The sequence below is a fragment of the Dendropsophus ebraccatus genome, chromosome 8, assembly GCF_027789765.1.
Source record: "Dendropsophus ebraccatus isolate aDenEbr1 chromosome 8, aDenEbr1.pat, whole genome shotgun sequence".
Lineage (NCBI taxonomy): Eukaryota > Metazoa > Chordata > Amphibia > Anura > Hylidae > Dendropsophus > Dendropsophus ebraccatus.
Genome location: NC_091461.1, coordinates 92,724,882 through 92,796,970, shown reverse-complemented (window position 1 = coordinate 92,796,970; position 72,089 = coordinate 92,724,882). Strand labels below are relative to the sequence as shown.

The following is a 72,089-nucleotide window of genomic DNA, read 5'->3' as shown; positions in this document are numbered from 1 at the left end:
GCCTCCACCACACAGGGGGACCTAGGCCTCCACCACACAGAGGAACCCAGGCTTCCACCACACAGAGGGACCCAGGCCTCCACCACACAGGGGGACCCAGGCCTCCACCACACAGGGGGACCCAGGCCTCCACCACACAGAGGAACCCAGGCTTCCACCACACAGAGGGACCCAGGACACCTCAACTAGAGAAAAAAAACACCAGCAGTGTTTTTATACACTTTAAGTTTTAGCAATTTTATGTAAATCACCTAAAAATGGTGCAGTTTCCAGCGATTTTGGTAGAACACACAGCAAAACCTCTGTATATTTGCAGTGGTTGTTACTACATTGTACCAGGAGGGTGTAGGCAGGACATTTTGTGACATCACAGTCACATGATCAAGGTCCTGCACCATTCAAGCACTGAGGAGCATGAGGGCTGAAACAAATAGTGGTGTGCATAATGTGTAGTGTATACTATATGTATAATGCACATGTAATGCAATGTATATAGTGTATATGTAGTATGTGCTGTACTGTATGCTGTATGTAGTGTATATAGTATTTGCAGTATGTAGTGTATATTGTATTTGCTGTAAGTAGTGTATATATAGTATATGCTGTGTGTAGTGTATTGAGTATATGCTGTATGTAGTGTATATAGTATATGCTGTATGTACATAGTTGCCAACAGCGACTGTCCCAGATTTGACAGGGCAATCCTGGCATATTAATGTCCCAGGTATGTCCCAGCAAACTCCACCCCTGTAACGGCCCCCAATGCAAAAATAAGCCTAAGCACCGGTTTAAAGTTAAAGGGGTATTCCCCCCAAAATTATTTTTGCATTAATACGTTGCCCACCCATAGCTTTCCGTCTTTTCAATATCAATGTATTATGGATTCTGCACAGTTTTGCAGTTATCTAGATGCATTCACCCCCACCTAAACGCATAAAATCATCAAATCCCAGTCCAACCGGTCTCCACTTTCTGCTCTTGGCCGCCACTCTCCGAGACGGCATCACGTGTCCTCCTTCTCTTCAATGGGCCGGGTTAGGCTTCTAACCCAGCCAAACTGAAGTGAAGGAGGACACTGACAGTGGTGGCCGCTGTTAGAGAGGGAGACAGTGATCAGTGCAGCTGTCACTGTCTCCCTCTCTAACAGCAGCCACCACCGTCACCCGTACCGTGTCCCCCCCCCCCCCTTGCCCCAGAGCTCACCCCCTGACTGTGACAGTCGCGGCACCCCCATCACCCCTGTCACACGCGCCCCCCCCCCCCCCCCCCCGGGGTCACTCCATCTACACCATCTCAGCATACCGACGGCACCCCCCGCTGGGCTCATCCACGGCACCTTCAGTCACCCGCAATGACGCAGCGGCTGCCGCGAGTCACTTCGTGTCCACCTACTTGCGCCATTACTGGCGCCACCTCCTCCGCTTGGCTCACTTGCGCCTCTTGGTAAGGTCACTCCATCTCCAGCATCTAAGCTTACCGACAGCACGCCAACCCCCCCCCCCCCCCCCCGCCTGGGTTCATCTGCGGCACCTCCCGTCACCCGTGACGGCGCTTACAGGTGGCCTCTGCATGCACCACATTTAAAGTTTTTCCGCTGGAAAAATATTAGTGAAACCTGTGAGCTCTGGTAGGCTTCACTATGTGCGCATTGAGGGGCTTCAATGTACACAGGATTTTTGTAGAGGCATTGCGCCTATACATAAATCTTCACAGCCTCAGCACTGCGGAGACATTTTTAAAACGCCGGACTCAATAAATGTCCCCTAAAATTCGCATGTAAATTTTGAAAGAGCATATCTGCGTATTTCACTGTGCAGCATGTCCATGGAAGATATATGTAATATGTGCAGAGGTGGCTGTGGCATAAAACTATCCTTAGAATCTGGGCTATATATCAATGAAGATTAATTTATCAGATGCAGGGATGTATGTATCTGTGAAAAAATTCACCTGCGCCACATTTGAGATATTTTCTTGATTACAGGGACAAACAGTATATCTGCAGGGAGTACACCTGGCTTAAAGTGGCATTTCTTGCTGCAGTGGGCATATCTAGCTATAAGGGGCATATCTGGCTGCAGAGGGCATTGTATTTGACTAGATAGGGCATTGTATACAGGAAGCATACTTGGCTGCATGGGGCATTTCTCTCTAAAGGGTGCATATCTGGCTACTAGAAGCATTGCCTTGAGCTATAGGAGGAATATCTGGTTACAGGGGGCATTATTATTGGCTACAGAGGGCACTATGTCTGACTACAGGTGGCATTATTACTGACTACAAGTGGTATTGTTACTGAGGAAGAGGGCATTATTATTTGAAGTTACTTGGCTTCTAAAATTAGAATACATAGACACATACAGATAAAGGTGTCATGTGTCCTAAACAGCCTCCTCCATGGCACACTGTCCACCAGGGTATTAAAGCAAATAGGCTCTAAGTCCTGATCCTTATCTCTGAATTTCCCCTTTGTATAGTGATCTCATATAGACATGTCGGCCGTTCTACAGCCAGCGATGACATGTTGGAGGGGTTTCTTCAGTCGGCATAGCAAAATAGGCGACACAAAATAAGCAAGATAAAGACACAACACATTGTAATTAGGTGTCAAATAATCATAATTTTATTTAACATTATATGACACCGAAAAAGACCCCCAATTCACAAAGAGTCACCCTCCAGCACTCAGGCGAGGAAAAAACCCCTGTGGGGGAAACCTCGAGGGAGCCATGGCTGGAGAGTTGCCCCTCCTCTGGGCTTAGAGGTTAACACTAATATAAAACACTTTCAGAATGTGTACATTTTATCTGGGAAGGGCAGGATAAACTAGAGAAGGGGGCCCACCACTTGTTCAGATTAATTGAGGGCTAATGTCAACCCTACCACTGACGGCATAAAAGGGTGAGTAGCTCTATCACTCTTGTCCCATCCGACACAAATGTATCTTGAAGAAAAATACAGCTAATTTGCTTCTAGATGTTGCTGGTGCCTCTTGCAGACTCTTGTCTATCACTCTAGGTGTTAAGGGAGTGTTTTCCTAGTTACTGATCTTAAAGGGGGTCTTGTCCTTCCCCCACATGAGGCAAATAAATCCTCCTGATGTTATGGGCCCCTAATTTGCCTCTAGACGTTAAAAGGGGTTATCTTGGGAGCTGAAAAGATATTTCCTAGCCACCATTACCAGCAACTCACTTACAGTTCGGACTCATCTCATCCCTACATCTTCTGACCCGGCAAAGGTCTGAGACAGTAGATTAGGTACTATGGTGTGATCAACACATGTGGGTGAAACTCGGCGCCAGCAGTGGTCAATGTATGCACAATGTTTTGGTGACATCTGCAACATATTTGTACATTGACCGCCATTAGTTTCACCCGCATGCGACAATCACAACAAAGTACCTGGCCCACTGTCTCAGGCTGCCTCCGTTTTGCCAGGTGAGAAGGTGTTGGTGTGAGAGAAGACCAAACCAGAAGTGAGACACCGGCGAGGAAGGAAATGCCTTTTTAGTTACTTAGATAACCCCTTTAAGGGCACCTCCTCCAGACTCTCTAGGTGTTGTGAGTGTCTAGTCCTCCTATCTCTGATGGTAAAAGGGGGCTCCTTCTCCCCCATATGAGGTAAATGTATCCTCCCGATGTTATGGGCGCCCCATTTACCCCTTGATGTTCCGGACACTTCCTCCTCTAGACAGCTCCAGATGGTTGGGTGACTTCTCCTCACTCTGGCAACGCGGTGTTACCTAGATAGGATATATAACAAGCAATGTGTTAAGAGAATAAAAAAATAATGAAAATTATTAATCATCACAGGTTACATATATTCTGTAAGCTCCATATGAATATACAGGCAGGATAAAAGTGATCTAAGGTGTGATGAGATTTTGGTTACTCACCTTTACTCCTCCTGGGTGGCGCAGCAGCAGCAGAACAGCGCCCGCAGTCTATAAGGGAAGGAGAAAAACCAGCATGACTTTCCTGAGATCAGACCCGTGCAGTGATGGGGAATAGACATTACACTGGAGAGAGGGTACTCAGTGCTACCCTAGTGGGTGAGATACAGGCGGCACCATGTCACTTGTATGTCTGTATTATGTACATGCCTTTTGTGGTTATTATATGTGACTGATAATATAATATATAGTGATGACATGAGGAAATACAGTGAAGCAATAGAGGTGTGTTATCATGTAAGTGTATCATTCCATATATTTACCTGGATAAGATGGATCTGCTTCTGCTGCTGCTTCTGCCGAGGAGATATGACCAAGAAATGGAGGGAAATCAATGGTTAGTGTAAGGAAAGCACAATTTCTGAGCACATTATATAGAAACAATGCTCTTTTACCAGCTCTATTCACTCCTGCAGTAATATACTATACACCATTACCCACAATAGAAATTAGATCCCAACTCCAAATAGAGTGCCCCCTACCTTTCTCTATACAGGACGGTAAATAACAATTCCTTGCATTCACATTGTTATAAGTTTTGTTTCATTACCTGGGGAGCTCCATGGCCGTCACTTTGTCCTCCTCTTCTCTGTGTATAGAATGTAAACCATCTCATATATAAATATATTCTTATATTATACATTAAATAGTTTATTGTAAAGAAGGTGATTGCAATAGTAATGGAGTGAGCCGTACATTGCTTTATGCATTGACCACATAGTACTATATATTGCGGGTACTAAAGCGTATGGGGACCTTAAAAACTATGTCACAGTCTCAGCAGTTTGGAATGTAAATAAATGCTTTTAAAATAAATATGAAAATATAATTCTATGTCTTACTACAGCGCCCCCTATCCTGCCCTCCCACTGCTCCTCCCTATACAGGATGGGAAAAAAAAAACATGTATTCACAATACTATAAGCTTTGAGCCCTCACCTGGGGATGTCTGCCACCACGTCCTCCTCCTAGTCTTCATCGATTTCACTGTATAGAAAACATAAACCAGCTTGTTTATACATATCTATATATACATGCATATACATCCTGTCTTTCTGCAGCTCCTCTCTCTATAAAGTATGGTAAAAAAAAAAAAAACTGTTATAAACACAGATATAAATGAACTCATATTGTCAATCTATATTAGTGATTTTCAACCAGTGTGCCGCGACACATGGTCGGGTGTGCAGCGGGGAAAGTTCCCCAAACTATGGTGCCCCTGTGAAACAGGAGAAAACAATGGGGGAGAGAAACCTGGGGATGGGGGAGAAACAGGGGAAAGAAGCAGGGGGAGAGAAACATGGGGATGGGGGAGAGAAACAGCGGAGAGAAGCAGGGGGGAGAGAAGTTTGGTGGAGAGAAGCAGGGAGGAGAGAAGTATGGTGGAGAGAAGCACAGGAGAGAAGCAGGGGGGAGAGAAGCACAGGAGAGAAGCAGAGGGGAGAAGTATGGTGGAGAGAAGCACAGGAGAGAAGCAGGGGGGAGAGAAGCACAGGAGAGAAGCACGGGGGAGAGAAGCACAGGAGAGAAGAAGGGGGGAGAAATATGGTGAAGAGAAACACAGGAGAGAAGCAGGGTGGAGAGAAGCACAGGAGAAAAGCAGGGGGGAGAAGTATGGTGGAGAGAAGCACAGGAGAGACACACAGGGGGGGGGAGAAAACAGGCCCAGGTTTCACACTGAGTATAAATACATTAAGAATCTATATTATTAACTATATGTATAATATGTACTGTTTTAGTGTTATTTTGTGCCATTTTGGTTGGTGGTGTGCCCCGGGATTTTTTAAGTATAAAAAGTGTGCCGCGGCTCAAAAAAGGTTGAAAATCACTGATCTATATGATGTAGATGGATGATTATATCTGTGCTGCTTCTTTATACTTACACGATGGTCTTCAGGCTAGGGATCCAACCGTGCAGGGGTACTTGTCATCTCTGTAACAGAAAACATAGTTTTGGTTAGGATGATTGTTACTTTGTCCCATTTGAAACTTTCAAAAAGTCATTCACTGTGACATCTCAATGAGAACATGAATTCCATCACGGATATTTCTTAACCCCTTCTTGTTACTGCCAGTGTCCCCTTAAAGGCATGTGCACACTGAGGAATAAGCGAGGAATTTGAAGCGGGATCCGCTCTTAGGCCATGTCCACACAACATAAGTTCCGTAGTAATCACGGCTGTTGTTGCAACGGCCGTGATTAGTACGGAACTTACGTTGTACTGCAGGCTGAGGGAATTCCAGCCAGAGTGTATACATATAGTATACACTCCGGCCTAGCAGCGATACGAGAAACTGACATATCAGTTTTCTGTGGCAACTATTGAATGAATAGCGGCCGCAGAAAACCCTGTCACTGCACACAATGGAGTGTACGGCTCCGGCCGCACGCTCCATCATGTGCAGTGGGAAGTTCTGATGCGGGCGCGTGTGGATGCATCCGCATCAGAACTCAGTGGCGCTAAAGATCATCCAGGATGATCTTTTCTGAGACCGGCCGTTCCGTGTCCCAGCCGGGCCACAGAACAGCTGGTCTCTTATAGCCTTAAGGTGCGTTCACACTACGGAATCCATGTGGATAACCCGCCGAATATTCCGTCGCTCGCCTTCCATCACCGGCCGTGCCATAGACTCCATTCTATGGTCAGACAGTTTCCGCCATCCGCCGAGAGAATTGACATGTCATTCTGGGCCACATATGATCGCTTTTTATTCTATGCTTTTATGGGGTGAAGCAAGTAAAAAAAAAAAAAGTAAAAATGATATATTTGATTTTATTGCTGTTTTCATGTAGTGTAATTACCTGAATATCCATGGTGCGTCCATAATGTCCATCTTCCGCCTATTACATGATAAATAAAAAAAAATGATCAAGGGAATATTAGTCTGTCCTCCAAGTGCTGCATATTGGGGGAGGTTTTATAGAAACATGTGAGCTTCCCTAGTGCTGATTCACAGGGAATCTGCTACTGTTCAAGACATGGACAGAGGTGGCAGCAGAGAGCTCTGTGTCAGACTGGAAAGAATACACCACTTCCTGCAGGACATGCAGCAGCTGATACTGGAAAAGTTGAGGCTTTTAAATAGAAGTAAATTACAAATCTCTGGCACTCTGTGGCACCAGTTAATTTGAAAGAATTTTTTTTTGCTGAATTAACCCTTTAAAAAAAGAAAGCTCTAAACACAGATTTTCATAGGCTTGTTGTTTAAAGTGACATTACCACCAGGCCCAGGCTGAAGCACTGGAGGCGGGCCGACCCATCCTTAGTGGGAAGAAACCCCAGCCCCTCCATGACGTGACTCCATTAGAATCAATGGAACCCTATCATAGAGGGGCGGGGGTTTCCTCCCACTAAGGGTGGGTCGGCCCGCCTCCAGTGCTTCAGCCTGGACCTGGTGGTACAGTCACTTTACGATGATATCCCCTGCAAACATGTCTTTGTGACTTTTATAATATAATATATTTTACAATGAGATACTTACTCTCAATCGTCCTCATCGTCATAGGTGTCTTCCTCGCTCCTGTTAGTGATAGAATAAAGATAGTGAAAACATTAGAGACATCAGTTTTCTGGCAGAACTTTACCAATAAGAAGACGCGATAATCGGTGTCTATAGGGGAGGAATTTAGGGTCACACAAGTTTTACATTTTTAGTTTTACATTCAAACAAAATGCTACAAATTTTGCTAACAAAATGCAACTAATGTAAAATTAAAGGGGTAGTTCAGCAAAAATGTTTTTCTTTCAAACTAGTTGGTGCCAGAGATTTGTAATTTACTTCCTATTTGTATTTACTTACTATAAAAATATCTCAAGTCCTCCATTAATTTTCAGCTGCTGTATGTCCTGCAGGAAGTGGTATTCTTTCCAGTCTGGAAAGCAGGAGAGGTTTTCTATGGGGATTCGCAGTTCCTGGCCCAGACTTAGATGGCAGCAGAGAGCATGGTGTCAGACTAGAAAGAATACACCATTTCCTGCAGAACCTACAGCTGCTGATAGGTGCTGGAGATTTTTTTTTTTAATAGAAGTGAATTACAAATCTTTGGCTTTTTCTGGCTCCATCTGATTTGAAAGAATTTCTTTTGCTGAATTGCCCCTTTAAAAAAAAACTCCTAACACTGTAATTTCCATAGGCTTGTTGTTTAAGACAAGACTATGAGATAATTACTCCAAATCCTCCGAATCCTCCTCTGTGTCTTCCTCGCTCCTGTTAGTGATAGAATAGAGAAGATAGTGAAAACCTAACACACATTAGAGACATCAGTTTTCTGGTAGAACTTCTCCACTAAGAAGACCCTGTACAGTATGGTAAAAAAAATAAATATGTATTCCCTATAAGCTTTGAGCCCTCACCTGGGGATCTCCGCAGCCTCGTCGTCTTCCTCCTCTGCGTCAATTTCACTGTATATGGAACAGAAACCAGCTTGTATATATATATATATATATGTACAATGGTACCTTGGTTTAAGAGTAACTTGGTTTAAGAGCGTTTTGGTTTAAGAGCTCATAGTTTTTCAAAATTGTGACTTGGTTTAAGAGCATTGCTTTGGTTTAAGAGCTCCACTTCAGGCTGGGGCTTGCCTGAGGGGACAGGAATGTGGAGGTAATCTGCCCTACTCATTCCTTCCTGCCCCCTGCAGTCTCTGTCAGCCCTTGTGTTTCCCATCTTCTCCATTACTGTACAGTAACTTATAATATCACATATTCCCTTACGTCCCAATGGCATCACAACATATGGGGTAAATTCGCCCCTGCGAGTCCCTGGGACGAAGAAATATTTAATGAAAAAATAACAATTAAATTTTAATCCCCTCCTCCATGAGGTATAAATAGGCTCCACCTCTTCCTAGACCTCAGTCTTTTTTTACTTTGTTGCTTTTAGCCCTCCTCCGTTTTTATGCTTTGTTTACCTGTTGCATTCAGGTTTTCTATCCAGGTAATGATTGCTGTGATGCCGCTGGAGCCGGTGTCCAGGTAGTATCCTGATATTTGCTTCTGCAGGTCTTAGCTTTTAAGTTTTTCTTACCTAGTGTATCTTGGAACGCACTCTGCGTGTCACCGAGCCGCTGGCGTCTCTTCCGGTCGCGTTCGACTGTGGAACGCATTGGCGCTGCGTGCGTTTCATCACTGCGGCGTCGGCGTGATGTCACTTCTGGGGGCCGGCGTCCGGCGGCGGCGCGCGCTGTCTGCTTGCCGGATTAGCTGTTGTTCATTTATAAGGCACAAGGTAAACTGTTGCTACCTCTAGGTCTGGCTGTCTTCCTATGGTAGGATTTTCTGTGGCTCATCTGGGTCTAATAGAAATCATCTGAGTGCAAAGTGCTGTGATCTCTCTTCTATATACTTAAAAGTAAGTGTTGCTGCCACCTAGTGTCTCTTTCCGGTATCACTCTAGCCAGGCTAGTGGTTTATATGTATTGTAATACATTGATTATTTGCAGATTGGTTCGGACTTGAGATAGATATGCATGCTTTTTCTAGGCGTCTGAGATTAAAGGGCTTCTTTTGTGAAATGAGTAAACATGTTGTAAGATGTGACACTGAGCACCGTAGTTTATTTAATTTGAGAGAATTGGACTTACATGTGAAAAGTAACTTTCAGCCACCGAACTCTAATAACATCATAGAGGGCTATATAGAAACAGTAACCAAAAAGATTGGGGAATTAAAATCACAGAAGTTAATGAGTCACAATAATCTAACCAAGAAAGAAAGGGACTGTCTTATGGAGCTAAAGGGGATGAAATCCTTAACGTTTAAACCCGCAGATAAGGGGGGAGCCCTAGTCGTAATGGATACGAGCGATTATAAAAAGGAGATTTTACGACAGTTGGGAGACACTGAAGTGTACCGTAGATTAGACAGGGACCAAAATCTGAGTTAGTGAAGGTGTTGGACAATATAGTGGCACAGGCCAAAGAGAATGGAGTAATTGATGAGAAACTGGTAGAGTATTTAGTGGTTGATTCCCTGAGAACCCCGGTTATATATGTTTTACCAAAAATCCATAAATCTCTTCAGTCCCCTCCAGGAAGACCCATAATTTCCAGTTGTGGTTCCCTATTTAATAACATATCCATCTTTATTGATAGGGTCCTCTGTGATGTGGTAAGTGATATGAGATCCTATGTTAAGGGCACTTCTGATTTTTTGCTGAAGTTACGGGACTTGTCCATGTCTACATTGAATAATGTAACCCTTGTGTCATTCGACGTGTGTTCATTATACACGTCGATTGAACACATTAAGGGTCGTGAAGCGTGCCCTTACCAGCACCGGATGTGACCCTGGTGCGGTTCATTTTGTGCTCCTCTTGCTGGAATTTATCCTCTACAACAATTATTTTTTGTTTGAGGATGACTTCTATGCACAATGCCGAGGGACGGCCATGGGATCCAACATGGCCCCAGCGTATGCCAATTTGTACATGGCCGCCCTCGAGGAGGAGTACATTTATGGATCGCAGTACATGGTACACATCCGGTGCTGGTGGCGGTATATTGATGACATTTTTGTGATATGGGAGGGTTCGGATGAATCCCTCATGGAGTTCTTTGAGTATATTAACAACCTACATGAAGGTCTGAAGTTCACAATGGTAAAGTCGGGGACAGAGTTACAGTTCCTGGATACGCTTGTGTATGTCTCTGGTGATAAATTACACACTGATCTTTTCACCAAAGAGACAGACAGAAACAATTTATTGCTGTATACCAGTAACCATCCACAACCTGCCGCTACCTTGGCGTGCAGCTCAGTGCTAGCCCCACCGCCATCCTCTCCCTGAATGTAGATCCCCTTGTCGCCCTATTCAGGGATAAATTCAGGGTCTGGGGATCTCTACCGTTGTCTGTGGCTGGCCGCATCAATTTAATCAAGATGGTGGTCCTCCCCAAGTGCCTATATGTACTCCAACACGTTTTTGTCCCAGTTCCTAAATCTTTTTTCCAACTCATAAATTCTTCCATTATCTCCTTCATATGGGGGTCCTCCCGCTCTAAGCTGCAATTAGCCAAATTACAACGTCCTAAAGACATGGCCGGATTTGCACTTCCGGACTTATATCTTTACTATTTGGCTGGACAGTTGAAATATATGGGTGACTGGACATTGGCTGTCCCTCCCTTGACGTCCGAACAACATCTTCTGGATGTGACTCCTCTTCCCTCCCTCTGGTCAATCCTGACAGCCCCCTCAGTACCCACACGATATCTAATGCCCATACACAAGGTGTCTAGACAAACTTGGCAGGCTGTATCCAAGATAACAAAATTTAATGAGGTCCCGGAAGAAACTCCCCTGTGGCACACTACGTACCATACCCACCTACTATCTTTGCCAGATGCACGATACTGGGCGAGTATGGGAGTCCTTTATCTCTCTAATGTATATAAAGACAACACAGTAGTTTCTTTTGATACACTAAAATCTAACCATGATATCCCTAATACCAACTTCTATAAATTCCTACAACTCCGTCACGCTCTCCAAGCTCAATTTCCTATCCCCGCAACTTCCATCTCTTCCTACCCTCTCATCGGTATACTACGTACTCAAGGGCCCAGAGGTCTAATTTCCACATTGTACTCCTACCTGATTAGGGCCAAGGCAACACACACTCCGGTACCAGGTTTAGAAAAATGGAAAACGCTGATACCTGCTATGTCTCAAGAGGCATATGAGGAAATATTGGAATCCCACCTCTATGTATCACCGTCCATTAACAATAAGCTTATACAACTGTATTTCCTACACCAATGCTACCTAACCCCGGTTAGGCTTTACCGAATGGGACGGATACCAGCCCCTACTTGCCCTAAATGTCTAGCGGAACCGGCTGATTTCTGGCATATGGTGTGGATATGCCCCAGGATAGTCCAGTTTTGGAATGATGTTATACATGTCTTATCTACTGTGTGTGATACTCAGATACCGTTTGACCCCACTGTGTGCCTCTTTGGCCTGTTAGATGAGGAGATATGGAGTCACCATCTCCGTATCTTTCTTAGGGAGACATTATTTCTGGCCAGGAAGGCTATTGCCCTACGCTGGATTGACAGACGACCACCTGACAAGTCGCAATGGATATCCTTGACAAATGTGGTAGTTTCATATGAACGCTGTATATTTATACACAGAAAATGTCCCGCTAAATTTCATAAAATTTGGGACAGATGGTGTAATTCCCCCCTAACCACAATTACCCCGGAGGACTTACCAGCCCCCTGATTTGCTACGAATAAATGGTGACTTCATGTACTCCTTTTTCTCCCTAATTGTGCTGTTTCCGACCTGTTCCACTTGTTTGAGCAGTTTAGGTTACGCTGCTCCTGGTTAAATTGTTTACTGTAAGTGATATTTCTGATTTTTTTTTTTGTAACAAGTGTAGGATCACTATATATGTGTTTCTTTATGCTATTGTAACCCTCTTGATCTTACTCTGTATTATACTCTACACTCTAATAAAACTGAGTTTAAAAAAAACCATCCACAACCTATGGTACAGTCCCTTCCATGGAGCCAACTATTGAGAGTACATAGAATTACAAGTGAGGAGTCACATTTGGAAAAAAATATTGAGTCAGTCTGCCAAAAGTTTAAGGATAGGGGGTACCCCAATCACATATTACAGACACATAGACGTAGATTGGAGGATGTAACTAGAGAGGATACACTGGTCCCTAAAAAGAGGAGAAGTGGGAGTGGCAGAATACCGTTTGTCTCCGTATACAATCCGTATAGTGGCCGTATATCACAAATCTTGCGTAAAAACTGGTCCATCCTTAAGGATGGGTTGGGCAATAAAATACCCGAATTTTCCCAGCCCCCAGTGATGGCTTATAAGAGAAGCAGAAGCATTAAGGACATATTAGTAAGATCTGATATTGGGTCAAATAAAAAGGGTACCCAATCGACATTTGCTCCAGTGAGGCCGGGGAATTTCCCTTGTCTTCACTGTAGCAATTGTGGAAATCTGATTAAGGGGAACACTTTCCAACATCCACACAACAATAGGAGTTTTTCCATTAAAGAACGTTACACGTGCAATTCCAAATATGTGATTTATATGATAACGTGTCCTTGTGGTTTGTGCTACATTGGGGAAACGACAACTGAAGTAAAACTAAGAATAAACAATCATAAGAGTACAATTAGATTGAGGAAAGTTGAGCACCCGGTAGCTAAACATTTTGTTGAAAGAGGACACACTGTCAGTCAATTTAAATTTAGAGTGATAGATGGTGTTCCCCCCTTGAGGAGGGGTGGGGACAGGGAGAAATTATTAAAACAGAAAGAGGCTAGATGGATCAACACCATGGATTGTATATGGCCTAAAGGTATGAATCTAGATATAAATTTAAATGTATTTGAGTAGATGAGATGGTCTTCTGCTTTTTTTTTCCCCAATGTCCTGATATATTTTCATGTTTGTTGTTTTTACTATGGTTTTATCTGCATGTAGTTTTAATTATATCTTCCACTTACCTTTTAGATGTGTCCAATTTGGTGGCTCTTGGTCCTCTGTCGGCCTCGACACATATCATAGATCGGCATGAGGGTTGTTTTCACGGTATACCCCAAGTTACAACCACGAAGCTGCAATGAATTTGCTTGAAGGTTACATACGAATTTGTGAAACAACTGCAAGAAGGACTTAATGTTGGCTAAGATCGTAAAACGCTAGGCTTTATATTTATTATGGACATTGGTGGACTATGATGATTTTTCCATCTAATTGCCCGTCGATACGCCAAGGAGATGGCGATCTACGTTGCCGTGGATACGGTCCGAGCATTTCGCTGGCGAGAATGTCTAATGTTGCCAAATTTATCTGCTGGTGCTGACAGCAAGAAACATGTTGCCGGGGATACGGCTTGAGTAATCGGCTGGCGAGAGCGTCTAGTGTTGCCAAGACTACCCGCTGGTGCTGACAGCAAGAAGCATGTGATCTAACACGTGACGATGACGTAGCACATACAAGCATAGATACGACTAATCGGCTGGCGAGAGCGTCTAGTGTTGCCAAGACTACCCGCTGGTGCTGACAGCAAGAAGCATGTGATCTAACACGTGACGATGACGTAGCACAAAACACCGGCACTCCAACTTATGTCAGATCGCACTTTGCGCAGGTGCAGGCAAGCAACATAGAGGTGCAGACGACCAGATCTGACATGTGACCTATGAATATGTGATGTCAGCAAGGAGCACCAATGGTAGAATGGATTGTGCGCAGCCTCCGTCGGTTTGTTTACAAACGGAATACCGTGATCAACATCATGTCCGTGAATGGATTTGGAGCTCATGGCCGGGGGGATCGAAGGATGGGATGGAGTACATTTAAAGGGTTTGGATGGACTCTAAATATGTTATAGGTTAATGGTGCTCTTTTCTAAGGAAAGCTTGGGATATGAGATTCATTATGCTAATATGTTATGCACCGCCCATCCTGCTGTTTCCTATTGGGTATTTTTTAATTGATTGTTGTGTGTTATTGGTGGAAGGAGGTATAAAGTGAGTCTTAGACAACATTGTTTTATGCTTGAAGAAGGCTCAGGATATGAGCTGAAACGTTGCACTTTTTTGTATATGCGAACTGGCACGATAAAGTTCTAATCTTAATCTGAGACTGATGCTGTCTTCAACCCATTTCTTCACATATATATATGTATATGTACAATGGTACCTTGGTTTAAGAGTAACTTGGTTTAAGAGCGTTTTGGTTTAAGAGCTCATAGTTTTTCAAAATTGTGACTTGGTTTAAGAGCATTGCTTTGGTTTAAGAGCTCCACTTCAGGCTGGGGCTTGCCTGAGGGGACAGGAATGTGGAGGTAATCTGCCCTACTCATTCCTTCCTGCCCCCTGCAGTCTCTGTCAGCCCTTGTGTTTCCCATCTTCTCCATTACTGTACAGTAACTTATAATATCACATATTCCCTTACGTCCCATTGGCATCACAACATATGGGGTAAATTCGCCCCTGCGAGCCCCTGGGACGAAGAAATATTTAATGAAAAAATAACAATTAAATTTTAATCCCCTCCTCCATGAGGTATAAATAGGCTCCACCTCTCCCTAGACCTCAGTCTTTTTTTACTTTGTTGCTTTTAGCTCTCCTCCGTTTTTATGCTTTGTTTACCTGTTGCATTCAGGTTTTCTCTCCAGGTAATGATTGCTGTGATGCCGCTGGAGCCGGTGTCCAGGTAGTATCCTGATATTTGCTTCTGCAGGTCTTAGCTTTTAAGTTTTTCTTACCTAGTGTGTCTTGGAACGCACTCTGCGTGTCACCGAGCCGCTGGCGTCTCTTCTGGTCGCGTTCGACTGTGGAACGCATTGGCGCTGCGTGCGTTTCATCACTGCGGCGTCGGCGTGATGTCACTTCTGGGGGCCGGCGTCCGGCGGCGGCGGCGCGCGCTGTCTGCTTGCCGGATTAGCTGTTGTTCATTTATAAGGCACAAGGTAAACTGTTGCTACCTCTAGGTCTGGCTGTCTTCCTATGGTAGGATTTTCTGTGGCTCATCTGGGTCTAATAGAAATCATCTGAGTGCAAAGTGCTGTGATCTCTCTTCTATATACTTAAAAGTAAGTGTTGCTGCCACCTAGTGTCTCTTTCCGGTATCACTCTAGCCAGGCTAGTGGTTTATATGTATTGTAATACATTGATTATTTGCAGATATCTGAAATGGAGACCGGTCCTGCTGCTGCCAAAAGATCTTCTAAGGAAGCACTTCATGTGCCGAGTGTGAGACTCCTCTACCTGACGGCTATGGATACCGTAGGAGGATCATTTTTCCCAGATAAGATTCATCCTTTCTTTCATAAAAATATTTATGAATGCCTATGTGTTTCAGTACGTTGTCCTTCATGCAGACCTAAACCTATGAGTAGCCTGATGTTCAAGATGTAGTTGTATGGGTCAAGGACTATGTGCAAAAGACTTTAGCGGCTAATGAGAATCGCCGCCCGTGTCTTAAGATAAACGACCAAACAGAGTATTTCTCCCTCTACTCCCAGCCTGGGTCTGAATTTACTGTGATTGATGAAGTTAAGTCATCCTCTTCTTCTGAATCCTCTTCTACTTCTGAAGATGAGAAAGTATTATTCAAGGGTTATTTTACAGCTGATAGAATTTACAAGCTCCGCAAAGCTGTGCAAGCTGAAATACACCCTGTGGAAATAAAAGAGGATAAGGGTTCATCCTCCTCAAAAAAGCCTACGGCTTTTTCTGTGGGAAAGACTTCATTGTCTATGTTACAGGCGGAATGGAAGGAACCGGAAAAGGCTCCGAGTTTGAGCAAGAGGTTTAAAGGGGTGCTCCAGCGTGGGGGCACTTTTTTGGGGGGACCGGGGAGAAGGTGGCAAAAATAAAAGACGTCCACTTACCTCCCCGGTTCCAGCGGCGGGTCCCGCATCACGGCGCTCCGGTCCCCGGTTCCCGGCCGCTTCCGGGTGTCTGACGCGGGACCGAGAGGTGACGTCTCAGGTCCACTCAGCCACTCAGTGAAAGAGGCGGGATCCATTTGAAGTCCGCTCGGATCCCGCCTCCTTCACTGAGTGACTTAGCGGCCCTGGCAACGTCAGACAACTGGAAGCGGCCGGTAACCGGGGATCGGAGCGCCGTGATGCGGGGCCCGCCACTGGAACCGGGAAGGTAAGTGGACGTCTTTTATTTTAGCCACCTCCTCCCCAGTCCCCAAAAAAAAGTGCCCCAACGCTGGAGCACCCCTTTAAGACCTTATATGTTCTCAAGGAAGAACAATGTAAGGACTGGATTGAGCCTCCAAAGGTGGACCCGGCCATAGCAAAACTGTCGAAACGTACTGTGCTGCTGCGGTGGATGGATCCAATCTGAAGGATCCGATGGATAGAAGGGTGGAGGTAACCCTCAAGAGAACATATACGGCAGTGGCAGCCCAAGGGGCAGTCTCCATATCTTCTTTTGAGGTTTCTAGAAGCCTAAGAAGATGGCTGGCCAAGGTCCAGGGAAATTTGGAAGGTGGAGCGAGCAGGGACAAGGTCCTTCGCTCCTTAAAAAAGGTCATTATGGCCATTGACTTCCTCTGCGATGCTGCATCTCAGGGAACCAGGTTAGCGTCATAGCTGCCGAAAAACGCTATGGGTTGGAGATGCTAACTCTAAAATTCAGCTCTGTAATATGGAGTTCCAGCCAGGTAGGCTGTTTGGCTCTGCGCTGGATAAATGAATGGAGGAATTGTCGGACAAGGAGGGGAAGTCACTACCATTGTCCTACAAAGGCCATGATTCCTTTCGCAGAGAAAAATCTCCTCAGCGAGGCAAAGGGAGATACCAGTACAGAGGTCGAGGAAGAAACTATTCCAGAAGAAGTTCCGGGAAGCAGCAGAATAAGGACACCAACAGGAAACCAGACTTCTGATGTCAGTCCAGTGGGGGGACGTCTGAGTTTGTTTCTCCCTGCCTGGGAAGAATTAAGAAAAGATCACTGGGTGTTAAATATTTTAAAATGGTTATGTCCTTCATTTATCATCTCTTCCTCCTCCAAGATTTCTTCTGTCAAGAAATCTTAAGCCAGAAAGACACTTAGTCCTAGAGACAGAAATTATTTACCTCCTTTACATTGAGGCTCTAGAGGATGTTCCTCTATCCGAGATCGGTCCGGGAGTTTACTCCCCAGTGTTTCTAGTGCCGAAGCCATCAGGAAAGTGGAGGCTTATTATAGATTTGCGATATCTCAACAGGTGCATCGTAAAGAAGACGCTCCACATGGAGAACATAAGATCGGTAAAATCTATCCTCCAGGAGGGAGATTTTATGGTCACCATAGATCTACAGGATATATATCTTCATGTACCGATTCTGAAGGCTCACAGGAGATTTTTAAGGATCGCCATACAAATCCAGGGGAAGGTAAGACACTTACAATTCAAAGTCCTTCCATTCGGAATACCTCCGCACCCTTTGTTTTCACAAAGGTAGTGTCACCATGATGGTTCGCTTCTGTTTACAGGGGATAAAGATTATCCCTTACCTGGACCATTGGTTGATTATGACTCAGACTCAGGATCTTCTGAGAGTTCAGTTGAACTATGTCCAGGACATACTTCAACAATTAGGTTGGCTCATCAACATAGAAAAATCTGACTTAATTCCTAATTCCTCCTCGTCAGAACATTAATGCGCTTTCTAGGGCTCCTTGCCTCAGCTGCGGACGCGGTGCCATGGGCGTTATAACACATGAGATTTCTTCAGAGAGAAGCACTAACAGTATGGAACCAAGGACTGAAGGACTGGATGCGATGCATGTTCTATCGACTCAAACAAGACATTCTCTAATGTGGTGGAGACAAGTCAAACATGGAGTTTTAATTTCAGAACCACACTGGGTAACCATCACGACAGATGCTTCAGGAACAGGTTGGGGAGCTCATCTGACAGTCATCACGACTGCAGGATCTTGGAGTCAACAGGAATCCGCTCTGCCCTCCAACGTGAGGGAGCTCAGGGCGATTTACGTTGCTCTTCTTCATTTTTCTCCTCTTATTTTACAGAGAGCAGTCAGAATCCGGATGAACGACATGGCCTGCGTGGTGTACCTAAACAGGGAGGTACCATATCCCCTTCTCTCCTCAGGGAAGTAGAGAAGATTATCTGTTGGGTAGAAACCAGAATAACCAGACTCTCAGCGATTCATATCAGGGGAGTCGAGGCCTAACATTCCCGGGGGAATGATCTCTCTCAAGTAGAGTGTTCATTCAGTTAATCCAGAGGTGGGGGCTTCCTCAGAAAGACCTCATGGCATCAGCAAGCAATGCCAAACTGAGGAATTTCTGTTCCCTTTACAGGGCAGACAATCCCACGGTAGTGGGCTCAATGACAATACCATGGACATACCAGCTGGCGTATATCTTTCCTCCCATAGCCATGATTCCAAGAGTTTGACTAAGATCAGTCTAGATCAGTCGTCAGTTATAATAATAACTCCCTTCTGGCCAAAGAGGTCATGGTTCACCCTGCCCATGAATATGAGCATATGGGAGTTTTGGAGGTTACCTCTGCATCCGGATCTAATACCCCAAGGTCAACATCTGTGCAGGAATCTTTCCAGCCTCAGCTTGACAGCTTGGAGACTGAGAGGACCGTATTAGACTGTAGTTTTTCTGAGAAGGTATAGTATACCCTTTCTCACGCTCGTAGTAGCACTACAAATAAATCTTTTGCACGTATTTGGAAAATTTTAAGATAGGGTAGACCCATGGGACTTATCCTTTGTATTGAGACGCCTGTGTCTTCCTCCCCTTGAGCCGTGGGAGGAAGTAGACTTCAAGTTAACATTGAAAGTTTCTCTTTTAATAGCCTTTACCTCTGCTAAGAGAGTTGGAGAACTTCAAGCCGTTGGCTCCGCACCTTCATACGTGATTTTTTTCCCAAGACAAGGTTATCCTTAGGTTCCTTCCAGGATTCCTGCCTAAGGTGGCTTGATTTGCCAACATCAACCAACCTATAGTATTGCCTGTATTTTCTCCTACTGGATCATCTGAAGAAGACTTGGATCTTTCTTTATTGGACGTATCCAGAGCTATCAAGATCTATCTACATAGAGTAGGTGATTTTCGTAAAGACAAGAATTTTTTTATCCCTTTCGCAGGAAAGAATAAGGGGAGGACGGCTTCAAAACCTTCAATATCCAGATGGATCTGTGACTCCATTGCCTTATGTTACTCCTCTGCAGATGTGAATCCACCAGAATTTACCAGGGCTCACTCTACTAGAGCTGTGGCCTCCACTTGGGCAGAGTGTGCCGCTGTGCCACTTGAGGACATATGCCAGGCAGCTACCTGGTCGTCTTTGACTACCTTTGTGAGATATTTCAGGCTGGATACTTCTTTCTTGTAAAGAACAACCTTTGCAAGATCTGTTCTTAATGCGGATGTAATAAATAACCCGCCCATTGGGGATAATGCTTGCTAATTCCCCATATGTTGTGATGCCAATGGGACGTAAGGGAAGCTAAAATTATTATGTTAATTTGTTTTCCCTGAGAACCATTGGCATCACAAGACTCCCACCCTGTGTTTTATGTTTCTTTATAATTAAACTGAGGTCTAGGGGGAGGTGGAGCCTATTTATACCTCATGGAGGAGGGGATTAAAATGTTATTGTTATTTTTCATTAAATATTCCTTCGTCCCAGGGGCTCGCAGGGGCGAATTTACCCCATATGTTGTGATGCCAATGGGTCTCAGGGAAAACAAATTTACATAATAATTTTAGCTTCAATGCATGAAAGCCCAACATCACAACTTACAGAACTTAATGGGTCTGATGTCAACATCTTGGCACCAAATATTACAAGTCACCTTCAGACTGTCTTCATGGTTCAGAGTTCATCTGCTGGCACAGGGGCTTTCTACACAATCTTAGGCAGGTGACTTTAATGTTAAGACTAATCAGTGTAAGTGAGCTTTGTGGCTTTAGACCACACAGAGATCAATGAGATAAACAACTCTATACCGTACACCTTATAATAGTACGATGAGTGGATCCCTTTCTCACACATCTGTGTACTATTTAAACACCAACCTTTGGCTTCTTGTTTTACTTCTGTATCCTGACCTCTGCTGGTTCAGTGTCTGCAAATTGTAGCATGGTAAAATAAAAAAACTATTATGTTAAACTGGGTTGTATAATCAACATTTGGTGACTGGTTACTGGCATTTACACTTTACATGTAGGCCTTAATCTGATTGGAGCAGATAAAATGATAGACTATAACTCAAGATTAGTACAAGGTAGAAGCGTCATATTGAATATTGAAAAGTTTACTGAATCTGTGTTACTGTGCATTTACACAGAGAGATTTATCTGACAGATTTTTAAAACCAAAGCCAGAATTGGATTTGAAAAGAGGAGAAATCTCAGTCTTTTCTTTATGATCCGTTCTGTTTATAGTCTGTTTCTGGCTTTGGCTTAAAGTGTACCTGTCGTTATAACTTTCAAAATCTAAATCAACAGTAGATATCATATAAAGCAAGTTTGCAATATACATTCATTAATTTTTTTTAGTTCCTGTTTTCTGACTCTTTTTTCAAACAACAGGAAACAGTCAGATAGCAGGAAGTCCTGTGTATCCCGGGCTATCTGAGCGCTCACAGAGAAGGTAGTCATGTGACTGATGGACAAATTGAGCCATGACTCTCTCTACTGGCCGGAATTCCTGTGTTTAGTCTGTTTTTCTCAACCAACACAAGTCAGAAAGTCTGCCTTCCGGAGACTGGACCTGGATTTCTGGTAAGTTCAGCTTTGTTTTACAGCATGATACCAACAAAAAGAATAATGAATGTAAATTGCAAATCTAAATCTCGTGCTTCGTCAATGTCACGACCCGGCTGATGAATACCCCACTCAGTCAGTCAGTGACTGTGGTGGGACAACGCTGCATTCACTGCCTGTCTGATTGGGCTATTTCCCACCCTTTCTTGCCCGGTTGTGACATACCCCAAATCTGAAAGAAAATTAAATCCAGCAGGGTGTGGGAACCCGGTAATGCAGCGCTGCGCGGGTGCAGGGACAAGTAAGTATACTTTCTTTATTATGTTTCCCTCGCCCCCTCCCGACACTTTAGTTTTCAATTTTGTCGGACTTCTCCTTTAGGCTATGTTCACACAACGTACTAATTTTGAAAGGAACGGCCGATGTTTTTCGCTAAAACTGACTTTTTTTTCATTAGAGCAGCACGGTGACTCAGTGGTAAGGGCAACATCTGCAAAGAGTTTGTATGTTCTCTCCGTGTTTGCGTGGGTTTCCTCCGGGTACTCCGGTTTCCTACCAGCCCCCCCCCCAAAAAAAAGAAACCATACAGATAGGTGAAGCGCTGCGGAATCTGTGTGCGCTATACAAATAAACACAGAAAAATGCAACAGCTCACCGCAACAGCAAGATACAGACCCACCATAGACATGAAAATAATTAAAAGCAGCCCCCCCAACTGCCCAAAAAATTCCCACAAAAATAATGAGTCTCTTGGTTACTATTTGCAAACAGCGTAAACTGCCTCACCACGATAAGGTGGACTCATATGGAGGCAGACCCTACACTGTATGTACACTATGGCCTCTCCGTGGCGTATAATACACCTATATGCTCTGGGCATGCAAGATACCTGCAAAAATAATTGCATCACCTGGGTGAGACAGGTGGAGTGCACGACCAAATAGAGGCAGCCACTCCCCCAACTGGAAAACAGAAAATAAAAAAGGAAAAAATTGGTCAGCTCTCCTAGAACACCATTCACACTAGGCAGGAGCACATTGCCATGGCTGAAATTGCAAACACACAAAAACACAGAAAAATGCAACAGCTCACCACAACAGCAAGATACAGACCCACCATAGACATGAAAATAATTAAAAGCAGCCCCCCCAACTGCCCAAAAAATTCCCACAAAAATAATGAGTCTCTTGGTTACTATTTGCAAACAGCGTAAACTGCCTCATTTTTTCCTTTTTTATTTTCTGTTTTCCAGTTGGAGGAGTGGCTGCCTCTATTTGGTCGTGCACTCCACCTGTCTCACCCAGGTGATGCAATTATTTTTGCAGGTATTAGACGGATCTTGCATGCCCAGAGCATATAGGCGTATTATACGCCATGGAGAGGCCATAGTGTACATACAGTGTAGGGTTTGCCTCGATGAGTCCACCTTATCGTGGTGAGGCAGTTTACTCTGTTTGCAAATAGTAACCAAGAGACTCATTATTTTTGTGGGAATTTTTTGGGCAGTTGGGGGGGCTGCTTTTAATTATTTTCATGTCTATGGTGGGTCTGTATCTTGCTGTTGCGGTGAGCTGTTGCATTTTTCTGTGTTTTTGTGTGTTTGCAATTTCAGCCATGGCAACGTGCTCCTGCCTAGTGTGAACAGTGTTCTAGGAGAGCTGACCAATTTTTTCCTTTTTTATTCGCTATACAAATAAAAACATTATACTGTAATGAAATACATTGAAGTCAATGGAACAAAGGCATTGTTCAATACATTGTGTGAAAACATTGGCCACTGTCGCATTGACTTCACTGCATTTCATTGCAGTACTGTTGTTTTAATGGAAAACAACGTCTGTTCTTTTAAAAAATACTATGTTGTGTCAACATAGCCTCAATGTTATTCTGAAGTAGACAACAAAAACGGAACTTATATACGTACGTATAAGGCTCCGTTCACACAGAGTAAAACTGGCGGAATTATCTGCCGCAGAATGCCACCAGCCTCTGTGTCATTATGAGGCTCGCGCGCCTCCTCTCTTTGCGCTGAAGTTTGGACATGTTCATTCTTCAGCGCGGGGAGAGGAGGCGCCCAAGCCTCCCATAAACTGTCATTATGACACAGAGGCTGGCAGGCCCGATGCAGAATTCCACCAGTTTTACTCTGTGTGAATGGTGCCTCAGAGAACAGATTTCCTTCCCAGAATATATTTCCATACTACTTACTGTATGTATAACAACTGTATTCCCTGTATGTATTCCCTAAACTACAGATGTTCTATAACAATCAATAATATCATAAATAAATAAATAAATGAAATAAATGCAGGGTTGACTAATGCTATATTGCTTAAAGTTCAGTTTATTTTAAGGAAATAAACACAAGATACTTTAACACTCAAGAGTAACAAGGCCTACAGTAAAAGTTCTCCTCTGCTATATTATTTCTCTGTTCTACTACAAAAGGTGACATATGCGGTAACTATTGCCAAAAAGAACAAGAAACATACATTGAGGTTATATGCCTTATACATGCAGTGATCAATTACATGCAAAAGGTTTGCCATTGATATGGTCTTTCTGGTGTGCAACATAACTGTCCTTGTGGGTGAAACACATCCCACACTCTGAGCATATAAAAGGCTTCTCGTCTACATGAAGTTTCTGATGGGCAGCATACGTTGCTTTCTGGGTGAAGCATTTCCCACATTCGGAGCACTTGAAAGGCTTCACATCTGCATGAATTAGCTGATGTCTTACCAGGTATACTTTAGCACTAAAACTCTTTCCACATTCAGAACAGCCAAATGGTTTCTCACCTGTGTGGATTCTCTGGTGTACAACACAACTTGCTTTTTGAGTAAAACATTTGCCACAGTGAGTACACACAAATGGTTTCTCCCCTGTATGGACTCTCTGATGTGCCACAAAACTTGCTTTCTGAGTGAAGCACTTTCCACACTCGGGGCATTTGAAAGGTTTCTCATCTGTGTGAATTCTCTGATGAGCATTATAACTGGCCTTCTGAGTGAAACACTTGCCGCATTCTGAACACTTAAAGGGTTTGATATCAGTGTGAATCAGCTGGTGCCGTGCGAGATACACCTTAGAACTAAACCGTTTGCCACACTGACAGCACTCAAATGGTTTCTCTCCTGTGTGAATCCGCTGATGCACAATGCAGCTTGCCTTTTGAGTAAAACATTTCCCACAATGAGTGCATACAAAAGGTTTCTCTCCTGTATGGATTCTCTGGTGTGCCACATAGCCTGCTTTCTGTGTAAACCGCTTGCCACAATCTGAACACTCAAAAGGCTTCTGCCCTGTGTGGATGATCTGGTGTCTAACCAGGTAGATCTTGGATGTAAAACACTTTCCACATTCAGTACAGAGAAACGGCTTTTGGTCTGTGTGGATACGACGATGGACGATAAGGTTTGAGGCACTAGTGAAGCATTTCCCACATTGAGAGCAAACAAATGGTTTCTCTCCTGTGTGGGTTCTCTGATGTGATACATAGCTAGCTTTTTGTGTGAAACATTTACCACACACAGAGCAAGCATAGGGCTTCTCTCCTGTATGGATTCTTTGATGTATGATACGGTTTGCTGCGTTGGTAAAGCATTTGCCACAGTCTGAACAAGGAAAGGGTTTTTCCCCAGTATGTGTTCTCTGGTGCTCATCAAAACTCTTCTTCAATCGGAAACACTTCCCACATGACGAACATTCAAACGGCTTCTCACCAGTATGTATTCTCTGATGCACCACACAACTCGCCTTCTGTGTAAAACACTTCCCACACTGAGTACACACAAATGGTTTCTCACCTGTGTGAATCCTTTCATGGGCGAGGTAGCTGGCTTTTTGGGAGAAGCACTTACCACACTGTGCACATACAAATGGTTTCTCTCCTGTGTGGGTTCTCTGGTGGGTAATATAACTGGCTTTTTGTGAAAAACACTTACCACATTCCTTACAAACAAAGGGCTTCTCCCCTGTGTGAATTCTCTGGTGTGCAAGATAATTTGCTTTCTGGACAAAACATTTGCCGCAGTCGTCACACTTAAACGGCTTCTCATCTGTGTGAATTCGCATGTGGGCCATGTAACCTGCTTTCTGAGTAAATCGCTTGCCACACTCCACACACTGAAACGGCTTTTCACCTCTGTGGATTAGCTGATGTCGGACAAGATAGATTTTAGAACTAAAGCACTTTCCACATTCCAAACACTGAAATGGTTTCTCACCTGTGTGGATTCTCTGGTGAACAATACAGCTTGCTTTCTGGGCAAAACATTTGCCGCACTGGGAACAGACAAAAGGTTTCTCACCTGTGTGAATTCTCTGGTGAACAATGCAACTTGCTTTTTGAGCAAAACATTTTCCACACTGCAGGCAGACGAATGGTTTCTCCCCAGTGTGGATACGCTCATGTGCCAAATAGCTTGCCTTTTGTGTAAAACACTTTCCACACAGTGTGCACATATATGGCTTCTCCCCTGTGTGAATTCTCTGATGTGTAAGATAACTAGCTTTCTGCGTAAAACACTTACCACAAAGGGCACACACAAACGGCTTTTCTCCAGTGTGGACCCGCATATGGGTGATATAACTTGCCTTCTGAGTAAAGCATTTACCACAGTCCATACATTTAAAGGGTTTCTCCTCAGTATGTATTCTTTGATGGGCATTATAGCTAGCTTTCTGGCTAAAACACTTCCCACAGTCAAAACATGCAAAAGGCTTCTCACCCGTGTGAATCATTCTGTGTCGGACTAAATAGATTTTGGAACTGAAACATTTTCCACAGTCAGAACATTCAAATGGTTTTTCACCGGTGTGAATCCGCTGATGCACAATGCAACTTGCCTTTTGGGAAAAACATTTACCACAGTGAGAACATATAAAGGGTTTTTCCCCTGTGTGAATCCTATGGTGCGCCAAGTAACTTGCTTTTTGAGTGAAACATTTACCACACTGAGAACAGGAAAACGGTTTTTCCCCAGTGTGAATCATGCGGTGTCTCATCAGATATACCTTTGAGCTGAAACATTTGCCGCATTCAAAACAAACAAAGGGTTTCTCTCCTGTATGAATCCTCTGGTGAACAATACAACTGGCTTTCTGGGTAAACCGTTTTCCACAATGAAAGCACACAAATGGTTTCTCACCTGTGTGAATTTGTTGATGTGCAAGGTAACTGGCTTTCTGGGTAAAGCATTTGCCACAATAAGAACACACAAATGGTTTCTCCCCAGTATGGATCCTCTGATGTACTAAACGGTTCCCAGCACTGCTGAAACACTTTCCACAGTCCAGGCAGGGGAATGGCTTATCAATTTCATGAATACTCATGTGTTTTTTAAGGTAAAGGCTAGAAAGAAAACACTTTCCACATTCAGAACATACATACGGCTTCTTGTCTGTGTGAGTTTTCCTATGAACAATGAGATCTGAGGCACTTACAAAAGATTTTCCACATTCGGCACATGAAAAGTTGGTCTCATCTTGGTGGATTCTCTGATGTTTTATGAAACCTAGCTTAGAAGTAAAGAGGTTTCCACACACCGGACACACAAATTGTTTCTGTTTTTTGCGAATTCCCTCATGTTCGAAAAGTTCAGATTCATAAGTCAATGTTTTACCAGCATCAAAACAAGCAAATACGTTCGCTTTGCGAAAGAGGTTTTCGTGTTTAACAAGGTCAGTACTCATTATGGACAGGTTAAGAGGTTTATTTTCTCGGTCGTTTCTTTGGTTGTAACGCGTTGTGGCGTATTCAGTCCATGGACCACACTGATGTGGAGGCAAATGTAAAGAATGGAATCCATTTTGTTCCTCTGACTTTATTCTAATAGGAACAATTGATGCCTTGCTTCTTGTAATTCTTGGAGTATAATCTTGAGTGAAAATGGAAGCTTCTGTTACCCAACCCAAGGAAGGAACGGGTGGGGAAGTTTTCTCAGGACAGGTCTCATTGATGGGCTTGCCAGCTAAAAGGATAAAAAGAGAGATATCAGAAACAAAATGGTAACCTTAAAATATTGTACTACATGCCAAAGGTTTACTGTTTCTATAAAGGAAGACCATATCACTAGTGTATGCCATCACTTTATGGTATGTGAGGGCCAACCTCTGGAAACCCCACTTATCCTGAGAAATATATAAAGTCTGCACAATAAAGTCTGGTCTCTATAGATTAGATTTGTTGTTCAGCTGGTGCTCTCACTAAGTTTATCAAACTTTATAGTAGGGCTGGGCGATATACCACGAAAAACACCGATACCGTTTCTGGCGTTGGTTAAAGGGTTTTTTTCTTTCAAATCAACTGGTGTCAGAAAGTTATATAGATTTGTAATTTACTTCTATTTAAAAATCTCATGTCTTCCCATACTTATAAGCTGCTGTATGCCCTGCAGGAAGTGTTGTTTATTTACATTCAGAAACAGTGCTCTCTACTGACAACTCTGGCTGAGACAGGAACTGTCCTGAGCTGGAGAGGTTTTCTATGGGGATTTGCTGCTGCTCTGGACAGTTCCTGTCTCGGCCAGAGATGTCAGTAGAGAGCACTGTTTCTGAATGTAAATAAACAACACTTCCTTCAGGATACACAGCAGCTGATAACAATGGGAAGACTTGAGATTTTTAAATAGAAGTAAATTATAAACATAAATAGCTTTCTGACACCAGTTGATTTGAAAGAATTTTTTTTTTCGTTGGACAACCCCTTTAATCGACCTCAACTTCGCCAGGGCGCTATCCCATGCAAGGTGGTTGAACTACAACCCCCAGCATTCATTGAGATTCCTGCTGCTGAAAGTTGTAGTTGGCCACAAGTTCTTTAATGAAATATCTATCTTGCAAGAGAGTTTAACTACAACTCCCAGCATTCACTGGGAGCTGTGCTGAGAATTGTAAGAGGCCACAAGTTTAAAATTTTTTCTAAAATTACCTGGCTGGACTATCATGGCAGCTGATTACTATGACTCCCAGCATTCGCCGTGAGCATTGCTGAGAGTTGCAGTGGGCTGTGCCCTCTGTATAGTCCCACATCCCTATCGCTATGTGCCCCCCTGTGTATACACGTCCTGCACTGTGTACATAGCTGTATACCTGTATATATACACGTCCTGTAGTGGCTCTATACCTGTGTATACACGTCCTGCACTGTGTACATAGCTGTATACCTGTATTTACACATCCTATAGTGGCTGTATACCTGTGTATACACGTCCAGGTCTCTGCTAAGACCTCGTAATAATTTTTTACTTCATTATAAATTTTTACTTTATTGAAACAAAATATCACCAGTTTGGCACAGTCAAGTGGGTGTGGCTTACAAAAGGGGCATGTCAGAATTATCGTTTAATTATCGTTACTGAGGCTACATGTACGATTAACCGCGATATTGATTTAGGCTAATATCTCAAGAGCCCTACTTTATAGGTTGGTTTTCCGGTTCTCTAAGGAGACTGCTCCCAGACAGTTGGTTTTGAAGTTATATTCACACACCGTTTATTGACAAGAACAGTTTTCAATTAAAACAACGGCCTTCTTTTCTTTGTGAAAAGTGTTCCATTGAAGTCAATGCAAACAATAGCGAGTGTTCACACAATGGATTGAACAGTGGCCATTTTTTGCTTCAGCTGTTGAAATAACTGACATGTCAATTATTTGCGGCCTTTGTGCATTGATGTCAATGCAATTTTTTTGTTCCAAGTTTTTATTTGATTTTCAGAACACAATTATACAAATAGAAAAAGAACGAAAAGGGTCAAATAGATAGCGCCAAACCGCTAAACAGACCCAAACAGCAGGTACACAGTGGTAAACAGTGGATATACAAACCAGGGAAAAACATTACACAGCATAAGAAAACATAGGACCAAAGGCATTAAATAATAAGTAGTGTTCATTTCAGACTGCAGAGTCAAGGCTAAGAGTTGGGAGAATCTTTCCCCAGCACCAGATCGTATCTCCCCAGTCAGCATAGCTTTAGACGACCAAGAGACCCTGCCAGATCCGCTTTGCAATACCAATCCGTTAAGCGGAAAGGCCTTACAATGTCTGCTATGTCGGACTGATTGTAATGAGTTACAATAAAGGTACGCCACTTTTGAAAAAAGCGTTTGGTTGATTTGTTTTTGTGTCGTTCAGTGTCAATCCTGTCTACCCCTAGATATAGTTTTAGCTGTTCTATAACCATAGGTATGTCTGGGGGAGAGGAGGAGATCCAGTTATAAAATATGCATCGTAGGGCCACCACAAGGATTACGTGCACCAACTGGGGGGTATAAGGTACAGCATCGTCTGGTGGGCGGGGCTGGTGGAAAAGAAGCACCTGAGGGGTTATTGGAAGTCGGACTCCCCAATGGGTAAAGATATAGTCAGACAGCTGTTGCCAGAACAGTACCGTAGAGGGGCATGTCCAAACTCCGTGCCATAAGTCTGTCAACGGTGTTTGACATTTGGGACAAGCTGTTATTCTGTCTGGGAAGGCTGGGGAAGGCAGGATGTTAAAACCGTAGAGAGCACAATGCGCTAACTTAAAATAAGTTTCACGCCACCTCTCATTTATAATACACTTCCTAACCCTTTCCCAGCCGGCCAGAATCGTGTCCGCTATGTCGGGGTCTCGAGTCCACCTTGCCCATGTTTTAAAGAGTGATGCCTTAACAGGCCGTTTCGGTTGCACTTCATTCCGGATGGCATTATAAAGGAGAGAGATAGAAGTCTTATGCGGCTCTAACCCAATAATGTCATCCAGAGCATGAAGATCAGCTTCCTTTGAAAGATCAGTCAATCTAGCCTTACAGAAAGCGACTACCTGATTTACTTGTAAAAACCATGAAGAGGGGAGATGAAATTTAGCCATCACTTCCAGAGGCGTGAGCCATGTGTGGCACCCGCTGTGAATCAAGTCTCCAGCCAGTAAAGGCCCCTTAATCGCTCCCCGCCGTGACCAGGGCAACGACTGACCCTGTGGAAACTCCGGATGGCCGGTCAAGGGCATGAGTTTAGATAATAAAAAAGGAAGGTCAAAAGCCTTACGGATTTCTTTCCAGGTGACAATCGTGTCCCTAAGCAGTGCAGAGGATTTAATGTCAGAGGGCAGCTTGGAATAGGAAGTATGTAGGAGACTTCTTACATCCCACGGGAATGCCAGTGCCTGTTCCAGAAGTATGTTAGAGAAAAAAGAAGAGCTATGTAGCCAGTCCAGCACATTCCGGAAGAGGCAGGCCAAGTTATATCCCCGGACATTTGGAAAGTTGAGGCCCCCGTCAGCCTTGCAGAGCATCAGTTTTGTGAGCGTTATTCTCGGTCGCTTCCCCCTCCAAATGAACGTAGAAAAGGCCTTATTAAGCATCTTAACATCCTTGTGGGTCATTAACAGAGGAAGGGTTTGGAGCGGGTACAGTAAACGGGCAAAACTGATCATTTTGATCAGGTGGCATCTACCCACTAAGGTTAGGGGGAGGCTTGCCCAGTTTCTAAGTTCAGTAACTATCTTTTTAATCAGAGGTGAGTAGTTCAGGTTATACAGAGAGCCAGTAGTTCGCCCTATTTTTAAGCCCAAGTACGTTACGTGAGTGGAGGCTATCTTTACTTGCAAAGCACCCATGTCAGTCAACCAGGTAGGTGTGACTTGGCCTAGGGGAAGGAGTTCGCTCTTGGCGACATTAATTTTATATCCTGAAAACCCCCCAAAATAAGCCAGAAAGTCTAAGACAGCTGGCAAATGTTGGGCCGGTCTATTTAGGAATAAGAGCAGATCGTCTGCGAACAGTGCTAATTTGACCACTCGCGTTCCCACGGGGATACCCTCAAATAGGGCTGTTTGATCCAGGTATCTAGCTAATGGCTCTATAGCCAGATCAAACAGAAGGGGCGACAAAGGACACCCTTGTCGTGTCCCTTTTTCTAGTTGCAACGGAGCAGATAAGACGCCATGAGTGTGGACACATGCAGTAAGGTTTGAGTATAGGCCAGCTAAGAAGGTCCGAAAGGCACCAGTAATAGCAAATTTGTCCAGCACCCTTCCCAGCCAGTCCCACCGTACATTATCAAATGCCTTCTCAGCGTCTAGCGTGAGAAGAGCTGGTTGTTCTCCTGGCTGGGGACGGTGCTGGATCCGGTCAAGAACCGTAATGACTTTACGAATGTTCGTCACTGCAGAACGCGTGCGCACAAATCCCACCTGATGGTCTCCAATCAGCTCCGGCAAAAAGATGGCTAACCGGTCAGCTAATATTTTTGAAATTAGCTTGATGTCCTGGTTAATTAGAGAAATGGGTCTATATGACCCCGGATCTAGAGGGTCTTTCCCAGGTTTTGGGAGGACTTTGATGTGGGCTAGTTTAGCCGCCTGGGGAATATCTCCAGAGAAAAGAATCCCAGAATAGTAGGCTGCCAATACCGGGGAAACTTGCTCGACTAGGATTTTATAAAATTCACCCGGATAGCCATCTGGGCCAGGTGATTTTCCATTATGTAATGCCTTTATAGCGGCCGATACCTCCTCTGTAGTGATATCTGCGTTTAAGCAATCTCTCTGTTCCTGTGACAGTTCGGGAAGAGACAGTTTGCTTAGGAATCGGTCAGCTTCTAAGTTATCTGAGGGGGTGAATTGATAGAGATCAGCATAGAATTTCCTAAGCACATTATTAATGGTCAAAGGCTGTTTATGTACGGCGCCAGTAGCGTCTCTAATTGCTACAACGTGAGTAGGGGGGGACCTACCCTTTGCCAGCCGGGCTAGTAGCCTCCCAGCCTTATTTCCTTGTCTAAACAAATCCGTTTCATATTGCGAACGGTACATACTTTCTCGTTTATCTATCCACGATTCAAAGGCTGCCCGTGCGGTATGCCATTGGTGTTTAGTATCTGTGGAGGGTGTGGAAACGAACCGAGAATAAGCGTCTCTAAGCCTGAGGCTTGCTTTAAAATATTCCTGATGTGTCTTTTTCTTGATGAGGGAGTGATATGCTATCAGTTTACCCCTCAGGACTGCTTTTGCTGTCTCCCAGTAGAGCGGTGGGTCGCTCCTATGTTCTCCATTATACGTATCGAACTCTAACCACCACCCTTTAAGTAGTTCGTGGAAGGAATCATCTTTAGTCAAATAAGTCGGAAACCTCCAAATAAAATGTGTAGAAGCAGGGAGCGATATAGCAAATTCAACAACTACTGGAGAGTGGTCGGAGATAACTAAGTCTTTTATAGTGGCAGAAAGCACCCTATCCCCCACCTGTGGGCTCACTAGTAAATAATCAATACGGGACCACGATGAGTGGACATGCGAATAGTGTGTGAAGTCCCGTTCATCAGGATTTAACAGGCGCCAGCTATCTGTCAGGCCAGTCGCGGTCAGAACATGGGGCAAAATTTTATCTCTGGGGCGATGAGCCCCCGGGTGGCTAGAGGAGTGTTTCCTGTCTACTGTGGGGTCTAGTACCGTATTTAAATCACCACCCAAAAGTTTTCTGGGGGACGTATCCGACTGTAAACGGACAATCAGTTCGTCAAAAAATTGCTTATTCTCCCCGTTGGGTGCATATACATTGTAGAGACTATAGGATTCCCCTTTATGGTCTATCAGGAGATGTGAGAGTCGCCCTTCCTGGTCGCAGGTGTGTGAAAGTAGGGTAAATGGGAAGGATTTATGAATAAGGGTAACAACGCCTGCCTTGCCCTCCACAGCCGGAGATCCAAAGATGTGCCCAACCCAAAACTTACGCAGTCGGAAATAATCATCCTCAGTAAGATGTGTTTCTTGCAGGAAAACTACATCCGGCCGGAAACGCTTTAAGTGACGCAATATCTTAACCCGTTTCTGGGGAGATCGTAGCCCCTTAACGTTCCAGGTCATCACTGTGATAAAATCAGTCATAGCAAAAGGCAATAAGGGTATACCAATGACGAGAGATGTTTTGCAGAAGACCCGGGGACTGAGTAAGCTGGGGTGGGCACATCACCTGGAAGTATGTCCTAGCATGCATCTGGGTACCAGTGTATACCATGCAACCTGTTGAATGAAAAAAGGTTAGCAATAAGCAGCGTAGCAGCGGCATATCAAACATGTGAATAACAACTCGAAATAACAAACTCCTTAAAAACAAAACTATCCCCATCAGTGAGTGATTGAGATGTCAAGGAATATCACTCAAGAACAGGGTAAGGAACTTCCTTTTTTCGGGGTTGTGGAACAGGAGTTCCCGAACAGCAGCTCAACAAAAGGGAAGGTGTATTATGGCAGCCTCCCCATAACAAACATAAGGCCTACTCCTGAGCAGGCTAGGTTATTTCCCCTGTAACGAAGTGAAAGGGTTAACACAATGGGACATGACCAGAAAAGGGGTGGAAGGGGCAGTGTGATCACTCTGATGTCACATCTAGTCAGCCAGTGAGTACCTGTTCAGCTTCAGAAAGAGCTTAAGTATGAGGAGGAGTAGGGGAATAGGACCAACGAACAGTAAAATTACTTAGCCCCTAAGTCCAGTCAATCTGGTGAGGATGATCTGTCGCTGCGGGAGCGATGGCCCGCAGAGCGTCTGCGTTTCTTCCGGTCTGCCCTGGACCTGGCTGTGCCTGAGCGACTTCTCGCAGGTGATGCTGCTCTGGCTTCCATAGGCGATGTAGAGCGGTGGCGGTTCTGTTGCCGTGGAGACCTGGGTGTCGCAGTGGGGGTTTCCAGGTTTAATGCTGCCGCTGCTTCTGTCGGGGACATATAGGTTGAGGTAGAGCCATCATTATGAAAGACCCGCAGCGTGGCCGGATACTGCAGCTGGAACCTCTTGTTTGCTTTGTACAAAGATGAGCAAATAGTGCTGAACGCCCTCCTGCGTTTCGTGACGTCCACTGAGAAATCCTCAAACAGTAAGAGACGTTTGCGGTGGAATACAAGCGGTTCTCTGCGCTTGCGGAAAGCGCGTAGTAGTTCAGTCTTGTCATTATAGTCAAGTAATTTAAAGATCACCTGCCTCGGTCTTTGCTGTGTGTAGTCTGGAGTAGATGGCCTGCTCTCAGGCGGCGGCCCCAACCTATGCGCCCTCTCCACCCTGCATGGGTGATGCAATCCCAATGCTTTGGGAAGGTCCCGTTCACAGAAACGTTGCAATTCAGCTTGGGTCACTTTCTCACTGACTCCCACCACCCTTAAGTTGTTACGACGGGAGCGATTCTCCAAGTCTTCTAGTTTAGTCCCAGTTTTATTTATCTGCTGTTCCATATTCTGGATCTTAGAATGCATGTCCTTATTGTCCTCTTCCAACATGGACACTCTGGATTCAAGCTCAGTAATGCGTGATGCATGACAGGTGACCTCACTTTGTATGTGCTGCAATGTTTCTTTAAGAGCCTGCTCCACTGTCCTGTGGATTTCAGGTGCCATTAAACGCGCCACTTCGGCTGCTAGCTGCCGGTAATCAAAGGCTGTTACCTGAGGTGCCGCTGTTAGAGGTGCAGGGACCTGCTGAGCGACCCCCGTCTCATTAGCTGGCAGCGCTGCCGGGGGGACCGTTGCCCGATCTGATGCCTGTGAGGGAGGCTGTGCGGCCGTCTGCTCCTGTGATTCGGCGGTCGGCGCCATGTTGGAAAGGACGCGCGGCGCCTCCGGCTGCTGTCCCGCTGCGGTATGTGACTTGGGGGCACTTTTTTGGACAAATTTGTCCATCTTCGGCTGCTGCAGCCGCTCACGCGGGTGGGGGGCTGCCGGTCGGTCGTCTCAGGAGACGGTTGCCTGCGGTGAAGGTTGGCCGTTGTGGGAGCTCCTGCAAGACGAAGCTCACATCCCCGCGCCGGAACCGGAAGTCCTCAATGCAATTTTTAATACAACGGCTGTTGTTTGACACTTAATACAACAAGCGTTTTTGAGGGCCAAACAAAAACTGTTGTCCGTACGGTGTGTGTACATAGCCTAACGGGATATTTCAGCTCATTTTTAAGACTATTCCCATTTCCATTTTTTTGCTTTAGTAATTTTTTATCCTAACCTTCTAAGATCCAATATATTTTTTTCATCAACATGATTAATTTATCGGGTTAATTCTTTAATGGGACAAATTGTACTTTTTACTGGCACTATTCATTTTATCATAGAATATACTAAAAAAACAAGAAAAAAAATATTTATGGGGTCAAATTATTGGTGAAAAATGCAGTCCTGCAATTAAGTTATTTTTTCACTACACACCATGCAGGGAAATTGACATTTTATTTTTATTCTTTTATTCTATGACTAAAGCAATATCCATTTTTTATAGTTTTTGTTATGTTTATGTTTTTTTCTGGTATGTGAGGTAACGAAAAATCGGCAATTCTGGCACTGGGTATTTCCTTACTTTATACACTCATCTGGCAGGATAAATAAAATTATATTTTAGTTGTTCACCACGAGGCAATACCAATTATGTGCTTAGATGTTTTTATTTGACAAAAAGGAAAGGGGTGGTATTTTTTTTTGTACCTTTTTTTATATTGTTTTCAGTGTCCCTGGGGCACTAAATGATTATACAGTTCACTACAATACTATTATATCGCAATGAACTGTCAAAATCAACATTCTACTAGTAAAGCCTGCATGTGGCAGGCTGTAATAGTAGAGTTTATAGGGCAGTCACAAAGCCCTTCAGAAGGCTGTGAAAACAGCTTATGTGTGGCTGCTGATCATCTTGATTAGAGATCAGCGAACCCAGGATTGCTGGGAAAACGTGGATATAGTCAAAAGTTTTACACAGATGTACTCGAAGTTCACTCAGTTCTAATCTTGATGCCACTGTCACTACTGACTGTAGCATTTAGATGGATAAATTACCAACAATGAAGCAAGCTCTGGTGACCTGCAGAAGCCTAACATGGAATGGCATGGATCCTGAGCCTTCTCCATGCTTCCCTTGCACTCATTGGGCATACATGTACACTCATCAGTGGAAAGGGGCTAAAAATAAACACAAAGCTAGAGAAGCTTATATGTCCTTTAATAGGGGCAGGAGACTTTTAATTAGTGGATAATTTATCAACCCTACCAGTACTGTACACAGGGGTAATAAAAAAAAAAGTGCTAAGCAGAATAACATTAGAGATCAACACATTTAATACAGATTATATTTTTTGCATTTTTTTGGCAGCACTTTTTTTTTTTTTAAATTATCACTTACCTGAACAGTGATATTCTGGAAGCTCCTTCTCCAGTGACTGCTGAGGATTCATCAAATATGGTTCCTCTCCTTGTTCAATAACTGATACAATAGGAGGCTTCATGTGATCCAAACCTAGAAAAAAAAGTTGTCCAGTGATTCTTGGTTTGCACCTTTCTGCTGACTTATATTAATATATATTTCATTGGGGAGTGACAGGATTTCCATGTAGAGTTTCACAAAAACGGTAGTGACTACTCAGAGCACATACCGGTAGTATGCTGCATAGTATGATGTTACCTCTCCATGGTCCAGCGCTGCTCTCTTCCTACTGCTGGTGCTGCGGATCTATAGATACCCCAATATACCCACCTAGGCCAAAAGTGTGCCATTTTGGCTTCTGTTTGTGATGTCTGAGGCAGATAAACTTTGTGTTCCCTAATGTTTGCCCCCTGCTTGAGCCTTCCCCTCCAGTTCACAACTCTACTGTATTGTTTGTACCGGTCAGCTTCTCCTGTTGATACCAAGTGCCTCCACTATAGAGAATGAGGTGTGAGGGTCCCTGTGTGGTCCCTGGGTCCATGTATGTTATTTTACATGTATAGTAGTGTACTGTAGTGATTTTATTGTACATTTATTAAGGAAACATACTTACATTATTGTAGCAAAGGATAACAAAGAAGCGGTCACTCACCTTTCAAGTGCTGCATTTATTTGGGTATTACCACCATAGGTTACAGGCAGACATGCAGAGTGCGTCTCATTCAGGCTACAGCTGTTTCGCGATTGCACGCTTCCACTGGCCTCGTAGTACACGTAATATTATTGACGGCACATGCCTTACGTCTTTAATTTGCCGCACCAGCAATTCACCTACGACACACGTGGAAAGGCAGTGCCTTACTTATGGAAAAAATTGATCGGTTCTCAACAACGGATTGTGGTTGAGAACAGAGGTACCACTGTATTACCACTTTGGCACAAAAGAAACTAAAACTGCCACCACATTCCAAGACCCAAAGCATTATTATTTTTAATAAGAGCTGTCATAAGAGCTGTCCATGGGCTAATTTTTTTGCAGGAAGGTATATATTTTCTATTGACACCATAGTTTATTTATATATGACTTTTTGATCTCTATTATGTGTTTTTTTTCCCGAGGCAGATTAACAAAATACATACATTTTGGCATTGTTTTTTTTAATATACTTTTTTTACATTCACCATGCATTATAAATAATGCTATAATTTTACAGCTTGGGTCTTTATAGATGTGGTGATACCAAACATGTATAGTTTTTTTCTTTATATATTTTATGTAAAAATTATTTTTATGTGGGGAATAAAATGTCATCTGGGGGGGTAGGATGGGGGGTATTTTACATTATTTCAACCTTTTTTAAAAAAAATATTAAAGGACAACTCCTGGCAATTAAAACACATTACAAATTTATATAACCCTGTAATGTGCTTTAATTACCGGTCTGGTCCCCTTCTCTATGTTCTCCCCCTTTCGGCCCCCTGCCTGGAAGCATTAAAACATATACTTAAGGGATCCCTGTCGACCACTGAATCTTCGGTCGCCGTTATCTTGTGTCAATGATGTCACACTGCAATAAGCATTTTCTGTATTTTTTTACAAAAACACTGGGACAACTCCTGCCATATATAATAAACAGATTCATAGATACCCCAATATACCCCCCAAGGCCAAAAGTGTACCATTTTGGCTTCTCTTTGTGATGTCTGTGGCCAGGGGCTGGCTGGCAAATTTTAGCCTGGGGGGCAAGCACACAGCACTGGCCCATGAGTAGCAGGCTAGCGGCCCATCCTTTAAGGACTAATCTGGCTCTTACCTACTATTACCCTCCCCAAATCAGTGTGGGGAAAGTAGATGCCACGCATGCCACAGAATTATAGTATTGGGGCCAGTGCTCCCAGCCATGAACAGCCATTGTGATTGGCTGTGAAGACCAGCCCCAATACAACCATCAGCGCTTAAGGTCCAGCACCAAATCTCTGCAGTATCAGCTGTTAGAGGATTTTTTGTTCGTATGTTCTACAACTCCCAGCATATCCTGAGGGCTTCAGGCTGTCAGTAAATGCTGAGAGTTGTAGTGTCTGCAGCTGGTATATATGGAGGATCCTAGGTGTATTGTATACTGGAGGCTTTGTGGGAGATCAGTATACATAGATCTGTAGGGGCTCATTGTGTGGGAGTGACCCCGAACAGCACTAATAGGGGATAGAACAAATATATAACATGACCTTATTATCACCATACTGTAAATATCACAGTTCCATCACACTGTTACTGACCAAATGCAGTACACAATATTACCAATAATACCTGTATACAAAAAAACTTATTATCACCTCACAACCATTACCACCAGATAGTAACTAATACCACCAATACCATAACTGAAATCCAGTATACCAAGACCAATAATAACAGTAAATAAGAAACATATATTATCACCTAACTGGGACCACCACCATTACCATCCCCATACCATTACTAAATAACTTCCAAATACAAATACCAGGATCATCCCCATACACATCTTCTCTGATCAAAGCCGCTCACTTTTCGCTTACTTCTCCATCATGCCCAGCCATCATGAAGACTTTTCCCGTACACAACTCGTCTGCATAGAATCTGCCAAACATTTTAGGGTTCTCGCTCATACAGTATAGACATCCTCTGTGCCCCCATACAGGAGTTAGGCCCCCTCTGTGCATCCATATAGTAGTTGGGTCCCCTTTCTTCTGTGCCTTCCATAGTAATAATGTTCCCTGTCCTGCTGTGGCCTTCATATAGTAATTAAGGCCCCTGTGCTGTGTCCCCATAGTAATAATGCCCCCTGTGCTGTTCCTCCATAGTAATAATGTCTCCTACTGTGTGCCCATAGTAATAATGCAGCAGGCAGGAGTGGTAGCACAGAGCAGTGAGGAAGAGGGGGGCTAGCTGGCTGAGTGAGGTCAGGTGTTGCTGGGGGTTTAGTGCTTGGGCTACTGCCGGCACCTTCATAGTAGCCAGTGCCCCATATAGTAGCCAATTCCACCCTCATAGTGCCCCATCTAGAAGTCAAATCCCTCCATAATGCCCCATATAGTAGCCAGTCCCCCATATAGTAGCCAAATCCCTCCATAGTCCCCCATATAGTAGCCAGTGCCCCATATAGTAGCCAAATCCCTCCATAGTCCCCCATATAGTAGCCAATTCCCCCCTCATAGTGCCCCATCTAGTAGTCAAATCCCTCCATAGTGCCCTATATAGTAGCCAGTCCCCCATATAGTAGCCAAATCCCTCCATAGTCCTCCATATAGTAGCCAGTGCCCCATATAGTAGCCAATTCCCCCCTCATAGTGCCTTTACTTTCTCTCTCCATAGGAAAACCATGAAGACAGGGGGGAGAGCTTTAAACTGCTTTTTCATGATAAAAATGCATTTTTCGGCTAATAAACCCAATTACAAAGTTTCTTAAAATCGCCTGGACTATTGATTTCTGCAAAAAAAAGTGACACTTTAAAGAACAACTCCTGGCAATTAAAACACATTAAGGGTGCCTTCACACGTACCGCATCGCTGCGTATTTAACGCTGCGTATTTATCGTTGCGTGTTTGGTGCAATTTTTACATGCGAGTTTTGATTTTCACATGATTTTCATGTGAAAATCAAAACTCGCATGTAAAAATCGCACCAAACATGCAGCGATAAAAACGCAGCGTTAAATACGCAGCGATGCAGTACGTGTGAAGCTACCCTAAAAAGTTATATAACCTTATAATGTGCTTTAATTGCCAGTCTGGCCTCGTTCCCTAAGTCCCCCCCCCTCGAGTCATTAAAATGTATACTTACGTGATCCCTGTCAACCACAGAATCTTCGGCCATTGCCATTTGTGACAACTACGTCCTCTGTTGCGTCACCAAATGACTGACGGTTTGCTAAGCTCCGACTGGCTGAGCAATCTGTCAGCCATCTGAAACACTCCAGCCTCCTCTGCAGCGCCAGCAGCTGACTCACAGCTTGTTCAGCTCCGATTGGCTGAGCAAGCTGTAAGCCATGTGAGCCGCTGAATGGATGGGCGGGAGATTTAAACCACCGAACCAGAAAGTGAAGAACAGAAGACGGTGATCGAAGCACGGTGGGGTCCTGGGATGGATGAATTTCGGGCAGGAACAGACTCTCCAGTGACAGTCAGTATAAAATTGAGATTGGGGCTTTTATCTTCCCCTGACGGACTTGTCTTTTAACACAAGTTCTACTCTATTTTACATTAATCTGCTGATCACTGATACAATACACTGCACTACCACTGTAGTGCAGTGTATTGTAACTGTCAGCAGCCAATTAGTTAAGTGGCAGTGGCTACAATCCTGCAGCCGAATGAAAATCTGCTGCGAGAATGCAGAGCCATAGGCCATTAACAGTATCGAGTATCGCTGTGGATTTTGCTGCAACATTTGCTGTGGAAAATCTGCTGCAATACAGTACGTGTGAATCCACCCTTAAAGGAGAAGTCTGGCGATTGCTAAAATCCTGCAGCCTGTAGGGTGAGGGCGGAAACTGATTACAAGTAGGCACTTATCTCTCTTTGTGCTATGTCCAGATACAGCCCTGTTGTACATTTAAAGAGGATGTACCATCACAGCTGTAATATGGAGATATACATACCATTATGTCGGTGCTGCCCCCGATACTATATGCAAATGAGCCCGGGTGAAGCACTGAAGGCAGGCTCGGCGTGTGCTATTCAAATTCATCTCCTCCCCCCGCCCGTGATGTGCGCCACCTCCATGCATCATGCACGCCTCCTATTCTAATAAAGTACCATTTCGTATGCTAATCTGGCAGGTCCAACAGTGTGCCGCACAGCCCCGCCTCCTGTTTTTTCAGCCCGGCCACCTTGTCATCACACCGGGATCACTGTAGGACCTACCAGATTAGCATAAGAAGCGTTACTATATTAGAATAGGAGGCGTGCATGATGAAAGGAATCGGCGCACATCATGAGCAGGGGGAGGAGATGAATTTGAATAGTACGCACTGGGGCTGCCTCCAGTGCTTCACCCCTGCTGATTTGCATATCCATTCGGCTACGAAAATAACGGCGACCGAGCGGCGAACTGAAAAATGCTCCACACCAGCTGATTGTACAAGTCAGTGCCAACAGAATGGTATGTATATCTCCATATTACAGTTCTGATGATACATCCTCTTTAACTTTATTTCAATCCATAGCTCCAATGCAGCTTAAGGCTGGGTTCACACTATGTATATTTCAGGCTGTATTTGGTCCTCATGTCAGGTCCTCATAGCAACCAAAACCAGGAGTGGATTGAAAACCCAGAAAGGATCTGTTCACACAATGTTGAAATTGAGTGGATGGCCGCCATATAACGGTAAATAACTTCCATTATTTCAATATAACAGCCGTTGTTTTAAAATAACAGCAAATATTTGCCATTAAATGACGGCCATCCACTCAATTACAACATTATGTGAACATAGCCTTTCTGTGTTTTTAATCCACTCCTGGTTTTGGTTGCTATACAGCCTCAAACATACAGCCTCAAATATACGTAGTGTGAACCCAGCTTAAGAGATAAAGCCCATGGGGCATTCCCCTAGGCTAGAGGCCCAGCAACATTTGGCCTCTTCTCTCCTAACTCCCATATGCCTGCATGTAATCATGAAATCGTTGACTTCAGGGTAAAAGCCCATCCCAATCTGTATAAAAATTGTAAGGCCTATTTCTCAGGGCTGGAGCAATGGACTGAAACCAGACTTAAATCTCCTGATTTAAAGTAAGAGTTCCTATTGTACTGTACATTATTGTATCTTTACGTTAGTTAGCAAAAACCTACAGACAGGTCCACTTTAAGGGTCTGAAGCAATCATGGCATGCTTGGACTTTGTGATTGCCAACACAGGGGAACAAGGAAATAGTAGGGAGTGTAGTGTATATGCAGTGTAGAGTGGTTTGCAGTATTTTGCTTATTGTATTTTGGAGAGGGTCTGGGTGCGACACCCTTCACTGCTGGTACAGTAACTGCACTGCCTCTAAGAGAGTCACAATGAGCCCTCTAATGACTGTTATGGTGGCTCAGCAAGTAGTGTAGAGCAAACTCCAGAAAAGTGGCATTCGACATTCAACTCATGGTGTATGGAACCCATACTCTTTTCTGAAGTTCGCTCAACACTATCAGCAAGTGATTAGTTGATAGCATAGCCTGTCAGGTCTCTGCGGAGGCAGGCCCAAGAAGGGGGAAGCTTTGCCTACACTTACAGAACCAGAGACCTGAAGTGTCCATGGAGATGGTGAGTAACCATCACTCCCTGTGTCTCTACTACACACTATGTAAGATGTGTTAGGCAGTTTAGCAAACAGCTGAGCATCTGCTTAAAGGGAACCTGTCACCCCCCGTGCCGGGGTGACAGGCTCCCGACCCCCCGTTAGAGACCCCTATACTTACCTCATCGCGCCGGGTCCCGCTTCTGAAGATGGTCGGGTCCCGGAGATCTCAGCCGCTGCAGCCCGGTGCGCGCGCTGTGAGATGAGTCCAACGCTCATAGAGAATGACAGGAGAGTCCAGCGCTCCGTCATTCTCTATGGGTGTTGGACTCATCTCTCAGCGCGCGCGCCGGGCTGCAGCGGCTGAGATCTCCGGGACCCGACCATCTTCAGAAGCGGGACCCGGCGCGATGAGGTAAGTATAGGGGTCTCTAACGGGGGGTCGGGAGCCTGTCACCCCGGCACGGGGGGTGACAGGTTCCCTTTAAAGCAGAAGTTTGGCCAAAAGTATTTTTTAATATGTTATTACTTATGGAAAGTTAGACAAATTTCTAATGTACATTAATTATGGGATATGCACATATACTGCTATTTCCCTTAATTTAGTAGATCATGGAGTCTTCAAATTCTGTCAAAAGCCATGAAGTCACAAATCAGTTGTAATTCCTATGGAGTGTCCAGCAGGGGGCGCACTATATATAGAAGTCAATGAGTACCATTGACTTCTATATATAGTGCGCCCCTTGCTGGACACACTATGGATTCAATGGATGTCTATGTAAAAACACAATATAATGTGCAGTATGTTTTATTGATTGAATATATTTATGGAATACTTTGGATACTATGGAATACAAAGTATTCCATAAATGTATTCAATCAATACATTAGGAGGGCACCGAGCAGGGAGGGAGAGAGGTGCCTGTGCATCTAACTACCTCCCCCCTCCCTCCCTGCTCGGAGCTGTGGGACACATATGCACGGTACTACTCCTCCCATCATCTGCTCATAGTATGAGCAGATGATGAGGGAGTAGTACCAGGGCTATCCCCATCACCTGCACATCCCTGCCGCCGCTGATGCTCTTCTGTTCACATGCCCTGCCGGGGACTGACTGCAGAGCTCACAACCGCCCCAGCCTCCTGCCGATTCGTTCCCTGATGTCACCCCCGGCAGGTCAAGTGACATCAGGAAACGAGTCGGAAGGAGGCTGGAGCACAGTGAGGTCACTAATCAGTTGTAATTCCTATGGAGTGTCCAGCAGGTGGCGCACTATATATAGAAGTGATGGGTACTCATTGACTTCTATATATAGTGCGCCCCCTGCTGGACACTCCATAGGAACTACAACTAATTCATGGCGTTATGGCTTTTGACAGAATTTCAAGACTCCCTGATCTACTAAATTAAGGGAAATAGCAGTATATGTGCATTTCCCATAATTAATGTACATTAAAAAAATTGTCTAACTTTCCATATGTAATAACATATTAAAAAATACTTTTGGCCGGAGTTGTCCTTTAAATAATGGCCCCCAACATCCTGTTTGAACATTGTAAGTTGATGCTGCATTCAACTTACAATATTGACTAATGTGGGCAAAGAGGATGCATATGGGAACTTACCATGGTGTTTAATAAGGATCTAAATGTATATGGTAGCAGCTGGACCACCAGTGACAGCAGTCCCAGTTTGTTTGTGTCTCTGAGCATTAGCTTTTTAGTAAACAATGCCAAGCAATGGAAAGTTCTGGAAGGAGAGCTGATTGGCACTGAATATTATCAGTACCAGTCATTGTTGAAGACACAGATTTCTCTGGATGATCTAATGCAGGTTCTTTCAAAAAAATTATAAAACTAGCTATTAACTAAACAAAGTTCTATAAAGGAAATGTCTGCTGTAATTCACGTCCACAACTGCTAAAAATTTTAGGACAGCTAGTTCAAGGAGATACATGGAACCTATATGCATCATATATCCTGCTGTGCTCTCAGAATGCAGAAAAAATAATTTTATTCTCTGGTACAAAGAGTCAAAGAGGTTTTCCCAAGCTCCTGATATGCAGCAAGCTGGAATATCTCCTCTCTCGCCCCTCCCTGCTTGACTGACACCTGGAAGCTGAGTACCAAGCAGGTTCAGGTATTCTTTGTACCATGGAATAAAAGCATTTTCTACATTCTAGAACCACAGAAAGATATGTGAAAGGTATCATGTATCTGCTTGACCCGACACCTATCTAACTGTGGCACAGTTTGGAACTTGATTTGCAGCTCACAGAATCCCTTTAAACAGTCAAATTCACTTAAAGGAGTTGTCTAGGAAATCTGTACTTATTTCCCTAGCTTTTCCTCCCAGCTTCATTATCATGGCACCTGGTCTCTGTTGCACTTCACTTCATGGTGATGGGGTTAAAATGGGATATTGTGGCTCAGCCAATCATTACAAGACAAGACCCTGCTGCAGCTTGTGATTGGCTCAGTACCTCCTCACTGTCAATACAGTCTCAGATGTACCAAAAAGAGTGATGAAGATGTTGCAGAGGAAGCCCCAGGACACAGGTAGGTAAGTATGTGTTACATTTTTATTTTCATATTGAGCCCAGCCAGATAAACAAAAAAAATAACAATAAGTATCCAGAATACAGCACCACTCCTAAAATATATAATAGGAATGTGCCAACTATGGACACACATAATTGCCAGCTATGGTTGCACAATTTCCAGTGCATATAAGCTGCCACCACTGAAAGAGTGGAAACCTTTTCTCTGAAGTGAACAATCACACTTCTCTATATGGCATCTGATGAATGAGCCTGGGTTTGGCAAATGCCAGAAGAACATGACCTGCTTGATTATGTTAACTGTAAAGTTTGGTGGTAGAGGGATAATATTATGAGGTTGTTTTTCAGGGGGTTGGCCTTTAGATTTGTTAAAGGGAATATTTTGTTAATGCTTCAACATACCAAGACATTTCCCTCAACAGTAAGGAGAAGACCCTTTTCTTTTCCTACCTAACTGTGCCCCATTGCACACAGCACGGTCCTTGGGTGAGGAAGAACTCGACTGGACCACACACGGCCCTGACCTCAACCCAAACATCTCTGGAATGAACTAGAAAGCAGATTGTAAGAAAAGCCCTCTTTTCCAACATCATTGTCTGACCTCACAAATGCTCTTCTGGATGAATGGGAAAAAAATCCCTACAAACCAACTCCAAACTCTTGTAGAAAGTGTTCCCAGGAAATCACAGACACCTCCAGGAACAACCCAAAAACCCTTAAAGGGAACCAATTGGTCTGATATGGTTCCCTGAACTGCTGTATACAGCTCCTGTAGCAGCCACGGCACGTAACCGGCCACAGCTGCAGCAGGAGCTGTATAACCGGAAAAAATCACTTTAATCCTCCGTACGCGTGACAAGCAGAGGTAGGGAGGTAGTCATTTGGGCGGCTCCCCGCCCATGTCTAGTCACCGCGCTCCGAGGGGATAAATGACAGGCAGAGAGGTCAGTTACTGGCCTCTCTGCCTGTCAATCATCCCTCGGAGTGCGCTGACAGAAGGAGCGCAGTGACCCACCTAGATGACTACCTCCTCGCTCTGTCTGTCACGCGCTCGGAGGATTAAAGTACTTTTTTTCAGTTATACAGCTCCTGCTGCAGCCGCGGTTGCTGCACGAGCTGCCTACAGCGGTTCAGGGAACCATATCAGCCCGATTGGGCTTATTGGTTCCCTTCAAGCCATCTGTCATATGAGAGGGAGACAGATAAACCTTAAAGTCCCCATACACTTAAGACTTTCTTTGTCCGAACCTGCCGATTGTGGCAGATTCAGCTGTAAGTCTAACATGTATCGAGCTGTCTAGAACCACCACTGACAGAAATTACAATGGTGATAGGGGTCGGCTGTGATGCAAAATCAGGCCAACCCCCTTGTTCAGAAAAAGATAAGCCACAGCAAGAGTACCATTGCTTTGGCTTAACCCTCCCCTCCCCATAGAGAACACAGGAACTTTTTAGATGAGAATACCTCTATAAAGTAACAGGGAACTACTAAAACCTCTTAGTATAGTTACTGGAAAAAAAGCAACATTCTCACAGAGGGCAGTGGGGATGTGGATAAAGCAAATAATGGCTTTTAAGAATACTAGGAATTAAAGGGCAGATATGCTAAAATGGTGACAGCCGCCAGTGGTGTTAGGTAGAGTGTATATGTAGGTGTGCATTAGGGCATGGTTAGCCCACCTGGCTGAGGCAGAAATGGCAGTCAGATCTTGGTACGAAAGGCATTGGAGGGGCCAGAGCTCTAAGGTTTATAGCTTGGGAAGTAATAGGGACCTCAGATGGAAAAAGAGAAGCTTACCTGATCCTTGATTTAGAGAAGTGAATCATTACATTTTACTGGAGCCTGTTGATTTGGTTGAGTTGGTTTTAGAGGGATGCAGTGTGAGAGGTACAGTCTTTGCATAAATTGTGAAAAATAATATATACTGTGCACAGACTGACATTTTAATACTTATTGACAGTTTAATACCTATTTTACTGATGGAAAAAAAATGATTCAAATTTATTAAAATATGTGGTGTTGGGTGCAGGCACTAACTTGAGAAAATAATAGTATACACTTTATTAAGATATGTTACTGTAAGTTCATGTCATTCAACATTATGTTATATGACATTCTTTTTTGGGCTGTGACCACAAGTAATACCACAAGTAATTTAATTGACATTTTAGAATTGCTAGTATCTTTATTAGTATCACCAGTATCATTGCTATCTTCTGAAATGTCATATTTAAGTAGTAACAAAACAAAGGATGCTGCTTTTTAACTCCACTCCTCTCTGGGTGCCTGGGAAAGGTGGATGCAGTCCTGGAAAACTTCTCCCAAGACTGTATCCAGCTTTTCCAGGCACCTGGACAGGAGCGGAGTTCAAATGCAGGAACCTGAAAGCTGATGACCAGCCTTAGCGAAGCACTTCACTTTGTTACTACTGTAGATTCGCTCAACTCTAAATATTACATTGGACGTTTTTTGCAAGAATAGAAAACTTTATAATATGTGAATAGGAATTCATACAATTTTTCAATTTACTTCAATGAAAAAAGTATCGGTGCAGTTCTTCTATTTTATTCACATTGAATTTCCAGGTCTTGATAAGTTTTGATGATTTATAACATTCTTCTCATTTACAGTTACTCACACATTACATGTATAACACACATCACACAAAGGAAAAACAAAGATATGATGAAAAAAGTATTTATTGAAATGTTGTCATAAAAAAAAAAATTCACACCGATCTTGTCATACATGTCATCAAGTCAGTCAACCAATATGGACACTTTTTAAAATGAAAGCCATCTGATAATAGAAGAATTTTTGAAAACACATTTTATTCCACCTAAGTCTGAAAAAAGTTGAAGGAAGATGGGTTAGGCAGTTAGATATATTTGAGGCAACCACTCTATTAAGAGGTAACCACTTACCAAGCAGGCTACCTGCGCAACAAAAATAGGTTGTCTGAACTGAAAGACGTTAAACTTACCTAGAAAAAAATATCAGTCGATATCTTGCTCTGCCTTGATGCCACAACAAAAAAGGAGCTAGACGGCTCGTAAAATGACAGTGCTACCACTAAACACTGAAGGCTCCTGCAAAACTAAATGTCTTACAGGGCAGATAGAAACCCATGTCTTCTTCTTGCCTTGGCAGTAGTAGACGTCTTCTTCATTTACTTTCGCAGTGACCTCAAGATTGAACCCTAAAGAAACTAAAATTTCCAGTTTCCTTAATTTCTTAATTTATAACAAGAAAAGTTGGGTTTTGATTTATTGAACTATTAAAGCTGAAATCTTTAATGATAAAGAACCTGGTGCAGTCTGAAATAAGGATGGGACTTGGGAGGCAGAGTCTGATTTGTATGGGGACATCCAGATGGAAAGTAACCAGAATATGGCCTTAAAAACCCCAATTTTTTGTATGTGGGCAGACCCTCTCTCTACTTGCTTTGCAGGGGCTCTCCACTATGTTGTATTGCTTTTTTTGTCTCTTAGTTCTTTACACTTCTTTAACTTTTACTTTTACAAATTTTTACTTTCTACCTTAACTTCTAAACAAACTTACAATTGGTTTCATCATCTGTGAGACAAGATCCTTCTGCTACACAGTGGCCTTTATCAAAACCCACCATCACACTGAATTAACCAGACAACAACAGGCTAATAAATTCCATTCATATGCCATTACTATGATTTGACTTTGTCGAGAATGACAAATTCAAACATGTCAAGACAAGACAAACACTACTTACAGAACAGTATATAGGTAATAACTGAACAGAATTTAATAATGAATGACGGATGGACCTACAACACTCAACAAGAAGGTACATCACTTTATTTCATTTAGGAACTATAACAACAAAACCAACAGTTAGGCACAACATAGGAACACAAGGAAGTTACGTGTGTACGGCAAAGACGGTTATACCAAGATAAGTCAAGATTGATGATTTGAAAAGTATCATCTTACCTAGAGACTGGAGGGTCTGATAGTTCTCCATCATCACCTCCCTGTAGAGTTCTTTCTCTTCATCATTTAAACAGTCCCATTCCTCCTTGGAGAAGTAAATCGCAACTTCATCAAATGTAGACTGTACCTAAAGGAAAAAAACTTCAATTAAGGACGGATAGATAGAACAAAATCGGGAAGTGTGACAATAGAGACTGCTGCCTGGGAAATGCCTCACAATTTTGCTTAGTTGCTTCAACACCAGCAATACACGAGAGGCACCTTTGTTTGTGAACGGCATAGTTTGTGGCTGGCATACTGCAGTACAGCTACTACATACTGGGAACTACATTGATGGCAATCTATTAGTAAAAAAATGGAAAAATGTTTAATGGGAAAAATGTTTTGTCAGCCCCCTTTTACACCTTGATTCCAGAAATTCAAACTTACCCTTGGTTAAGAGACCAGTCTTGTGTTGCTCCAAATCAGTTTCATCAATGCACAAAGATGGACACAGCCGTAGCATAAAAATGGTCATAAGCCAATTATTACTGAAGTAGTTTTTTACAAATGCAGCCATAATTTTATAGCTCGGGATATTAATGTATATTATCTTCTGCACAGTGTGGGGTAGCTCAAAGGGTAAAAATAACGTGGTAATACAAACACATAAAACACAAGGCGAAGAAAGGCAGTGTTTTCTTAAAACAGGTTATTAAAGAAAAACTAATAATCACCTGATTAAAATATGGAATTCTATGTTTGTTAAGGCCAACTTCATATCACATGAATAAGTAGGAACCTAAAAAGACAGGTATTTGGAAAGACTTTTCTCATCTTTAAAATATACAGATAGGTGAATTTTCAATTTAGATTTTAAGCCCTAATGTGGACAGGGGTTGTGAGCCATGTACAGCACTGTGGAAAAAGTTGTAACCAATGTAAACAGATTTTTCAAAAAATAAAAATAATAAAAACAGCTTCATCATTCAGTAGTAAACGTTTATTTTGTTAGCTGGAAATGATTGACTTTTAGATACTATATACAATAATCTAAGGAGGCAATGCTGTGCTGTTTTTAGATAGCATCCCTTAGTCATATGTTTCCAGTAGAGTCTATTGTCACGTACCTCTCCATTCACATGATATACACTGGAGGTGCAGTTTACAAGCTCCTCTGCTGTTTCCATGCTTTCCATCTTCACTGGGTGTGGTCATTGAATACTGTTTCTACAATCACAGGGATACATTCTCATTGTCGGAGAAAGGTCCATGGGGTTGCTCCTCTTCTGTCTCCATTCTACAGAGAAAAGAAATGCTCTACTTTATATAAAAAAAGTCAATTAAAGCAGCATATGAGAACTGTTCCCTTCACTAACAGGAGGTAATATGTCAGCCCCAGTTACCGGGAAATTAGCAAAAAATACATATATATAAATATACATATACAGCTATTTTTCTTTTGCTAATTTCCCGGTAACTGGGGATGCTAGCAATGTCCCCCCCTCCCTTCCTCCATCCCATCTCTCTGCCTGTCTCCCTCCCGGCCATGCCGCCCGGTCCTGTGCAGGGGGGTGAGTGCTCCTTATCTGCCACTCACCCTGCTGCACCTCCTTCCAAGAAGCTGCCCGTGCTCTCCTATCCTCTATGAGCCCCTGCGGCTTTGTACCCCACCACCCAGTCCCATGCAGGAGTGCTCACCCCTAACCCCTCCTCACGTCCTCACCCCGGCGCTTGGTCCTGTTTGGGTCGAGCACTCCTGCACCTCCTCTTGTCCCCTCTGTTCTCCTCCTCCTCCCGTCATTCTGAGCCCCTGCAGCCCCATGCCCCGCTGTGTCTCAGCACTCATCCTGCCGCTTGGTCCCATGCAGGAGCACTCACCCCAACGGGACCGGGTGGCTGGGTGAGCGCTCCTGCACGGGACTGGGCATCGGGGTACGGAGCCGCAGGGGCTCATAGAGAATGGGCGGCAGTGAGGGCACGGGGAGCTTCTTGGAAGGAGGTGCAGCGGGGTGAGCGGCAGATAAGGAGCGCTCACCCCCTGGCACGGGACCAGGCGGCATGGTCGGGAGGGAGAAAGGCAGAGAGATGGGATGGAGGGGAAGAACATTGCCATCACAGAAAGGGAGGGAGGGATGGAGGGAGAGAGCACTGATTCAACTACACAGACGTCTATTCTTAGGGTACTACTACACAAAGTGATTTTTAGCGATTAACGACGAACGATAAACGATCACAAACGAGATAGTTTATTGTTAACCTGAAATCGTTCAACTTAGTACACAGAACGATAATCGTTATTGCGATCGTTACTATGATCGTTACTCCTTCTGATCCCAGCAAAACAATGAATAATGTGCAATTACACTGAACGATTAGTGAAAAAATGCGGAATTACAGCGAACGATTAATGATCGAGATCAACGACATACGAACGATTTTTCAGTCGTTGCCTGCAATTACACTGAACGATTATCGTTTAAATTCAAACGATATAACGATTTTTCGCACGATAATCGTCCCGTGTAATAGGGCCCTTAGTCTATACTTCTACATCAGCCCCCTGCTGGACCCTGCCGGAAAACATACACTTGAGACGTGACGTCACATTTTTTTTTAGAGAAATTGAGCCTGCCTGGTCTACTGAATTGAGGGAAATAGCACTTTATGTGCATTTCCCATAATTATTGTATATTAGGGATTTGTCTAACTTTCCATATGTAATAAAATATTTAAAAAATCCACTCTAATCCACTGTGGAGGCTTAAAGGTGCACATATATATTGTATATATGGCTAAGGATAGTATAAAAATAAATAAGATAAATCATATACACCTACCCTGTTTCCTTACAGCTCCCCATCGGACATCATCCAATTTTACTTCTTCCTGTTTCCTGAGATGAACTGTCTCAGCTGGAAATGCTCATTCAGCCAATCACTGACCGAGGTGGGATACTACTGTGGGCAATGGGTGGCTAAGAAGGCAGTTCCTGCTGAGACAACTTGTTTTAAAAGCAAGAAGTGGTGACGAACTGGAAGCTTTAGGGGATCGGGGGAGGTGAGTATGTTTTACTTTAAAATTTTACACCACCCTCCAGTCAGGGTATAGTCTACCATCCATCCTTGTGTTAGGGATTTGTACCCATTTCTTTCCTTCTTCTCTTTCTCAATCTTTTCCTCTTTTCTTTGTTCTCCCCTTTCTCCCCTTGTTTGAGCCCTTTGTGGATTCTCCAATATATACACATTACATTATATAACACTATTTGCTGTAACAATCTTGGGGCCCTTTTCTTTGTTGTTGTGTATTGTAATAATTGTCTCTTTGTGTTTTCCTGGCACCTGATTCTGTTATACTTAGAAAATGTTAATAAAATTTACAACTATAAGATTTTACACCACCCCAAGTCAGTATAGAAAATAAAATGACATGCCAGGACAATCCTGTTCAATTTCTGCAGGGCATGCTCTGGCTAAGGGCACTGCATACAACTTGTAAAATCGTGATATCTAATGAGATAACGTAATGTTCCTGTTGTCCTGAATTAAACAACTAGTGTGAAAGTGAATCTGTCACTCTTCGGACAAATTTGCTGTGAAATTTTAAAGGGGTAATCCGGAAAGTAAAGATTTTTATTTTGCATTAATACATTGCTTTAACCCCTTCAAGACAGAGCCCTTTGATGCACAAAAGTCCGGGTCAGATAAATGCAATGTTCCTCCCCGCCTTCTAAGAGCCATAGCGCTTTTATTTTTCCACCTACAGGGCTAGTTGGGGTGTCAATTTTTGCGCCATGATCTCTAGTTTTTATTAATATCATATTGGTGTAACAAAAAAATTTTGATCGCTTTTTATTATTTTTTTTTCTGATATATAATTAATTAAAATCAGCAATCCTGGTGTGTGTTTTTTTTTGTTTACGTCATTCACCGCGCAAGAACAATAATGTTATATTTTAATAGATCTGACAATTCCGCACGCTACGATATGTAATATGTTTATTTATTTTTTATATTTTTATCTTTATAATGGGCAAGGGGGTATTTTAAACTTTTATTGGGTTTATAAGGAGTTTTTAATAACTTTTTATTACACTTTTTTATTTTACACTTTTTATCACTGTTAAACATGCAATCAATAGATTGCATATACTGATCTATGCTATGCCACATGAAGTAATGTTGTATGTTTAAGTTTTTATGATGGACTAATTTTTAATCTTTTGTGATTTGTAGGATCCTCGAATCAATAGATGAAATAATCATGTGGCCATGAGCAAGTGAACTGTTAATTGCAGCAGGAGGAGAAACCATCTGTAACGATATTTTCCGTTCCTGGTTATCACAAAAAATATATTTTATTTTTTTTTTATATTTTTTTTTTTTATGCGTTTTTCATGCGTTTTTTGTTTTTTCATGGTGTTTTTCAGTTTTTGGTATTGCACATTCACTTTTGACACAGTATAGGATGATTTATTCACGTACTAAGTGCGATTGTCTTCACGTGTGTTTATTATTTTTATTTATTTTCACATAATAGAATATATATTTGATAGCACATTTTACTTTATACACCTTTCTTCTTGAATACATTATGTATTTACATTATCTATTAATATTTTTTTCATATATATCATGTACACATATATTTTTTATATAGTTATTACACTGGCCACTATTATTATTATTTTAAATTTTTTGTTATTTATTTCCATACTTTTATATAATTATATTTTCATTTTTCAATGGTATTATTTAGTATTTATGCACAAGTCACTTTAATTGCATTGTGAAACTTTTGTAACTTGCACAATGTTATGGATGTACATCATCGTTTTCAGCACATTGACATGCACTGGTCACTTTGTAACAGGGACGGAGCTGCATATATCCCTCCTGCTCCTATTTTCAGATACCTGGTGATGTGCATGCCCGTCTCCACTCACTGACTCCACTGCTGTGGTTGCTCGGCAACCCGGAACGTCGCTGATTCCCGTGATCATGTGATGAGTCACGTGACCGGGAGTCATGACGTACTTCCGGGGAGCGACCCGGCCGTGACAGGAAGTGGGTGTGCGGCGTTCATGCGCTGCCGAGCCACAGGTGATTGTTTGATATTGAGTTACGATTGGAGGATTGGGGTATATAAGGCCCCCCCTGCTAGGACGTCATTACCCCTGGACGAAGGACACGAAACGCGCGTCGGGGTGGTGGTGTCCTGGAGAGCGAGCGGACTTTGTGATTTATTAGTAATAAGAGCGATTCTTATATGGGGTGGGAAGGGTGTTTACATCAGATATAGGGGTTTGTTCCCCATGTAACAAAATTCTTTGCACATAGCACTTTATAACTGGTCCCAGTGTTCTTTCTTATGAATTGCTCCTATATTGCTCTTATATATTTATGTATATGTGATATCTCTCCATGATTGCCACCCTGTTTTTATAAGTGTTGATTCATTTTTTTCTTTTTTTCTGTATTTTAACATGATTTAAATAAAATTATTTGCTACAATACTCAATTTTGTTTTTTTTAGTTATACGTTTATGCCATAGCATAGCATAGATCAGTGATATCGGCGATCTATGCATAGAGACTGTCTGAGAGCAGACTCTATACATGGATCGGAGCTAAGTGACTGGCTGCGGGGGTCCCGATCACTCAGTGACAGATGCTTGTTCTGTCACTGAGTACCTTAAATGCTGCGATCACTATAGATCGCGGCGTTTAAGGTGTTAATGAGATGCAGCTGCAGGATCGCCGCTGCCTCTCATTTCCTCCGGCCCCAAAGAAACTGATGTGTGCGGTGCGGCTCTCACTGCAGCGCTCCCGCACACATCAGAAGCCCGGTCAGTGCAGAAACATATATACACATGTTACTGACAGGAAGGGGTTAACAAACTTATACAGCTTTGTAATTTTTATAGAAATATACAGTACACAGAGGGAACCCTGCTCTGTACCAATAAAGCTGTGCGGCAGTGCTTAATCACTGGGTTTAGATAGCCCTGCAACTCCCAAGATGAACATTGGTGGCAGCAGAGGGGCCCATGTCGTCCCTTACTGCTGCCACTCAACAAAGTAATATAACTTCATTAAAGTCCAAAAAAACTAATTTTTTCAGCACTGTTGTGGATTAAAAACTTATTTTCAATACAGGACAGCCATGGAAAAAACATTGTTTTACGTGTTTCGGCGAGCGCCTTGTTCACAACCACAACTTCATTAAAGTAACCTATTCACAAAAAATTTAACTCTACAAAGTACCCCTTTAATAAACATATTTTGAACCATAAAGTAAATCCATTAGCTACAATTCGTGTTCCAAACTTCTGACACTGTTTCATATATCTGTGGTTCCAGAACCTAGGAAAATGCTATAATTCTCCTGTGCAGTGGATGGAAGAAGCATCCAAAATTTAAAGTGGTGAGGGCCGGAATGCCTCTTTGCTGCCTCTCCCATACATGACCCTCCCAAGTGGCTGCCAATCAAGCAGATATAGGAAGGGAGGGGGAGTGAGAAGGCATTACAGCTTGCAGCAGATCAGCGGTTTGGAAAAGCCTGCATGTTCCACTGCAGATCCGCATCCTGCCCAGAGAGTTCACATGTATTCCACTAGATAAATCCTATAGACGTCATTGGGACTTTGAGGTTTCAGTTTCCGCTTACATTCCACTTGAATTCTGCGCCTATTCTGCCAGAGCTAAAGAAGAGGACATTTCAAGCAGAAACCTTTTCTCTTCAATTCCTCAGGGTGAACATACCTTAAAGGGAATCTGTCAGCACCTGTTCAGGGTTCTGAGGTGCTGACAGTGTGAAGAAGATGTGTGTCTCTTTCTTTTTCTGATAAGTGCTGTACTTTGTCCCCAATCTGTGCCGTAACTTTCTCTGCAAGTGTCAAAGAGGGGCAGTGGTGATGCGTTCGTGCCGCACTCGGCCCGCCTCACCACTACTTCCTCCTCTTGAATATTCATTGTGCCCGTCCTCTGAGCCTCCTGGCAACGTCATCTTTAGCTGCGCATGCGCCGTTCATGGCAAGAACCGTGAGCGCCCTTGCCAGTTTGCGCATGCGCCCTGGTTCTGTGCACTGTGTGCGCTCCTGCGGACCGATTTGCGCATATGCTGTAGTGCGTCGGAGCAGCACTGAGCAAAGCAATTGAGGGCATAGGCTCTGACCTTCAGTGCGCCTGCGCCGCTCCGACGAACTACAGCGCATGCACGAATCAGGCCGCAGGAGCGCGCACAATGCACAGAACCAGGGTGCATGTGTAAACTGGCAAGGGCGCACGCGTCTCTTGCTATCAACGGCACATGCACAGCTAAAGAGGACGTTGCCAGGAGGCCCGGAGGACGGGCGCAATGAATATTCAAGAGAAGCTGGGAGGAGGAAGTAGTGGTGAGGCGGGCCAAAGTGCGGCACGAACGCATCACCACTACCCCTCTTTGACCCTTGCAGAGATTGGAAACAAAGTACAGCACCCATCAGAAAAAGAAAGGTAACACACGCACTCGAGACACTCGACTTCATCGCACTGTCAGCACCTCAGAACCCCGAACAGGTGCTGACAGATTCCCTTTAAATGTGTACTAGACAAGAGTCCCACTGGGTCAGCCCCATCCAGCCTAATTGAGGTGGCCATGATTCTAAATACAGTTGACACTGTTTATGCAACTTTCATTATCTTTATGGCAGCTACAAAAACTGCATATAAAGCGCACACTCAGCTGTTCTGGATTCCTGGTCACCTCCACCAGACAGGAGGGTGCTAGGAAGACACAGTTCTTGTGTCTTCTAGGTTCAACCTGATGGACTCTTGTCTCCTTTCAACCTTATTAACTATGTTACTATGTGATAGGTGCAGATCCTACAAATGGGACCCACATCTATCTGACATGCGGCTCCATTCGTTCTAATTGAGCTGCACCACCGACCAGTACCTGGGTATAGAACGACGCCATATGCGGGAACCAGGCTGCGGTTTAAAAAAGGGACCACAGCACTGGCACCTTTCTATCCATGTGAAACATAGTTTGATATGACGCTGATGAAGCTCTGTTCCTTACTGCTGAGTGAACTGTGCAGCGGCTCATAGCTGCACAGTCCTCTCCCTTCAGATCAGTGCTGGAGAGGAGAGGAATCTGGGAATGATGTGCATTAAAAGCCCCATCTGATGCCCAGAACTGGAGCTGAAGGTCCTGCAGAACCTTCCATGATGTCACAGTTAAGTGATTAGTGACATGACTGGGAAGAATGATCACTGTAGGTAAGGATAATCTGTAATAAAATAATTGTGTGTCTGTGTATGTATTTAGCAAAGTTGTTTGTCTATGGTGATGTAGAGGTATATATATGGGTGTAGTAGCACTGTGTCTGTGGGTATGCTTATGTAGGAGAGCTGGGTGTGTATTTAGCATGGTTTATAGCTATGTATACTGTCATAGAGTGTTAAAGTAGCTCTGTCATATCAATAAACTTTGACCCCTTCACTGCACTAACCCATTTACTGCCTTAGATCACCAGGGAAGTTTAATTTGCATGACTTTTTTTTTTGTTTTAGTTGTCTAAACCAGGAGTGTGTCTTATACTCAAGTGCTTCTTACAATCTGAAAAATACAGTATATTAGTCCACATGGGCGTGTATAATTATGCACTATGCCCCTTGTGTGCCTGTGGATAATCATGTGGGCATTCATAATAAACAGTAAAAGGATTATGTAGTAATCCAATTAGATGGGACTATATGAGTAAAGTACACCAGGCTGGCAAGTGCATAAAAGGTAAGCAGATAGTAGGGATGTATCTGTATACTTTGTCTATGTCGCTGACTGATCAAAGATCGTTCACTGCAGTCTGCAAAATGGCCGACTATCATCTCAGACCAATGCAATCCATATTTGGCTGCTCTGCATTGTCAAATGGGGGTCATGTGATCCCTGCTTTCCCTACGACAGAATATAGTAGACACTTATTGCACATTTTGTAGATATTCTGAGGAAAACCTATATATTTATTTATTGGTCAACGACCTTTCAACAAACTTTGCACAGATCAACATTACACGATTACAAGCTAAGGCTATGTTCACATTTGGTAAGAGACCGGCCGTTCCAGGACCTGGCCGGGTCACGGAATGGCCGGTCTCAGAAAAGATCATCCTGCCGCTGAGTTCTGATGCAAGCGCATCCGTGCGCACCAGCATCGGAACTCCCCGTTGCACACAATAGAGCGTGCGGCTGGAGCCGCGCGCTCTATTGTGTGAACTGACAGGGACATGATAGTTTCTCACGCCACCGCTAGGGATCCTGGCCGGAGTGTATACCATGTGTATACATTCCGACCGGGATTCCCTCTGCCTGCAGCACTACGAAAGTACCGTGATTTCTGGAAATGTATGTATTGTGAACAAAGCCTAATATTGTATAAGAAATGTTGCCACATATCTTATTAGAGAAAATTGCTTATTTCTCAAATTGCCAGGTTCCTTTCCTGCTTATACCTCCAAAAATGATTACTTAAACTGAAAAAAGAAAAAAAAAATGCAAAAATGTACCTTGAAGGGAACAGACTGACTGGATTATCAGGAAGAGCTGAACACTCTGGTAAATGTTATATCTCAATTAATTGCTGGATTAAAAAATTTACACTGCCTAGCACTGCTCTATAATGTCATCCATGTGGATACTACTACATATAAGGGTGAGTGCAGTGTATGGAGGCCATAACAGAGGCTGGTCAGGAGACATTAGCTCAGGGAGAGCTAAAAATTAGAGATGAAGTCTACAAAAGGGAAGTGGGAAGTGAAGGGAAAACTGGTGGAAAAAAGCCTACAATGTTATATAATGATCATCTCCACACACATGACAAATTAGGCTATGTGCACACACAGTATTTTGGAGCTACTTTTGGTGAGTATTTTTTTTTAACCAAAAACAGGAGTGGAACTGACAAAAATAACTATAATGGAAATAGAAAGATCTGCATAATGGAAGGGGATCTTCATAATGGAAACTGAATAATACATTATCATGTAAGGTGAAAAAAAAAATAGCTGTTTTTTTCTTTTCTAACTCTCCAAAGGGGCCCAAACATTGTTTATGTACCCCAAAACACTATAATTCATCCCATAAACTCAATTCCTCATACAAATCCATCAAAGTAAAAATAAAATTATTACGATTCTTGGAATGTGGCAACACAGAGTATTTTATTGTGAATGAGTAGTAAAATGTGTTACTGGTTTTGGAAGGTGATGACAGAAAAGAAAATAGTAATTGTTTTAAGTCTTTTTATTGTGCAAAAGTAGAAAAAAAAATGAATAAAATAACATATTAGTGTAAGTATATTTCCCCCAAAGAATTTATTATGCTATGTTATTTATACCATACATTGAATATTATGTCAAAATAAAAAGATACCCACAGACTGTATTATAAAATAGAACTTTTTTTTCCACCCTCTCCACCCTCATAAAATAAAATAAATGTTACATAGCAAATTACAGTATATGCTATAAAAAAAAAAAAAAAACGATTGACCCGGCAAAAAACAAGCCCTCATATGACTATGCTGACAAAAAAAAGAAGGTTAAAGTAAAAGAACATTTAATCTTCAAAGCTCAAAAAGGCTGGTCACTTAGGGGTTAACAGATTAACTACTTGTGAGACATCCAGAGATCCAACCTGCACTGTGTGCTGTAGGGCTGGGGATCTGGCTTTTATAACAGCTTTTGCCTTCTTGATCTCTATTAGAGATGAGCGAATCACTTGTCTAAACAAAGCAATTCGTTTGAAGCATTTCGTTGGCAAGTGGCTTATCAGCCGGCTGCCTTTCCTGCTTGCCGCTCCTTCATGGGTGCTGGGAAAAGCTGGATCCAGTCCTGGGAAACTTCTCAACTTTTCCCGGCACCCGGGGTGAAGCAGCAAGAAGTGGGGCGGCAGGGAACAGAGTCGAAAGGGAGATGGCTGATAAGTCGCTTGCCAATCAAACAAAGCAATTCAGTCATCTCTAATCTCTATATAAACTGGCCCAGATTTACTAATGCGTCTCCACCAGAATTGTAGCTAAGAAAATTGGCGCACAGGACTTCTCTCCACACTTATTAACTGAACAATTACTGCTTGGTTTCCCCACAGATTACTGGGTGAGCAGCTTATCGTCTAGGGTTGTCCAAAGAGAAGAAACCCTTCAAAAACTGTAATAAAAGGGGTACTTCCATTTTAAAATCTCAAGCCCAGTACTTATCAGCTGATGTATGTCCTGCAGGAAGTGGTGTATTCTTTCCTGTCAGGAAAGCAGGAGAGGTTTTTACTGCTCTCTTTCCTGTCAAGGACAGAGCTGGCAGCAAAGAACATTTTGTCAAACCGGAAAGAATAATACCACTTCCAGCATGACATACAGCGGCTTATAAGCACTGGAAGAATGGAGGGGTTTTTTTTTAATAGAAGTAAATTACAAATGACAAAAGTTTTTTTTATAAAATGAAAAAAAAAATCACTAAATAATAGATGCAAAAAATTAGCTTAGCAATCTAATAAAAACAAAAAAATAAATAAACTAAACTAACAGTAAAGCTAATGCTCTTGTTAAAAGGGTTGGCTAGGGATGAAATTAATACGATTCGGGGTTTTTTTAGAAAAAAAATATAAAATAATGCATACTCATGCTGCTGCAGTTCTGTTGGCTCCCGACACTCTGATTCATTCAGTGATACACCAATCTGGGAGGGAGTGCCCACTCAGCTACTCACTGACCAACCTGGGCAGCCAGTTCCTGCAGGGTCAGCATATGACTGGAAGAAGTGGAGAGGACCAGGCACTGAAATGTCAGAGGCGGGGTATCAGGGCAGGTGAGTATGCCTCATTTTTTTTATTATTATTTCTGCATTACTCAGGTTCCCTCTATCTTTTCAAGAAAAATTCCCACTTATGTGGTCTGTTTGACAGACAGAATTATGATCTGTACTGTGCGTGGATAAAACCAAACTGAGAGTGGCTGCTTTGTACAAGACAAAAAGAAAAAACACAAAACCTTACTTCAAGCCGATAACAAAGCATGGACAGAAGCCAACAAAGTTATATTACAAAGAAGAAACAGGTTATGAAGTAACAAAAAATGAGCATAAAAGTATACAAGAAGTAAAAAAAAATAAAAGAACAATGAAGTAAAAATTTATTAGAATAAAACAAAGGTAAAAAGTAAACAAAAAAAAAAGGCTCCTGGCTGTAATGTAAATGTCAGCTCCTCCCAGCATGCACTGCGCGTCTCCCCCACACACGGGCTATGGATACAGGTATGAGCCCATATTCTATAGGTGTAGGCCCCGCACATCACTGCTTCTATTGTGACGGCAGGGTCCCCGGACCTCTCATCAGTCCCCTACTGCTCCGGGCGGCCTCCACACCCGCACATACCTGCCTGTCTGCAGCCAGGACGCGCTCCCGGTCTCCACTACCACCTCCCCTCCTCTCCCCGCCACCCGGGAGCGGAGAAGATCCCGAAAGACGCGGAGGAGAGCAGTGCGCACGCGCGAGGGACCACACAAGGAGCGCACTGCGCACTGCTCACAGTTCGGATGGTTACCTGGGCAACCAGGATGCTTGATATGACGTCCTGGAAAAGTATCAGGCGGCCATGATTGACCAGGGAACAAGAGTAGCTGTTTAGTGTAGGATGCAGGGGGCTGTCTACAGTCTGTGGGTCACAAGGATTCTGATTAAAAGGAACTGGAAGAGTAATCAATATATCTACTGACTGGGGAGAAAGCAAAAATCTGAGCAAAGTATTAACATAGGAGGCACTGACAGAGATCAGACCTTCATTGATCGGACATTTATGGCCTAAACTAGGTATATACCTTGTGCAAACAAAGACGCCTCAAGCTTCTCCATTAGGGTCTTTTATAGATGGCAGCATAGACCCATCAATAAACCAACACAATAGTAGTGAGATGTCATTAGTTTGTAAATTTAGGGTGCGTTCACACATACAGGATCTGCAGCAGATTTGATGGCGCAGATTTGAAGCTGCAGATTCAAAGCAAATCAATTCTGGGCCAACAAATCTGCTGTGGATCTGCTGCGGATCCTGTATGTGTGAACGGACCCTTAGGGGTCCATGTGCTGAGACCCCCACTGTTTACTAGAATAAAGGGGCAGAAGCGCCTGGTTGTAACCCTTTATATCGCTCTTCACAGTTAAAGCAAGTGGCATACTCTTATAATAAACTTCTATGGTCCAAGGCTAAGGAAGCACATGCACAGCACATGCAGCCGCAGTTTTTTGCCCCCTCATTCTGGTGATGGGTGGAGGTCCCCCACTACAGACTTGTAAAATGTCAGATATTTGTTTAAATAATAAGGACAATTTCAGGATTTCTAAATGTTCACTGTTTTGACATACACTAATGGTGTCTCTCCCTTAGCGTCACTCTGTAGCCCAGATTCATCAGTCTGATCCATAAAGGCAGACCACGCGACTACCATGGGCCTGTGCACTAAGAGGGCCTGCAGGCCCCTGGCCCTTTAACTGTGATTAACGCTCACAGTTAAATGCTGTGTCGCTTTGATGGACAAAGCAAGAAGCTACTGGCTCCCTGCCCTGCCAGTCTCTTATGTGGTCAGAGGTAGTATTGCACTTCCATCCACAAGAGCACAGCCCCCCCCCCCCCCCCCCATACTCACCTCTCCCGGAGCAATCCCCTGGCATTTGTTCTCCCATAATTGATGTCACTCATGTGTTGTTGAGCTGACAGAAAGAAGGAACACCGGGGGACTGCACTGGGCCAGGTGAGTGTGTGTTGGGACGTACAGTTTTGTGCTATGGGGCAACCAATCTCAGCTCTGCTCTCATTTTACCAGAGCTTATTAACACATGGCACCTGAGCTGTGATTGTTTCTATGAGTGTTTGCTTGTTCTTTATCTGATTAAAGTTATCCCTTTAGCCCCTTTCTCAGGAATATCTATTTCTTCACAGTAATATCTATATGTCATATAGCTGCTCTTTTTACATTACCCGCCATCCTTTAGACTCTGCTGCTTACGTGACCAGAAGTGACAAGACAGTATGAAAATCTCTATAGACGGCACAAGCTTCCACCTTCCATCCCTTGGACACAACACATAATCTTACACATCCCAATGTGTATTATTTTTTTCCCTTCAATGCTATACTGGAAATGATGGACCAATCTAAAACCTTATTCTTAATCCTTCGTAAACCATCTTCCTAATGTTAAACTTCGTCCTCTGTTACTGTGTTATTCATTATTCAAAATCCAATTATTATCAAGTCTCCTATAGGGCAAATTGCTATATACATTATTTGCTATATAGCAACCATTATACTCTATCCAGCATCTTAAGTGCTCCTTTATAGTGACTGTACTACCAGGCCCAGGCTGAAGCACTGGAGGCGGGCCGACCCACCCTTAGTGGGAGGAAACCCTAGCCCCTCTATGATAGGGTTCCATTGATTCTAATGGAGTCAAGTTATGGAGGGGCTGGGGTTTCTTCCCACTGGGGGTGGGTCGGCCTGCCTCCAGTGCTTCAGCCTGGGCCTGGTGGTACAGTCACTTTAAGCTTTTCAGCTATAACAAATGAATCTGCTAAAATTCAAGTAATAATAATACATGTGTGTGCAATAATGGCTGTTCAATAGAACTCAAATGCATTTCTTTTTACAATTTTCTTAAAGCGTAACTGTCATGTTTTTTTTTATTGCAGAAATCAGTAGTATAAGCGATTTTAAGAAACTCTGTAATAGGTTTCATCAGCCAAAAAAGCCTCCTTCTGTACTCAATAAGCAATCTCCCAGCCTCCCCCCCTGACTTCTTATCTGTGCATTATCAGGCAAACACGTCTTCATTACAGAGAAGCCAGTGAAGACGGGCTCTGCTCTCCCTTGTAAGCCTATGAAGGGGGGAGGGGCCGAGGGAGATGAGGGAGCAGGAAAAGGTGACATGAAGGTCAGCTGTTTGTAGACTCTCTGGGCACCTAAAACGCTAAATTCAGGTGTCAGAAAGGTCAGTGCTTATCTATGAACTTACTGAGAGAAGATTGCAGGGTGTTGTGCTGTGCAGAAATCCTCCGTGCTCAGTCACTCCTAACAGCCCCTCCCCTCTCCATAGACACATAATGGAGACAGAAATCCTGCTTCATTTGATGTGAGGGGGGAGGCTGGGAGATTGCTTTTTCAGTACAGAAGGAAACTCTTTTAATACATAAAACCTATTACAGAGTTTCTTAGAATCGCTTGTACTGTTGATATTTAATGTTTTCAGAAAAATGGCCCTGAAATGACAGTAACGCTTTAAGCATAAAATGCCATTGTAAAGGCAAGTTTTTGCCCAAAATTTTTTAGACCTAAAGCGAATGTACCATCATGACTATGGAAATTGACTATTTTTTTTTAGTACCATATCATTTAGTACCATATCATCACCATTGTGGGGATCCCAGTGGACAATTCTTTTCAGTACCTTATTGTCGACATTGCAGAGATCCAAGTGGTGCGGTCCTTTTTTCAAAACCCCACCCGTCTCCCCCGCGCATTTACCTCCATTAGAATCAAGCAGGGCTGCATCACTGGAGGGGGGGATATCGCCACACTCAGGGCCCCAGGCCTGCTTCCAGTGCTTAGGGCCAGGAAGATGCACAACAATAAAACGGCGCAAGGCGCGGAAATCAGGCGGTGTTTTGACTAAAGGACCTAACCATGGGGATGTTTGTGGCACCGCTAAATAATTCACAATCACTTTAGCTATTTGCAAAACTGATACAAATACAATGTTTTAAAACTCAGCTGTGTGAGCAATAAACAAGTGAGAGAGGACAGCTGACTTCTCACTTCTGACAAGTCAGAGATCAAACATCACTTCATTTTGTTACCTAAAAAATGCAAACTAGGTGCTGCCTAGCAACTGAAGTGAAGCCTTGATGCAGTAGTAAGTGTAGGGGAAAAAGCACTTTATAAGCATTTCCCGTAATCAGTGTATATTGGTGATTTGTATAATTTTTGGGGGGCAATACAATACTGTAATAAAAAAAATTTAAAGGCTCAGACTTCTCCTTTAACTGCTGACATTTCGGAGATAAGATATCACACATAATTTTATCAGAAGTCAGGTATAAGTAGTCAGTTGTCAGAAGTCAGTAGTTAGAAGTCAGTTGTCAAAAGTCAGTAGTCAGACTTCTAACTACTGAAGTCAGTTGTCAGAAGTCAGTAATCAGTTGTCAAAAGTCAGACGTCAGTAGTCAAAAGTCAATTATCAGAAGTCAGGTATCAAAAGTTAGTTGTCAATATTCAGGTATCAGAGTGAGGTGTCGCATGTGTAAAAATTATTATTTGAATCAATGATGACTATGTCCTAATATTGACACTGTACCTCATTGTGTGCGATCCTTTATAAATCATTGGTTTCTTATCAATTACATTTTTAAATAGGGGTCAATCTCTAAAAATCTTTAAGAATTCTTTTTATAGGTTTTTCAAGTGTTTAAATGTAAAGTAATTTTGTTGCACTGGGGGCGGCACCAATACACCCCGGCTGGCCTTCTAAGCAATATCAGCAGAGGGGGCCAGCCAGGGGACGGTGCAGTCAGAAGCATGTAGTCCCATCCCCAGTGCAACAAATTGAATTATTAGCATGGAGATTATAGTCCTAATATCACGGAAACTGCATCGAAATTGAGAGTAGGAAACTTACCTTCATCCTCAGCACCCCATGCTCTATAGGGACATATCAGCAGGTTAGAAACTTAACCTGTCATTAACAAAACAGGGTGTGTATTTTCCTGAGCGGTTGCGGCCTAAACACCCGACCCAACTGATCAAAACTTTTGATACTGTAGGTCTCTTTAAAATGTCAAAATGTTTTTTTTTAATGACAGTGTCCATTTAAGGTCAAGCAGTCATACAAAAGGATTAACAACAATGTATACTAGGTGTACATATAAGTGGCAAGTCACATGTTAAAAACGTGTAAACATTAAGGGGTGCTTGCCCCACAATGCTTAAATTTACCAATTGGTTAAAATTTAACTTTTAATGATATACAGTATACAAAAATGACAAAATACAGACAAACAACCCAACCCGTGAAATGTGAATTAAAAGGCTGATCACCATCTATATATGTAGAGAGAATATAATTCGAGCTATCTGCTCGTATCAATTACCAATATAATAATCAGTTCCAATGGTCATGTTAATCCCCCATTGGTTTTACAATCAATATCGATTTACTTACAGGGAGGGTTAACCTCAAGATGCTCAAACCTGTGTAAGGGGCTGAATAGAACAATAGACTAAAGCTAAGGATGAAGGCAACGGGATGTAGGGTGGCTATACGGCCTTGCCCCTGGAGCGATTTTGACAATACGCTCCTCTAAAGAACCCCCTGGGTTATTTAATCCTGCCTATCCTAGCATAATAGATGAAGATCAGTATTAAAAGGTGCCTGTTTACCTAACATGTTTAGTCAATCTGACTTAAAGTAGAAGTCTGGTGAAAATTTTTGTCAGTCAGTTGCACTTCTGGTTTTGGTAACAATACTGACCAAATACTACAGGTGAACCAAGTTTTAATGTATGGACTTCTCCTTGGCTGCCTAGTTAAAGGAGAAGTCTGGAGAATTTTTTTTAAATAAAGGATTGTATTGTACCTCAAAAGTTACACAAATCACCAATATACAATTATTACTGTAAATGCTTATAGAGTGCTTTTTTTCCCTGCACTTACTAATGCATCAAGGCTTCACTTCCTGGATGACATGGTGATGTCACGACCCGACTCCCAGAGCTGTGCAGGCTGTGGCTGCTGGAGAGGATGATGGCAGAGGGACACTGAGGGACACAGGGCACTGGAGGGACACAGAGGGACACAGGGCACTGGAGGGACACTGATCATCCCTCTGCCATCATCCTCTCCAGCAGCCACAGCCTGCACAGCTCTGGGAGTCGGGTCGTGACATCACCATGTCATCCAGGAAGTGAAGCCTTGATGCATTAGTAAGTGCAGGGAAAAAAAGCACTCTATAAGCATTTACAGTAATAATTGTATATTGGTGATTTGTGTAACTTTTGAGGTACAATACAATCCTTTATTTAAAAAAAATTCTCCAGACTTCTCCTTTAACTAGGCAGCCAAGGAGAAGTCCATACATTAAAACTTGGTTCACCTGTAGTATTTGGTCAGTATTGTTACCAAAACCAGAAGTGCAACTGACTGACAAAAATTTTCACCAGACTTCTACTTTAAGTCAGATTGACTAAACATGTTAGGTAAACAGGCACCTTTTAATACTGATCTTCATCTATTATGCTAGGATAGGCAGGATTAAATAACCCAGGGGGTTCTTTAGAGGAGCGTATTGTCAAAATCGCTCCAGGGGCAAGGCCGTATAGCCACCCTACATCCCGTTGCCTTCATCCTTAGCTTTAGTCTATTGTTCTATTCAGCCCCTTACACAGGTTTGAGCATCTTGAGGTTAACCCTCCCTGTAAGTAAATCGATATTGATTGTAAAACCAATGGGGGATTAACATGACCATTGGAACTGATTATTATATTGGTAATTGATACGAGCAGATAGCTCGAATTATATTCTCTCTACATATATAGATGGTGATCAGCCTTTTAATTCACATTTCACGGGTTGGGTTGTTTGTCTGTATTTTGTCATTTTTGTATACTGTATATCATTAAAAGTTAAATTTTAACCAATTGGTAAATTTAAGCATTGTGGGGCAAGCACCCCTTAATGTTTACACGTTTTTAACATGTGACTTGCCACTTATATGTACACCTAGTATACATTGTTGTTAATCCTTTTGTATGACTGCTTGACCTTAAATGGACACTGTCATTAAAAAAAAACATTTTGACATTTTAAAGAGACCTACAGTATCAAAAGTTTTGATCAGTTGGGTCGGGTGTTTACTGTAAATGCTTATAGAGTGCTTTTTTTCCCTGCACTTACTAATGCATCAAGGCTTCACTTCCTGGATGACATGGTGATGTCACGACCCGACTCCCAGAGCTGTGCAGGCTGTGGCTGCTGGAGAGGATGATGGCAGAGGGATGATCAGTGTCCCTCCAGTGCCCTGTGTCCCTCTGTGTCCCTCCAGTGCCCTGTGTCCCTCAGTGTCCCTCTGCCATCATCCTCTCCAGCAGCCACAGCCCACACAGCTCTGGGCAGTGGCGTAGCCATAGGGGTCGCAGGGGTCACCATGGCGACCGGGCCCCTACGCAAGGAGGGCCCGCACGACCCGCCTTGCCACTTGTCTCTTTAAGCATCCCGAGAAGATGCGTCCGCGCAGCTTCTCAGGATGCACAGATCGCTTTCAGGTTCCGCCCGCACAGTGAGCAGGCGGAACATTAAAGCGAGCAGAATGCAAGAGCAGGACCTGTCAGCGTCCTGCTCCTGCATTCCCTCCCATAGGCTGCCGGAACTTCATACCAGCAGCCTATGGGACGCCGGGACGTAACCTCTCCGGCAGGCGTGATGATGTGACGTCATTACGCCTGCCGGAGGTCCCGTCCCTGCGGCTTGCAAGATGGAGCCAGAAGAGGAGGAGAGCTGCTGCCTGCAGCTGCACAGCGCCGATTAGGTGAGTAGGATGTTTGTTTTTTTAGGGGCACCTCTGGGGGCATTATTAGTTCAAAGGGGGCACCTCTGGGGGCATTATTAGTGCATGGGGCACCTCTGGGGGCATTATTAGATTGTGGGGGCACTTCTGGGGGCATTATTAGTGCATGGGGCACCTCTGGGGGCATTATTAGATTGTGGGGGCACCTCTGGGGGCATTATTAGCTCATGGGGGCACATTTGGGGGCATTATTAGTTCATGGGGGCACCTCTGGGGGCATTATTAGTTCATGGGGGCAGCTCTGGGAGCATTATTAGTTCATGGGGGCACCTCTGGGGCATTATTAGCTCATGGGGGCACCTCTGGGGGCATTATTAGTTCATAGGGGGCACCTCTGGGGGCATTATTAGTCCATGGGGGCACCTCTGGGGGCATTATTAGTTCATGGGGGCACAGCAGGGGTCATTATTAGTTCATGGGGGGCACCTCTGGGGGCATTATAAGTTCATGGGGGCACCTCTGGGGGCATTATTAGTTCATAAGGGAACCTCTGGGGGCATTATTAGTTCATGGGGGCACCTCTGGGGGCATTATTAGCTCATGGGGGCACCTCTGGGGGCATTATTAGTTCATGGGGGCACCTCTGGAGGCATTATTAGCTCATGGGGCACCTCTGGGGGCTTTATTAGTTCATGGGGGAACCTCTGGGGGCATTATTAGTTCATAGGGGGCACCTCTGGGGGCATTATTAGTTCATGGGGGCACAGCAGGGGGCATTATTAGTTCATGGGGAGCACCTCTGGGGGCATTATAAGTTCATGGGGGCACTTCTGGGGGCATTATTAGTTTATAAGGGAACCTCTGGGGGCATTATTAGTTCATGGGGGCACATCTGGGGGCATTATTAGTTCATGGGGGAACCTCTGGGGGCATTATTAGTTCATGGGGGCACCTCTGGGGGCATTATTGGCTCATGGGGGAACCTCTGGGGTCATTATTAGCTCATGGGGGCACCTCTGGGGGAATTATTAGTTCATGGGGGCACCTCTGGGGCATTATTAGCTCATGGGGGCACCTCTGGGGGCATTATTAGTTCATGGGGGCACCTCTGGGGGCATTATTAGTTCATGGGGGCACCTCTGGGGCATTATTAGTTTATGGGGGCACAGCAGGGGGCATTATTAGCTCATGGGGGCCACCTCTGGGGGCATTATTAGCTCATGGGGGCACCTCTGGGGGCATTATTAGCTCATGGGCAGGGCCGCTTCTGCCATGAGGCGGAATGAGTATTCCGCCTCAGGCGGCACATTCTGGGGTCCCTTTAGGGGCGGCAACTTCTGCCCTGTCATTTGACTCCCGCCGCCCGCTCAGGTGTCCCCCTTTCCGCATCCCTAGAAGCTTCGGCTCTGCAGCTTCTAGGGATGCACTGCCGCCAGACTCGGGGCCCTCGGTGACAGGAGAAGACGCCCCCACTCACACTGTAATCCTCTCTCCTGTACTGTACGGCATCCGCTGGGTGATAGGCCCCTCCCCCAGGCCAGGTCACAATGCTGTACAACAGAGAGCGTGTATGGCGCTGTGACCTGGCCTGGGGAAGGGGCCTGTGTGGCGTCTTCTCCTGTCACCGAGGGAAAGGAGAAGCGGTGGATGGTGAGGAGGGGAGCAGGTGGGGGCCCTCAGGTTTTGCCGGGACTGTCCTGATTCTGACGAGACAGCCCCGGCAAAACCATGTCCCGGGAAGCCCCGCCCCCTGCCGCGGGAAGCCCCGCCCCCTGCCGAGCGCGAGTGATGTCACCCATGCAGAGCGGGAGAGGAGTCCCTGGAAGACTAGAGGGTCCATACTGGTGAGGTGAGTATGGCTTTTTTTGTTTTAAATACAGATGAAGGGGCTAGTGGTATGATGATGAAGGCACAGGAGGAGGATGAAGGGAGAAGTAGTATGATGATGAAAGGGCAGAAGGATGAGAGGGGTAGTAGTATGATGATGAAAGGGCAGAAGGATGAGAGGGGTAGTAGTATGATGATGAAAGGGCAGAAGGATGAGAGGGGTAGTAGTATGATGATGGAAGGGCAGGAGGATGAGAGGGGTAGTTGTAGTATGATGATGGAAGGGCAGGAGGATGAGAGGGGTAGTTGTAGTATGATGATGGAAGGGCAGGAGGATGAGAGGGGTAGTTGTAGTATGATGATGGAAGGGCAGGAGGATGAGAGGGGTAGTTGTAGTATGATGATGGAGGGACAGGAGGATGAGAGGGGTTATACTATGATGATGAAAGGGCAGAAGGATGAGAGGGGTAGTTGTAGTATGAGGGATGGAGGGACAGGAGGATGAGAGGGGTTATACTATGATGATGGAAGGGCAGGAGGATGAGAGGGGTAGTTGTAGTATGATGATGGAAGGGCAGGAGGATGAGAGGGGTAGTACTATGAGGATGGAGGAGGAAGGAGGATGAGAGGGGTAGTACTATGATGATGGAAGGCAGGAGGATGAGAGGGGTTGTAGTATGATGATGGAAGGGCAGGAGGATGAGAGGGGTTATACTATGATGATGGAAGGGCAGGAGGATGAGAGGGGTTATACTATGATGATTGAAGGGCAGGAGGATGAGGGGGGTTATACTATGATGATGGAAGGCAGGAGGATGAGAGGGGTTGTAGTATGATGATGGAAGGGCAGGAGGATGAGAGTGGTAGTACTATAATGATGGAAGGGCAGGAGGATGAGCGGGGTTATACTATGATGATGGAAGGGTAGGAGGATGAGGGGGGTTATACTATGATGATGGAAGGGCAGGAGGATGAGGGGGGTTATACTATGATGATGGAAGGGCAGGAGGATGAGGGGGGTTATACTATGATGATGGAAGGGTAGGAGGATGAGGGGGGTTATACTATGATGATGGAAGGGCAGGAGGATGAGGGGAGTTATACTATGATGATGGAAGGGCAGGAGGATGAGAGGGGTTATACTATGATGATGGAAGGGCAGGAGGATGAGGGGGGTTATACTATGATGATGGAAGGGCAGGAGGATGAGGGGGGTTATACTATGATGATGGAAGGGCAGGAGGATGAGAGGGGTAGTACTATGATGATGGAAGGGCAGGAGGATGATAAAGTGGGTCGTAGTATGATGATGGAGGGTCTGGAGGATAAAGGTGGGGGTAGTAGTATGATGATAGGGCAGGAGGATGAAGGGGGGAGTAGTATAATGATGGAGGATGAAGGGGGGAGTAGTATGATGATATGGGTAAGGTGGTCTCTGAGGCTAACAGTATTATTGAGGGTCTGAAGCTGGCAGTATTAGGCAGTCTGAGACCTATACTATTTGGTGGTCTCTAACTCTTGGCTCCCCATATGTCACCACCATT

The 72,089-nt window shown here is 43.7% G+C and overlaps 1 protein-coding gene across 5 annotated transcripts; it reads right to left on the bottom strand.

The window, feature by feature from the left end:
- Positions 1-23,545: 23,545 nt before the first annotated feature.
- LOC138799561 (zinc finger protein 585A-like) lies at positions 23,546-61,688 on the bottom strand. Of its 5 annotated transcripts, none has more exons than XM_069980909.1 (5): positions 61,544-61,688; positions 50,263-50,432; positions 49,154-49,280; positions 36,341-36,454; positions 23,546-27,178 (listed from the first exon to the last, which is right to left on the bottom strand). In XM_069980909.1, the coding sequence occupies exons 2-5, from the start codon at positions 50,329-50,331 to the stop codon at positions 23,727-23,729; spliced, it is 3,762 nt and encodes a 1,253-aa protein (XP_069837010.1). In that variant the 5' UTR covers positions 50,332-50,432; positions 61,544-61,688; the 3' UTR covers positions 23,546-23,726. The 5 variants fall into 5 exon arrangements, with proteins under 5 accessions (XP_069837010.1, XP_069837012.1, XP_069837011.1 ...); XM_069980911.1 differs by lacking the exon at positions 61,544-61,688 and adding an exon at positions 55,897-55,971; XM_069980910.1 differs by lacking the exon at positions 61,544-61,688 and adding an exon at positions 54,048-54,116.
- Between the last annotated feature and the right edge of the window lie 10,401 nt (positions 61,689-72,089).

What these genes read in the sequence shown, in the direction of transcription:
- LOC138799561 (XM_069980909.1), bottom strand. Translation starts at nt 50,331, where the DNA reads ATGGAAAGCATGGAAACAGCAGAGGAGCTTGTAAACTGCACCTCCAGT. An exon ending in TCAGACCCTCCAGTCTCTAG is followed by an intron (nt 36,455 to 49,153) that starts GTAAGATGATAC and finishes TTTTTTTTCTAG; the next exon opens with GTTTGGATCACATGAAGCCT. An exon ending in TCCAGAATATCACTGTTCAG is followed by an intron (nt 27,179 to 36,340) that starts GTAAGTGATAAT and finishes TTATCCTTTTAG; the next exon opens with CTGGCAAGCCCATCAATGAG.